The sequence below is a fragment of the Amblyomma maculatum genome, chromosome 1 (genome assembly GCF_055883805.1).
Source record: "Amblyomma maculatum isolate TAMU_Amacu chromosome 1, ASM5588380v1, whole genome shotgun sequence".
In the NCBI taxonomy this organism is placed as follows: Eukaryota; Metazoa; Arthropoda; class Arachnida; order Ixodida; family Ixodidae; genus Amblyomma; species Amblyomma maculatum.
This window is the reverse complement of record NC_139344.1, coordinates 445,758,044-445,830,132: the sequence shown is the minus strand read 5'-3', so window position 1 is coordinate 445,830,132 and position 72,089 is coordinate 445,758,044. Positions and strand designations below refer to the sequence as shown.

Here is a 72,089-nt window from a genome sequence, read left to right as displayed (position 1 = left end):
GTAGTTGGAGATTGATGTGCTTCAGGACAACTGTTTGCATGTGATCTAAGGTTTGAATGCGGGTGTCTATATTGGTCATTCTCATGTCGAGCATATGAACCAGGCGTAAGAACAACGAGTCAATCTTGTTCTCGAGTTGGGTGAAAAGGGAGTCAATTTTGGAATCTATCCGGGCTTCTAAAGCCTTTAGCTTTGCTTTAAACTTGTCCCCAACTTGCTCAAGGTCATTATGTGTGACAGGTGGGGGTTCTCATGTACGTTTCTTTTTAGTGGGCGGTTGCGTGGCTGGGGATATTGGAGAGGAGGCGGATGGTACGTTTGGCAAATTGGGGTGGATGAGGAGGTTTGTTGTGGGGTCTCTATGAAGGAGGAAAGGCAGCTTACCTCTTCCCGCAGGGCCCTGAGTTCCTTGTCGCGTGAATCCTCCATGTGGGGCTGGGTTGGTAGGGTTTGTTTGGAGGTTACTATAGCAGCTCCGTCGGCACATGACATCTTCAGTGGGTCTTCTGCGCGTTCTCCTTTGCGAAGCGACGTGGAGCGTGTGGCATTAAGTGCTATCTTCCGAGTATACTCCAGCGGCTCCGTCGGCACATGACATCTTCAGTGGGTCTTCTGCGCGTTCTCCTTTGCGAAGCGACGTGGAGCGTGTGGCATTAAGTGCTATCTTCCGAGTAGCGTCTCCGGGCGGCTTGCCTTTCGAGAGATGTGCTGAGGTGCAGGGTTGGTTGAAGGTCTTCCCTCTTTAGCCTTGCATCTCCCCGTGCCCGTCATGCTTGGTTCTCCGCATAATATACATTTGGGAGTGCAGACGTCTGTCTAGTTTCCTGGCTGTCTGCAGTTTTGTCAAGCGTCCATGTGGCCTCTGTAAGGAGTGCGCCGGTGAAGTCCTCCGCCATAAAAAACTATGCGAGGTACCGGTCCTTCTCTAAAAGTAATTAATATCAATCGAAGGACACCCATGCGTCGAGCGTCCACTATTGGAGTACGAGGATTGCTGTTCACGAGATCTTCTCGTACCTCCCTGGGGGTTTCATTCCGGTAGGCGTTCGAGATCACCCCTCTCACCGCGCCATCCGGGGGAGTGATGTAAGCTGCTATGGCGTAGTCACGGTCTATTGGTAATGAATTTTGGTGATTTGCACCAGCATACAAGCATCAGCTTAGAAGAAGTTTGCTTAGAGCTTGCGTCAAGGAAGTATTCAGACTTGGAATGGGAGCAGTTAGAGACAAGGGTCGATGGAGAATACCTCAGTAATCTGCGATTTGCAGATGCCATTGCCTTGCTAAGTAACTCGGGGGATGAACTGCAAATAATGATTGATAACCCAGACAGGAAAAGTAGAAAGGTAGGCTTGAAAATCAATATGCAGAAGACTAAGGTAATGTTCAACAGCCTCGGGAAGGAACAGCAGCATACATTAGGTAGCGAAGCACTGGAAGTAGTAGACGAATATGTATACTTAGGACAGGTAGTAACCGCGAGATCCGGACCACGAAAAGGAAATAGCAAGAAGAATAAGATTGGGATGGAGCGCATTTGGTCAGCACTCGCATATTATGACTAGCGGCTTACCGGTATCGCTCAAGAGGAAAGTGTACAACAGTTGCATCTTACCTGTACTCACCTATGGGGCTGAAACATGAGGCTAATCAAGAGGGTTCTACTTAAGTTGAGAACAACTGAGAGGGCTAAGAAACGAAAAACGGTAGGGGTAACATTATAAGATAGGAAGCGTGCAGAGTGGGTCAGAGAAATAACTGAAGTTACTGACATTCTAGTGAAAATTGAGAAGAAGAAATGGGCATGGGCCTGACATGTACTGCGAAGAGAGGATAACCGATGGTCGCTTAGGGTAACAAACTGGATTCCAAGGGAAGGAAAGCGTAGCAGGGGGTGGCAGAAAGTTAGGTGGCCGGATGAGGTTAAGAAGTTCGCAGGGGTCAGGTGGACTCAGCTAGCACAGAACCGGGTTAATTAGAGAAATATGGGAGAAGCCTTCGCCCTGCAGTGGGTATAGTCAGGTTGATGATGATGATGAAGTGCATCAGTCTGGTGTGGCATGCTCATTGTGGGCGTGTTATTGGTGGGATGAACACATAGCTTGGTGCTGATGGGCTCCTGGAGTAGTGCTATGGCATTTAAGATTGAGACGCGGAGCTGTCGCGGCGGTACCGATGTGAGGTGAAGTCCTCCACGGGAACGGAAATCACCTTTTATTCTTAAGGCGGTAGTGGCTGCTGCTGCCATGACCTTTTTGCGCCAGCGCGTGCGGCGCGGACTTGCTCGGATGCCCGGGCCTTGATAGCGTTTTGGGTGGCAGGTGATGCAGCTCCAGCATCTGTGGTAGGCTTTTCTGCCTCAACGGACTGCATGGCTGAGATATAATGGACGTTCCTGAGTGCGGGCGGGATGCTGAGGATGTGCTTTCAGTCCTGCGGATTGAACTCCCGAGGATCCATAGCTTCGCCAGGCACTTGCACCTTCATGATGACTTTGTGCTTGGAGGCAATGGCTTGGAGGTCGCTTTCGGAGTAGGTCTAGCTCCGTGTGGAGCAAGGCCTAGTTCAAGCGACGCGGCGGCTCAATACGAAATGGTCCATGGGGGCCCGAAAAAATGGACAGATCGGGATAAAAATTGCTCTGCGCGAGGCGCTCTCCTTCACGGGACTCTTGTTGGTGAAATATAGGCCACTATTTCGGGCGACTGGCGATTTTCGCCGTCTTCACCCGGAGCCGATGTGAAACGCGTCCGCACTTCATGCAAGGCGGAACCGGAAGTCATAATTATGTAGCAGTGCAAAGAACCTCAATAAAAGAAGTCTCATGTTGTCCAGGGTTCGTGCCATCTGCAATCCCACATGAACGCGCGCCTAGGAAAGCCACGCGACAGGAGGGATGGTGTACCGTTCAAAGACACACTTCTCGAAGAAAGTGTGACAGATACTGGGCATTTCATTTCCCGTAAACCAATTATAATTGCACGTAGCACTGTAACGAATGCCAATAAAAGGCAAACAATGAGAGGCAAATGATAGGATAGGAAGGGTCGGCTTAGTCATTCTCCTTTTAAGAGACATCTAAGTGACCCTCTAATTTTTTGTTAACGACAATTAGCTTACTGATGCTTAAGCAATGCAGAAAATGAGTGTGCTGCAATCGTACTCGATAATAGCTATCCCATAATATGACTGACGCAGCCTAAACTTTAAATGCCGTTCACAATTAACTATTTAATGGCTATTAAGTGAGAGCAGCAACTTGCGTGCTGGGCTCGTACTCTACATAAATCATCGTTTGATTTGATTTACCATTGGAGCCTGATTTCAAATGTTTCTCAGAATTGACTAATTACCGGCTTATAATTAGCAGTGGTAACTGGGGTATTGCGATAATACACGATATAAGCTATCCCGTGATATACGACTTCGCGTTGTAGCCTAAAGTTAAAATGCTAATTAGAAATAACTAAGTAAATAAATTAAACCGATAATTAGTATACTTGAATTGTCTTCGGCATAAGCTATCTAGTCATTAATACTTGAAACTGGTGTCTAAAGTGCAAGTATTAATCACAATTTACTAATTAACAACTGTTAACAATGTCTGGCGATTAGTGTATTGCGATCGTTCTCGATATCAGCTATCCTTTTATGTATGACTTGACATTAGCCTAAAGTTCAATTCCGAAATACAATTAACAAAGTATTGGTTACTAAAAAAAACCAGTAATTAGTGCAGTGCAATCGTGCTCGGTATAACCTATCCAATAATATGTGACGTGATGCTATAGCCTGAAGTTCAATTTTTAATCGCAGTTAAATAAGGCAATTAATTAAAACTTGAATATAGTCAAGAGCGATTGCACTCGACGCAAGTTGACTAAGTTAAACGATCGATCCTGCAATATCGATCGTGTTAAGCAGAAGGAGGCTTTTGAAAGCTGCTTTGTTGATATTCCTTAAGCAAGCAGGGCATACGCTAGGGACCAAGATGGCGGCCCATCAAGTTTGGCAGCCGCCACAGCGCCGTTAGGCAACCTCGGACCCAACTATCACCACTCTGAAAGACGGACATGCAGACTCTCCAACCGCCGTATTCGCAAACACGCTTTCACTCCAAGCAATCTCCACTCGAATCGCTCCTCCAGCGGCGGAGAATACTTGAGTTTTCTCGAGAATCTCGAGTCTGCGACGACGCTACCTTGGCCGCTCCTCGACCGCCACTCCACTTGTAAACATGGCCGACATCGCTTCGCTCGCTCGCTGTGTGGAATTCGTTCTACCGGTAAGAAAGAAGATACGACAAGAATGCACCGAACATTTCTCTGAAGCATCAGCTGAGAGTGACAGTGACCCGGGACTTCTGGCACGCTATGGTTTTACGAATGCGGTCATGGCTAGCCTTCGGCCGTCCCTGCTGCTCACGCCGAACACGGATAACCGTGATCAGCCACCGAAGTCTGTACTGTTTGATCGTCGCATCATCGCATTGCGCTTGCGTGGCGCGGGCACATTTCAAGTCGTCACTGAATAAATGGATAACCTTTTCGGAGCCCACCGAGTGCAGAGTTGAGGCGCGATTTGGCCAAATGGTGAGCTCGCCCGCGTCCGGAGTCGAGCTACGGCGGCGCATTCTCCGTGTCTCGCCCCGCGCGCTTTCGCAGACGGCGCCGAACTTTTGGGGGAACAGCGTGTTGTTTCCAGTAAGCTGGCGAGCACCGGAGGCGCGGTGGGACTGTGCGGACATCAATGGCTTTCCCGTCACCCGAGGGTACGTAGTACGACTTCGGACGCGCGGCCGGAGTGGCGCTGTCGAGAGAGCGCGTTAGTGTGCTCCTCCCACGGATGGATATTCGCGGCCGACGAAAAGCATGACTTTTCAAGCAAGTTTTCAATTAGGGCTCCCTACTTGTTTGGAAACCGCACGCGGCATTTTCTTCTGGAGAGTCGAATTCAGCGTGCATGAGCTGCAATGCACGTCGAAGCAGCACGCATGTTTAGGTCGCTTCCGAGCAGGTCAGAGCCATGCTCGTAGGAGTTCACGGCTTATACGTATTTTTGCTGCAATGTATTTTGACGCCCGGTAATAAAAAAAGTCTGTCAAAGCCTGGTAAAAAAAGTCTGTCAAGCCTGGCAATAAAAAAAGCCAAAGCGGCAAAGGCCGAGCGTAGATATCACACAAAAAAATAAACCGAAGTATTCACACCATTGTTCGAAGCCTACGTCACCAGCAGCGACTGTTGCTAGGTGCAAAACATTTTCAGCCATTTTTCACAGCCGCCTATTCATCCTGCCCACAAAACAAGTTACACTATGCTGTTAACGTCGAGGTCGTTTGCGAAAGTTGTTTAGAAGGCTTGAGATGAAAAACTGAGCATGTTACTCAGTTCAGCACGCAGTTTTCGGGCCAAAAGTTCATCTTAATCTCGTCCCCATATGCCACTTGCGCTCTAGTGGAGGAGGTATTCTCGAGGAGAACTTGTAGGAGGAAACGCCGAGAGGCGTTCATGAATTCGAATCGGCCCTGGAGTGGAGTCGTGGCTGTATTCTCCACTCCAAGGAGTGGAGGTGGAGCGTCAAGTTGAGACGTGTTTGTGAATACGGGTGTAACTCTTTCAGCAAGGAGGGCAGGGAGAGGAGGAAGGTGTACCCGGAGCCGCATAGGCGATGAAAAGGGATGGGTGGGAGAGAGTACAGTGCGAAGCTGAGCGCCGGACGCGGGATCAGCGTTCGTGTAGCAAAATGGGCCTATGACGAATGGACTTCATTATGTTAGAGTCGGCACTCCTCTCTTATCTTACTTCGTGGTCCCTACTCACACTTGCCAGAGAAAGTGCGGCAGATACTGTGCCTTCCCTTTCCTTTTCATCAATAAAATTATATGTAGCACTGCAACGAACACCGATAAGAGGCAAACGATGAGAGGCAAATATAGGAGAGGAAGGTAGGCTTTCGGCATTCTCCTCTTAAGAGACGCTCTTTTTTTATTTTTTTGATGACGTCATCAGGCTGACTGACAAGTAGAAATGAGGATCCTAAGCATGTTTATTAACAGGAAGGGCAACAACACCAACACCAAAAAGAAAGTAGCCACATATGCTGAGGAAGTATTAGGCATATTCAGGCGGGTAGCAGTAAAGGGGAGAGGACTAAACGAAAGCATTTTCCTAGATATGTCACAGGCGTACGTAAAAGTCGGATCTGCTACGCGACGCTGTACCTACGCATGAGCAAGACAGAAATAGAGAAGGTAGACACAATATTGAGGAAATGCGTCAAGCGAGCTCGGGGACTCCTAATATCCACGCTGACCTTATGTGGCTACCACTCACATAAGGTCAGCGGCGGCTGTCTCCATGGCAGTAGCGTTGCATGACGTCAACACGAGCGCGCCCTTTTTTATGTTTTCGCCAAATTCTGCCTTAATTATCTTTTTGATTAGCTCATGGTGAACGTAACTTTTACCCATGCTGTTCTAATCCTTTATGCGCCTTGCTTGCGCTTTGTTTGCCGCAACTTCGATGACTTAGGTTCTAGTCTGACGTCATTATTAGTTTGTACGGCACTGCATTATACTGGCTTCTGTGGCTATTCCGAAGTTTGGTTGATTTTTTTCCACTAATTAAGTAATAATTACTCCGCATGGACCAAATTTGTTATTTGGCTAAATTTTGTCACTCTGTACCTCATACACTATTCCCTTCTCTTTTCTTCACTGAACGACGAAAACGCACTGACAAGTTGTGCGCACAGTTTCTGATGAAAACAAACTGCCTGCTAAAGTAAAGTTTTCGTCTTAACAAACATCAATGAAAGAAGAACATAATACGTCTACAAAACAATAGCCAAAGGGTGGCAGTGCAACAGATTTACCTTACCTTCGAAACGTATTTTTTTTAAAACACAAATTTATTGGCAGACTTCACTTCTATTAGTAATGTGTTCCATAGCGTTTTAGCATGATACTGAATTAGTTGTTGACCGCATCATTCGCGCATACCTGGCAAATGTAGGTCTATGTTACCCAAGCAACTTTGGTAAGAAACAGGTTTCACTATGCCAGATGTCATTTCTGCGAAAACCTAGAGCTGCAAGGGCTCAGCGGTTTAGCTAAGAGAAGCACTACACTTGTTATTATGAATAAGTAGAAACACTGCTAATTAGCTTTATTGAACGCGCTAATCAATCACTCTTATTGTTCTTCGAGCCCTCCTTTCAACTAAGTCTTCGATTGGTGCAAAACACGAGAGAAAGTGTTGAGGCGCGCTGCATGTGCATGGCTGGAAACGGCCAATGTATTCTCGCGTATACTTTGCCATGCAGCCTTTTTATCTCAAATACGGCGTACAGATGCATGAATAACAGTCGTGCACAGATCATCTTGCTGGCAGGGCACATCCAAAATTTTCAACCCAATCCGTTTTTGACAAAGATTTCGCATCTTCCTCAACAACAATGCGGTTGAGCCATGTCACCGATACGTGACATTGCATCTCGAGTTGTTTCGTTCAGTCGGAGTGGTTCGTGTGTACTTTCGGAACCTAAAAATACCAGGGTCGTTCGCGCAACTCTTCAGTTTCTGTTGCTTGCTCTGTGTACGAGACTGTTTTGTTGGCTACAACCGGTACAGCCTCCCAGTGCATGCTCTCTAGTATCAGAATTTCCTGCTTGCGGAATTAGCGAGCGTGCAGGCGCAGGCACTGATAATATTCCTTGAACTCCCCAGATGCACCTCCAACAAAGTCACAATTGAAGAGGCACATGCTCGCCCAATATTCATATACTTGTCACACAAACCACTTCGTGTGTATTTACGTGCACTTGCAAGACACTGTTTTCCCCCACTCAGCAAGATTCTGGATGAGCGGCTGGACTTCAGTTTTACAAATGCACTCCGCTGCCATCAGTCGCAAGTACCGACAGGATATGCTCTCCCATATCATCCCGCCCAACTACCATGGACGATGGTAAACCTTTGGTGCACCTTCGTGTTCCAGAAATACTAGAGAAATCAATGGTGTCGCTTAGGGGTCACAAACAACTTACTGTGGCTCACATCTGGTCAGAATATCCTAATTATATTCACGTATACACGAATGAATCTGTGTGAACACCGACATCCGCTGCAGCTTGGGTCATACCAGCTCAGAAAACGACTCTGCGTTTCCTTTTAGTACGTACTTCTACATCAACCGCTGTTGAAGTTGTAGCCATTCGGGAATATGATGGGAACCACCTTAAATATGATGTGTATTCACGGACTCAAAGACAGCATTGCGAACTTGGAAAACGTCTTGCGCCACAGTGCCTAGCTGTCCCTGGCACTAAACATTATGAAGCACATCACATCTGCCCAGCTGCAAGGCAACAAGATAGTGTTTCAATGCATCCCTGCCCCCTGCGGGTTCCAAGGGAATAAACAGGCTGATGTTGAAGCGAAAAACACACTCAGCAATAGCCTCCAAACGATGTGCCTTCTTACGAGTTGTATGAAGAATGCTACACAAGCTTATCTGGGCCCAGCCAGACGCCCGACACAATCTTCTAAGAAGGCTCGATCGAACACTGAACTTTTTTATTCCGCGTGACATTCCGCATCATCAGGCATGTTGCTACATAGACTTCGTTTAAACGTGGCTTTCTCGCGCAAGTACTTACATTTAATTGGACAGGTGGACTCACCGGAATGCTCAACGTGTGGCATCCCAGAGACTGTGGACCATATATTATTGGTGTGCCCAGTGTATGCGTGCGAAAGAATTGTGCTTGCCGCTTCCTTAAAGTGTTTGGACGAGAGACCTGTGCCGGAGGAACTGCTGCTTTGCGCTTGGGAGGACACGAGGAAGGTTGTCCAGGCAGTGCATGCTCTTTGCCGTTTTTGTGCGTCAGCGGACTTGACTCACGCTTGTAAAGCAAGCTACTGTTCCTGTATGTTTCATTTGCCTTCTCCCACATCGTCTCCTATCATGCTTTTCTTTCTTATGTCCTTCCCTTTCCCCAGTGCAGAGTAGCAGGCCAAATTTGAATTATTCCGACCATACCTCTCTGCCTTTCCTTTCAATAAATCCATCTATCTATCTATTACAGTCAAGGGCAGCGCAGTAACCTATAGCTGCAGAAGCCACTGCTTGTGAAACCGCACGGCAGACTTCATAAGTATGTTCGCCCTGTTCTTTCGGTAGACCCGAAAATGCCCGACGGCGCCGTAATTATCCACAATGCATCGCACACAGCGCATCGATGCATACCCCCTACAACGGCTGCACAGCAATTATAGTTCTGCATAGACAGAAATAAAGTCACAATAAGAATAAATGTTAGGCAAGGAGCCACAATCTCCCTACTGTTGTTCTTAGCTAGCTTTCGGAACTATTCAGGCACTTAGAATGGGAGCAGTTTGGGATAAGGTTTCATAAACAATTCCTGAATTCTTTGCCGATGACGTTGCGGCTGAATTGCAAAGGATGATTGATGACGTAGACAGAAGAAAAGAAAGATTGGCCGAAAAATTAATATGCAGAAGGCTAAGAAGAGTGGGCAATCTTGAACAGCCTAGGGAAGGAGCAGAAGTTTACATTATGTAGCGAAACAATGGAAGGAGGTGAATATGTACAAGTATGCCTGGTAGTAACCACAAAGGCGGACCAAGAAAGAAAAATAGCATGGTGAATAAGATTTAGGAAGGAGCGTATTTGACAACTACTCGCAGAGTATGACAAGCAGCTTGCTGGTATTGCTTAAGAGGAAAATATATGACAGTCGCTTGTTACTTGTACGCACCTTTGGTGCTCAAACGTGGAAGTTAACGAAAATGGGTACTCGAACGCCTGAGCCTGAACAGGGCCCGCCTCAGTCCCCGGCCGCCGGTCTCTGTCACCTCAACAGGACTTAAGCATCGTCGGACTCGCCTGCACCGGCGTCGAGTCCACGACCGAATTGAACGAAAGTAGGACGTTTTTTGGACGTGCGCCATTAGAACGTAGCTAGGCTGCATTCGTGTGAAAGTGATTTTGTGTGGTCAAGAAAAGAGTGTGAGTGTTCGTGAATCTTAAATAGTACCTGCCCTGAGCTCCTGAACGGACCTGGACCCATAATAATATCACAATTTGGCGAGCCTGCCTAGTGCCCTAGAATTTATTGGATTCGAAAAATTAATCTCTATGAAAGAGGGCAGAGTATCGAGAAGTATTCGGGCAAACATCTTTTTCCGCCGTGCCAGATCTGAGCCGTCGTGATTGGTGGAGATGGAGCTCGAGACGTTGGTGCTGATGAGAGAGCAACAATAGTATGCCGCTTAAAAAATTCCTCGGCTGGTACGAAGAACTGCTTCGCATTGACAGGGGAATCAGAAGCAGACTGAGCAGAAGCGCGAATGGATGGGCGGCTGATGCTTAATGCCGAGCCCAAACATTTGCATGTTGATTACAGAACTGCGTGAGAAAACAGTGGTTGAAGATCACCGAGAAAACTCTCTTGGAGCTTCGAAAGCGCACGGCAGCGGAGGAGAAAGAAACCTCGTTTCATGGTGTACGTTACATAGAGCTACTGGGTTGGATCAGAGCCTTAACAAGATGACCCCACCATTTATGAAGCACATGGGATATTACAGGCCCCAGTACATGCTAGTACGGTAAGATCACATCTAGAGCATAAGAACAAAGATGTGAAGGCATTATGAAGCCGTTAGGGCTACATGAGTTCCGTTTTGACATAGATACTGTTGGGTCCGGTCCTCATGTGCTCGTCTCTACTTAACGAGACTGAGAGCTCCAGCAAGACATATATCTGCATGAAAAGGTGTGTTGCTGACTATTACAGAAATACTGAAAACTTAAGCACCTTGATAAAGGATCACAGGGATCGAATATGCACCTATGAGAAGATTGATGAAATATTTGGGAGCGGAAATCTGAGTATATCAGAAGATGAGAAAATGCATAACAGGAGTTAAGACTGTGACTAACTTGGGATCTATTAGGCAACTACGAAAAGCTGAGTGTGAGAAGTGCACAAATCGAGTGCTGAGACCGCTGGGTTTTTTCTTTCCAGAATGGGGAGGCGACTGGCTCACATTAGATGCATCTGCAACGACTCGTATACCTGGTGAAGACCGCCGCCGGAAGGGTGTGCGACAGACACAGATCACTAAAGGTGCACATCCTGACAAGGATGCTTCTAGAATTGCTGGAGAACTAGCGAACACGATCGAAAGACTGGCCGAAGATCTTTTATGTTCCCAAAGCCATCAAATCAGTGCTGGTTCATCTCAAGAGGGATGTTGGTGTCCGGAAAGGACGTCCTCTTTGAGAATGAAGCTATGAAATTGAGTGCAGAAGTGCGTGAAGAACCTCGACGTGCAAAGCTCGTTTCCGCAAGCACATTCGGCTTAAGCCAAGGACGGAAATGAAGCCACATGCTTTAAAGCAGTGGCATCGCACTGACGTCCGGAAAAAGCAGCCTGTGAAATGATGGGAGTATCAACTCGAGCCTCAAAACGAACTTTTTATGTAGGTGTGTTGGCAACGTGATTGATAGTATGCTTTAAGACAGTGAGTTGGTGATTGTGCAGATATAAAGGGCAATAGTTTCGGTGTGCACACACGTGGACATTTCTTGCTACGATTCTTTCTCAAGACCACAACAAAATAGCATTGCTCTGCTACCTGAGCTATATAGCTCTCAATGTGGAGTCCTGAAAATCAAATTGATTTTTGATTAGCAATTTAAATTAGCTCTATGGAGCTGACAGTTTCATTTTTGTGACTATTTTTGCCCCCTCTATATTCTCACGCCGCTTTTTTGTCGTAGGCTGATCAGGTTGCTTGAAATAATATTAGTTACACTTAGTTTGTGAAACACATCGCACGCGGTTTCCTCTGCATGGTGTGTTGTGTGTACGAGATGTAGTTTCTTGTTCCAGATACTCTACATGACAAACATGACCACTGTTGAAAAAGGGTCGCCAAATTTGGGATCTAGTTCCATAGGACATGCGCAACAGTATATCAATTGAACTGATAATGTGGGTGTTGACTATATATGTAAGCCATGTGTGAACGAGTTGTTTGGTTAGTAATACGTAGTTTAGTCTTCCCCGCCACGTCTTCCCCACCCCCATCGCCAGAACAGTTGCAAAAAACTGCCTTGAAACGGGGGGAGGTTTTAATGATGTTGATAGTGTGTTCGAGTCCATTTGCTCGTGGAGAGAAAGTGAAGTGCGGCCGCATGCGGGCGAGCCAGTGCGCGTGCGTTTGTTCAGGGCAGGAGAACGGGACGGAAGCTCATCAGCGTAGCTGGCGGTTGAATTAACCATTCTGGGCCTGGCGTAAAGGCAGGCTCGCCAGCACAGGCCGGGCACTTCGTCTGGAGTCTGGTGCCGCACAGCGCTTCGCCATCAATCCTGTGGACAACTCCCGGAGGCAACGCGACTACACCATCACGCCTGATCGCCGCACTTGTGCCGCCGCAGTCGTGACCCCGGCGTGACCCACCGCAGTACCTTGTGCCGAGCGCTGGAACGCCAGGCGTGGCCTCGCGCTACCGGGTACTCAGTCGCCTGAGCGTGAACAGGGCCCGCGTCATTCCCCGGCCGCCGGTCTCTGTCACCTCAACCGGACCTCGAGCGTCGTCGGACTCGCCTGCACCGGCGTGGAGTCACCAACCGGTCTAAAGAAAAGTAGGACGTTTTTTTTTTTTTTGGTTGTGTGCCAGTAGAACGTAGCTAGGCTGTATTCGTGTGAAAGTGATTTGGTGTGGTCAATAAAAGAGTGCGTGTGTTCATGAATCTGACATGGTACCTGCCCAGAGCTCCTAAACAGACCTGGGCCCATAAAAAAATTGAAGTATGGCATCAATCGTTGCTTTTCTGATGAACTAAAACCAAGCCTAGGATCGAAGCGAGCACATGCCCTCGCAACGGCGAGGCCGTTGTTTGAAAAAGCTGCCGACAAAGAGCAAAGAGCGGTGGCTTCTCAGCTGAAGTGAATGGAAGTGTTTCCTTACTGCAATGATTCTGTGACTCCCTCGTTGGAATGAAAAAAAAAAGTTTAAAATTCCTATAATCACCGTTCTCGCGTCGTTTGCACTGCAGAAGAATTTGCAATATTCCAATTCGAGTAAGTATCCACCAACGATTTACATTGCCATGGATGGTCGCGGAGTAACATCCCTCGTTGCTGCCGAGGTCAGTGTGCACGAACGACGTTCAAACCAAGCGAGACTTGCCACTGGACTGAAATGCTTTGTAAGGCTAAAGACAAAGAAAAGTTTTCGGGGAACATAAAAAAAGCATTGTGACTGATAAAGCAGCGCATTGATCTGGCTGCAACACGAATATACAAGGTGCTATGCCGTAGGTTGTTGCTTTTCTGGTCTCTTCTCGACGCTTTTTGTCACTTACTGCACGTGCTACCACGTAGTATCTTGTAGCCGTTTCTTTCACCCCTGAAAGGCCGCATCGTGGAGACGGTAGAGGGTGTGATTGTAGGAGCCGTGGGATCAGCATACTACGAACGGCTACACACTGCTCATTGCCCTACGGCAGCGCGCCAGCGGGATTCGCTCCTCGGAGAATCGTGCGAAGATTTCACAGCGGCGCACCTCGCTTCACTTTTGTCCGGGAGAATATCGCAGTGTAAGTTAACCCTGCGGAGGTCGGCCTTTTAATGGGACAGGCCTTCGCCTTGCAGGGAGTTAATGGGGCCGACTGTGATTATGCATTTAGACTTGATAAAAGATTACTGAAGGTTTTCTCTGAGCTCTGTGAAAGCCATCGACCTGTTGTTCGTCGTTTTGTTTATTTCTAAAACAGTAGCGATGGCCTCCACGCATCGAGAACTGTGCTCTTGCATTAGAGGCTGTTTCTTGGGATAGTTGGTAGATTTTGGTTATCTTTGGCGAAGCTTCAATCGCAAAAAAGCCGGGGCCTAACCGTGATAGTGCTGTGTCAGGCGATCCGTCATAGCTCTGTGTTCTGCGTGTCGGTCAAGTCCCTGTGTTTTTTGCGCTTCAGGCTTCGCCATACATTCTGCCAATCTCTTGCGGATGTATGGAGCACAATTTTCCAGCGGATGTGCACACAGCGCTAAGCCTGCTAGCCAGCTGTTATGTTATTACCGTATAAATGCTTTTTTAAGCGTTTTTGCAGCTCGGCAATCAACAGGTGGGCAGTGCATTGGCGCCCAGCAACTATTACTTTTCCGCTTCCACTCCACTGTACCACCACGCTCTTGCGACAGGTAAGAGGGGTTCTCAATAGCGATCGGCTAACTTAAACACAGGAAAACATATGCCATAAAGAGAATTTGGCATTCAGTAAGCTAAGATGTTGAATATATTTTGCAGTATCGAATCTCAAGTATGTTTCTCGAAGTTGTAAATGCACCTATTATGAGCTGTTCTTCGTTAAGCCGGTACAGAGGTTCATTTAAAAGCATGACAAAGATGCCGGTTCACTCTTAGAAGTTATTCTACATCTAGGCCAACGTTATGTAAGATCTGAGTCAAAACTTTACAACCCGAATGGCTTCGTAGTAAGTCGTGTAGCCGGGTACCTGTAGCATTCCTTGATATCTTGCTCGCTAGAAGAGGCAGGACTGAAAATGTAACATCCAGGGAATTTTAGAGACTGGCAACGCATTGCACCTGTAACAGTATGTCCCACAACTAGTACTCTTATGTTTCAGCTATTTGACACAAATGTAGCTAATATATTTCAAAACATACAGGGTAATGAAGTAAAGTTGATTAAAGGTGATGTTTTCATATCCACTTGATTGATTCATTGATTGGTTCACAGGAAGGGAAAGGCGCAGTATCTGTCACACTTGTAGTTGTGGACACCTGAACCGCGCCGTAAGGGAAGGGAGGAAGGTGGGAGAGAAAGTGGATAGAGAGCTGATATTATAGAACTGGTCAGTTTTCTTTTGTTATCGAACTCTTCGAAAATAATTTTAAGCTTTGCTATTTGTATGAAATATTTGCTAAATATCTGTTTATAGAGCGGAAGTATTTGTGCATACTTTTTCATTTCATTTCCTTTTATTACCTTAAAGACCCCTCGCGGGGTATTACATAAGGGATGGGATGAGCAGAAAAGGTACAAGACAATGCAATATATGTGATCATATACAGAAAATGTTGTTTAGATTGCTTGCAAACGATAAAGGGCAGGTGATGTCGACGATATGCTGGGGAAGGCCGTTCCAATCTTTAGCTGCACGTGGGAAGAAGGAGGCGGAAAAAGTAACAGTTCGGGCACGTGGGCGAAACACTTGAATCATGTGGCTAGTGCGGTGGGAAATGTAAGATGCTGGCGTGATGTAGGGGGCACGGTTAAGTGATGAGTGAAAGAATTTGTGGTACAGTGATAGCGTGGCTATGCGACGACGAACGGAAGAAGGCGATAGTGCTGATTTAGCTTTTAGGGCTGAAACTCTGACGTCGTACGAGTAAGAAGAATGAATGAACCTTGTAGCGCGGTTTTGAACGGCTTTTAGATCGTTTATGAGGTTAATATGATGCGGGTCCCATATGGCGGATGCATATTCAAGTTTAGGTCTAATGAGTGACATGTAGGTGAGCAATTTCACGTGATGCGAGGTGAGGTGAAGGTGACGTTTAAGAAATCCCAGAGTTTTGTTGGCAGATGATATCACGTTAGCAACATGTGCATTCCATGTTAGGTCATTAGATATTCTGACGCCTAAGTACTTGAAAGATGATGCAGATTCTATGGACTTGTTTTGTAATGGAAGTTTGTAATGGAAGGCATGACTCTTTTTGCGGCGGGTAATGGAAAGAAGCTTGCATTTGCTAGGGTTCAGGGTCATAAGCCAATTTTTGCACCATTGTTCAATTTGGTTAAGGTCCTGCTGGAGGGCTTCTTGACCAGTTGTGTTTGTTATTTGGCGGTAAATTACGCAGTCCTCCGCGAACATTCGAAGTTGGCAGGATACATGCTGTGGGAGATCGTTATATATATTAAGAACAGTAGAGGCGCAAGAACGGAGCCTTGTGGGACGCCGGATGTTACAGGGAGAGGGTTGGAAGAGTGGTTGTTCAGAATGACTGACTGAAAACGATTTGTTAAGAAGGCCTTGTTCCAGTTTAGCACATTACGATGTAAGTTTAGAATAGAAAGTTTTTGTATTAATCGCTGATGTGGAACTTTATCAAATGCTTTAGCGTAATCCAGAAAGATGGTGTCAACTTGAAGGTTAGCGTCCAGGTCAGCATGTAAGTCGTTGAGGAACATGGCTAGTTGTGTTTCGCATGAATACCCCTTGCGGAAACCGTGTTGGGATGGATGGAAGAAATTGTTAAGAGTCTAAGAAGTCCATTACCTGAGAGTATATGACATGCTCCATGATCTTGCCGGGGACGCTAGTTAGAGAAATTGGACGGTAGTTTAGGGGGAATTTTTATCACCTGATTTGTAGAGTGGAACGACCTTCCCAAGTTTACAGTTTTCCGGAATGAGACCTGTAGAGAGTGATTGCGAAAACAATAATTCTAGATATACTGTACTAATGCGCTTCGTGTTTTTTAGTAGTTTAGTGTTTATCTCGTCGATGCCGGCTGACGAGGAAAGTTTCATTTTCTCAATTAAAGACGAGATGCCAGTTGAAGAAAAAGTTATTGCGTCCATCGGTGAGGTGGCATTAGTAGGAAGTATCCTTGGAGGCGGGTGGCGCTCCTGGGTGAAAACTGACGAGAACGCCGCATTGAAGATGTTAGCGCATTCTGTGTCCGAGGCTTGAATACCGGATGCATGAGTGAGGGTTATCGAGTGTGATGGTCCGGGATTGATAACGCGCCAAAATTTTTTGGGGTTATCGCATAGCATGCGCGGTAGGTCGCTGTTAAAAAAATGCGTGTTTAGCATTGGTGACAGAAGTCAAGTATTCTTTTTCGGCTGAAAAATATTTCTCCCACGCTTCGGAACTGCTTTTCAATTTGGCAGCGCGAAAAAGCGAAATCAAATCAAATCAAATCAAATTTTATTTTCCTTTGCACAAAGTACAAGGATGGAGCAGCCGCAAAAGAGCTACTGCTACCAGCAGCTTGACGAGGCGACTGCCCCCACTCATGACAGCAGCAGAGGCATAATATGGAACAATCCACAATCAAAATAACAAAATCAGAGTTACAAATGTACTGTATTACGAGACAATATATACAGTGTCAGAAAAAAAGGAAAAATAATAAGGAAAAAATCTCACTATTACAAGTTACAAATATACTGTCATACGAGCCAACATATAGTGTTTCACAAGAAGGGAACATGGGAATGACGGATCAAGAGGAAAATCACGCTGAGTTCATATTTTACATTGTTGGATTATTATACCCCAAGAACAAATGTTTAAACGTCTTTTAGACATTGTAATTATACCGATGGAATGATGAGCATAACTGTTGAGGAGAACTGGCAGAGTAAAGGTTAATGACTGCTGGGCATAGTTGTTTGGCGGGGTTGGTATATAGAACACATCTGGGCGACGTGTGTTGTATTTCTGAACAGTTGGCTTCAGTGTGGCGATGTTGTTGTAAAAAAGGTTATTCTTTTTTACAGCTGTGGTGTACGATACGGTAAGACGGTAGCTATAATATTCACAAACCTTAATAACTGCAAATCGTTTAAAAAGTTCTGTGTGGGAATTATACTTTATGTCAGCTATAATTCTTATTACTTTCTTTTGTAGCAACAATAATTTGTTCAAGTTCGTTTTGGTTGTCGTTCCCCATACCAAATGGACATACGTCATTTGCGGCAGAATTAGAGAATTATAAAGCAACAGATTAATCTTCTGATGTAACACATACCTACATTTGTTTATTGTACCAATAGCTCTGCAAACTTTCTTGTAGGTTGCATCAACATGTTGATCCCAAGTTAGGTTACTGGAAAAATGAACACCCAGAACCTTCATACTCTCTACAATTTCAATCGGAGTGTTATCAAGCGCTATTTTAGGTGTGGAAACACATTTGTTTTTGGGTCGAAATAGGACTGCCTTAGTTTTTTCTGTATTTACATACAGTGAATTATGCTTCGTCCATGCTGCAAACAGCCGTAGTGACTCATTACTGACTGTTTCTATGTCCTGGGATGGTTTTCTTGTAACTAATAAACTTGCATCATCAGCATATCAGATCAAAGAAACCCGTGAGTTTGGAAACAAGCAATACAAATCATTGACATACAAGCACAATAAAGTGGCCCTAGAATACTTCCCTGAGGAACTCCTGTTTTTATGTCTTTAACGTCTGAAGCAAAATTGCCAATTGATACAAACTGCTTACTCTGACTTAAGTAAGATGATAGTAACTGATGCGAAACACCACGAACACCGTATGATCTTAGCTTAAGAAGGAGGTTTTCATGTCGCAAGGAATCGAAAGCTTTAGAGAGGTCTATGTATATTCCAAGTGTTAAATTATTTTCCAAAAAGCTTTTTAATATTATTTCCTTTTGCTTCAGTAGCGCTGTCTCGGTAGAACGATACTTGCGAAAACCGTGCTGGGAATCGTGAAGCACTGAATGTTTAGTGAAATAGCTAGATTATCTTGAGTGTATAAGCTTCTTCTTTTTATTCTCGAGTCCTTTTAGTGTCTTAGAATACCAGGGTATAGAGCGATTTTCTCGAAAAGTTATTCTAGGGATAAATTTTTAGTTAGTTCGTGGAGTTTATCTTTAAATATTAGCCAATTCTCGTTAACAGATCTCTGGTTATAACCGGCTTCGAAGAGTGGGAAAAAAATGCTCAGTTCATGATTAATGGCATTGTAGTTACCCTTGTCATAGAGGGTGATTGTTTTCTTTTGTATTTCATGGAGCTCGGTGCGGAAGGAAAAATCTGCTTGAATGACTTTATGGTCGCTAATGGGCTCTACGTATGTAATGGAAGACAAACTGTCAGGATGAGAGCTTAGTAATAAATCTAAAATGTTGCTCGAATCGTCTGCGATGCGTGTTGGGCTGGTTACTAGCTGGTAAAGATTAAAGTTCAAGCCAACATTTAGAAAATCTCTTGATTCTGCACTGATTGGCTGTGAATGAGAGCGGTTGAGCCAGTTTATTCCTGGATAATTAAAATCACCAAATAGAAGAATATGCGCGTTCGGATAAGAGGTAATGAGCTGGTTGAGCATATTGTTGAGTTCACGGGAAAAGTTTGGGCTTGCATGCGGAGGCCTATAACACACGCCGATTATGACTGAATGCGGTGAAGCACGGCACAAAAGCCAGAGTATCTCTAAGTTAGATGGTAGGCGGATGGGTAACAAGATAATTCCGGTCCAGCAGCGATCAGTACACCACCCCCCTCGAGAATCTCAAGTTCAAGTTCAAGTTCAAGTTTATTTCCTTTTAGCAAGAAAAGGAGGGGCCAGAACTAAAAGCTGTAAAAACAGCTTGACGGGGTCCTGGCCCCCTTACAAGGTTGGCAGAGCAGCAGACAGGAGAAAAAATGAATTCACATGTTTATAGCTAAACACGTTTATACAAATAAAAAACGGGTAAAACGTTGTACAGTTCCTTCTGTACGAACGAAGGAACGTTATAAAATACAGCACAAAGATACAAGGAAAGAAGTGGGAAAGCATTGCTGATACAGAAAACAATAAAACAATGGTACACAATGATGCAAAAAGAAAAATATATATACAAATTCATGACAGCTCTCCTCGACAATAGAGGCTGACATCGTGGTTCGACACGCAAACTGGGTCAAGTCCGGCAAAATGTAGCCTATTCAACAATTTGGGTACAGTATAATGCAGTGACTGTGTATACGCGTATGTGCGAGGTACTGGAACAAGGTATTTTTCTTTATGTCGAGTTTGTCTGCTTCCAGGATTTTCTTTTATGTCTGCAAGTGAAATTATACAACTGCTATTTGATTTTACGTGAGACTTATAAGTCAATATAAGTCTATACTCAAATAACTGGAACACCGAAAGTATATCATACTTGGAAAAAAGCTCTTTGGTGGGATGGAAATAGGTTACACCAGCGATATACCGGACGGCTCTTTTTTGTAATACATGCAGTTTTGATAAATTAGTTATTCCTGTGGTACACCAAACTAGGCTACAGTACTGGAAAAGGGATAACACGAGAGCATTATATAATAGCAGCTTGATTTTAGGAGGTAGAAGATATCTTATTCGGGCCATGACGCCAACAGCTGATGACACTTTCGATTGAATATGGTCAATATGTTCATTCCAAGTCAGGTGGCTCGAAAATACCACTCCGAGTACTTTTACCGAATCTACAAGTTCAATTTGTTCGGTTCCTAGTCGTATGTTTATGCTACCTGTTAAATGTTTTCCTTTCGGTGAGTAACACACAGCTTTTGTTTTGCTCGTGTTAATTTTCAAGCAATTTGCTTTCACCCAGCGATCCAAGTCAATTAAAGCGCTATTTGCTCGTTCTTCAATGTCGATTTCCGTGATCCCGGACAAGAAGATTGTGGTGTCATCTGCGTAGGAGTTAAAAATTACGCCCTGTGTACAGTGTGCCATATCATTAATATAAATAAGAAATAAAAGCGGCCCGAGTATGCTTCCCTGCGGAACGCCAGTGTAAATAGTTTGCAAAGAAGATTTAACTTTATTTATTTCTACGTACTGCTTTCGATTTGTAAGGTATGACTTCAGTAGCGCGTAGGGTGTTCCGCGGACACCATATCTGTATAATTTTGAAAGAAGGATGTTATGATTTACCAGGTCAAATGCTTTTGAAAAATCTATGTAGATCCCTAGTACTACATGTTTCTTACTAAATGCTTCTATAATAATTTCTTTTTGCGTTAAAAGGGCTGTTTCTGTTGATCGATGCTTCCTAAAACCGTGCTGATAGTCTAAGAGAAAGTTTTGTCGAGAAAAATATGATGTAATTCTAATGTGCAATATTTTTTCTATGCCTTTAGAAAATACCGGCAGTACCGAGATTGGACGGTAATTTGAGAACACGTTTCGGTCTCCAGATTTATGTACTGGAACCACTCGTGCAATCTGCATTGCCCTAGGAAATACACCTGTAGACAAAATTAAATTATATATAAAAGTGACAACGGGACAGATTAAATCAAGTACGTGCTTTACGGGAAGGAGCTGCACACCGCATGCATCCTCAGTTTTACTGTTTTTGATGGACTGAATACAAAAGGACACCTCGGCACAATCAGTAGGACGGAGAAAAAGCGATTGGCTGCCCATAAACTGGGATAGATACGTGTCCGCGTCATATGCACTATCACTTCCAGAACCGTCGCAGTGGTCAGCCTGCCGTACGAAAAACATATTTAAGGCGTCAGCCAGTGCGCTACCATTAAGTTCCTCTCCTTCATGCATAAATGTATCAGGTATACTTTCTTGAGTGCCAGGACGCAGTAGGGAATTAAGCTTTCGCCAAAGCACATCAGTGCGTTTAGCGCTGTCATCAGAAAACATGTTAACAAAATATGCATTTCTTGCTGCACGTAATCTAGAAGTAAGCCTGTTCCGGTAAGACTTAAATTCAGCAAATATTTCTAAATTCTTATCTTTTGCAAATTTAGCATACAAGGCATTTTTATGTTTAATCATGTTCAGTAGTTCTCCCGTTAGCCAAGGTTTTCGGGCTTGTTTTGGTTTTTTTATTGGTGTTAACGGAAAATTTGCGTCATAGAGAGTTTTGAACACGTCAATGAAATTATCATACGCGGCGTCACTATTTCCTGCTTCATAAACAGAATTCCATGCTTCGTTACCAATAGCACGACGAAAAGACTGAAGTTTGCCTTCATTCATTGTTCGTACATATTTTGTTTGCTTCACTTTTGTAGTAACCTTTTGGGGTTTTCTAACTAGCAATAGTGTTCCGAAATGGTCACTAAGGCCAGTGCATACAGCGCTTGCTTTCACTAAATCTGCATTAATATTTGTGATAAATACGTCCAATAATGAAGAACTATCTGGAGTAACACGAGTTGGCTCTGTTATTGCGTTCCAAAAACCGTTCACGTCTATGGTGTTGGATAGCTTCTTTTGGGAGTGTGTTGGCACGAGCATATTTACATTTATATCTCCTCCTAAGTAAAGATCTATCCTATTGTCCATCACGTAGCCGAATAAATTTTCAAGGAAATGAAGAAAGTTGTCGAAATCGCCGGAGGGCGGTCGGTACAAGACGCAGTAGACATTGTTTTGTGTGCGCAAGGTAAGCACTTCATAGTCTGCAGTGAGTGCACAAAATTCAGCCACTTCTTCACAGATAAGGTTTTCTTTCATTAAAATAGAGACGCCACCCCCTCGCCTGTCCAGACGACTTCGACAAAAAGACTGATAGCCAGGTAGAATGAATACCCGCGAATCCTTGGTGTACCAAGTTTCTGTGAGCATGATAACAGAAAACGATATGCGGAATGTGTCAAGCAAGAGCGCTAGTTCATCTTCCTTGCTAGCCATTGATCGCACATTTTGGTGGAACAGAGATAATGCCGGGTATTTTCCTATTGCAGTATATTTAACTTCAGATGGCCGAAGAACCATGTACAAAAAGTTTGGTCAAAAACGGACAATTTAAAAATTCGTCTAAGCGATCTTGGACAGGTCATCGATGTGCTCAACAGAGACAAGGGGCGTACCATCTGCTTTCCGGGCGTAAATTTTTCCTTGCCGCGTCCACACATACTTCCAGCCAAGTTCTTTCTTTCGCGCATTTGCCGCTCCAAATAATCGTTTCATTGCGGGAGAAAGGTGCTCATTTACAAAGATCGAGACTTTTGGCTCGACTTCCAATGCTTCTGATGTTAGTCTTTGCTTCTTAGCCTTTTCAAGAAAAAGGTCGCGTTTAGCTCTATGTGCGAATTGTACGACAATGTTTGGTGCAGTAGAATTGCCAGCTGTTCGAACTCGATGGCATGCCTCAACGTCAGCATCATCAAGAGGAACGCCAATGGCTGTGCCGAGCTTCTTGGTTAGTTCTAGAACATCCTCCTTTTCAGATTGAGGTACAGCTGTTACCTCAATATTGAAGCATCTGGAGTGCTGTTCGTTTTGCAGGAGTCGAATGTCATGTTGCTTTAACAGCAAGCGCAAAGCATCACGTTCCTCTTGCAGACTGGTCACGCATTTCTTGAGGTCTGCATTTTCCTTTTCAACAATGCTCACCGATGTTTTCATTTCCTCGTAGCTTTCATTTATGAATGCTAAGCTATTCTTTATTTCTCGTATATCTTTCCTGAGGTCTCGCTCGAACCCTTCTTTTAATTCTTTTAATTCTTGCTTTAATTCTCGTTTTAACTCTTCGAACAGCTTAACGAGCTCTTTCGACATTTCAGTGATATTTGTGAGCAGATGTTCGCCCTGCACACGCGGCCGAGGTAATTCACCTAGTGGAATATTAGTTCGCACACTAGCAAGCAGAAAGGACGAGTAAAATATGCTTGTGGCAGCAGCAGTGTCGGGATAAGTTTCAAAGGGGAAAGTAAAGGATAGCAAGTATACAAAACAGCAACCAACCTGCAAGATACAGGCAACGGTGTTCAGCAATGTTCTATCTCCGCCACTGCTGCTGCCAATGTGGGAGGCCGGTCGTTGTCGACGAATTTATAGCTGTAGCCGCCGTGACGTCATCGAGAGCAGCTGAATCGGTAGGTTCCAAGTGAGTGTCAGGGTGCTGCAGTACTTCGGTTCGGCAGGCACGCAGTAAGCAGCCGGTGACGAGCGGTAGACAGGCGTCAGGCAGGCAGGCGATGAAACTTCGCGTGATGATGGTCCTGCAAGATACAGGCAACGGTGTTCAGCAATGTTCTATCTCCGCCACTGCTGCTGCCAATGTGGGAGGCCGGTCGTTGTCGACGAATTTATAGCTGTAGCCGCCGTGACGTCATCGAGAGCAGCTGAATCGGTAGGTTCCAAGTGAGTGTCAGGGTGCTGCAGTACTTCGGTTCGGCAGGCACGCAGTAAGCAGCCGGTGACGAGCGGTAGACAGGCGTCAGGCAGGCAGGCGATGAAACTTCGCGTGATGATGGTCCTGCAAGATACAGGCAACGGTGTTCAGCAATGTTCCATCTCCGCCACTGCTGCTGCCAATCTCTGCGGTCCTTTCGATAAACAGAAAAATTTGGCAAATCGGCAATATCTTCAGCATCAGTGATATCATTAGTAAGCCAGGTTTCAGTTAACAGGAGCATACTGCTGTTAGATGATGTGACTTTCCTAGAGTTGCTAGGAGCCTAGCTCATGGAATGCTTGCTGCCCAGGACGAAAAAGCGTGAAGGTTGTATACTTTTAGGAGTTGCATCTCCCATTGCGACCTTTATTAGAAGGATTCAAGAATAGTCAGCAGGCAAAAGCTTTGTAAGGATTGCTTGTTACGTCCATGATAGGTTGGTACTGTGTGTACTTAAAAAGGAAATGAGACAAAATTACCTACAGCATAACACTGGGTGCTTTTCAAAAAGTTGCCCTGATATCAGGTTCATCTGGGAGCTCCCAGAAGCTGCAACTCTACGTTCCTAGGTTTACGCCTCGAATCTTCGCGGTAAATTATTGTTCGCGTCATAAACTTCAAGCGAATAAGCAGTTCCTTTCATATTATTGAACTATTCCAGGGCAGTAATAAGAGGCATTGAGAAGGCGGCTTTGGTGTATCAACTTATGAGGCAATGTTTCTTGCGCCAGAATGATAGAGTTGTGGAAGCAGGATTTCCGTTGGCTTAACTATCAAGTATAGCGAAAGCAAAGTGCTGCAGAACAAGCTAAGAAGTAGAGGGAGCGAACACATAACGCAGAGGAACAAATTATGTTTGGTACTCTATGTTCATGGCTTCACCCACAACTTTACGAATTTGGTATGTGTGTGGGGGTGAATGCGGAAGACAATAAATTAAGTTGTAAAACTGCACACCGAAAATGGTACTCTGAAATCATTCAACAAATAGGGCGTAAGATTCCCCTGTCATCTTTAAGTACATTGGCTAGACCGGGAGAGATGTGAACGACAGTAATAGTGAACGAGGCATCGTAATATCGGAGAAGTCTGGCACTAACCTTGCGGTGCACTGCAATGTCTAAGTTATGCCAGAATCAAGGTTTGAAAAAGAATAAGGAAAAGTTGACACGATACATATTGGAACATTGTGGTCAGTGAACAGTATGTTAGTACGTCTTCCGTTTTGTTATTATACAACGAGATGGAATTGCTAGCTTACTGGCAGAATAGTGAAGAAAGTTGTGTGTACATAAAAGAAGTAAGAAAGGAGTAACGCACTGCAGTCAGAATCGCCCGCCTAAATATTTACAGATGTAGATACAGGTTCAGTCCCACAATTCTTTGTGAGGTTTGCGGAGTGATTGAAATGATTGAGCATTTACTTCTCGCCTGGCGAATCTTTTCACATCAGAGAACGGTACATTTAGAAATTATAATAGTACAATTGGGATATACTTTGCCAATCCTGCTTATTCTCTACTTCGGTGCGAGTACATGAAGATTTGCGCTGAGTGAGAAGTGTTACGGAAAGATCACAGTTACGGAAAGATTCTATTGCTCAAGTAAAACTAAATTTTGTGCTAGTTGTGAGTGTCTATTTGTTAGCGCGGTGAATCTTGCCTTTTATAAGATTTTATTGCTAATTGTGTTCCAAATTTAAAAACTTCAGATACGTTTCTGAGTATTTCTTTTCTTTCACTGAAGTCCTTGAACATAAATCCAGCTTTTTTGTTTAGTCGATATTTGATTTCTTACACTAATTCTGTATCTGTAGTACATTAGGCAGTCACCACTGAACCCTGGCTAATCCCACTTCTTGGATATGTGCCATTTATCGGAGTAGAAAAAGAAAAAGAAGAAGAAGAATAAGGAAGAGGAGGAGGAGGCGGAGAAAAAGAAGAGGAAGAAGAAGGAGAAGAATCAATGCAGCATCGTTATCTGAACAGCTGCGTGTTTCATCATGCGGGCAGATCATCTACCTTAACATTACATTGTATTAATACGCCTGTTTTTTGTTTCATGTATACTGACCATTCACATATGTTATCCATCTCTATTTCTCTAACATCCGTACATTCTGAAACACTCGCTGGGACGTGGCGTAAGTGTAGAGACGATTTTACGTGGGCGAATTTTGTTCTTTTCAAAACCTTATTTTCAAGATTGGAAATGGTATTGACCCTAATGTTGGCAAAATTACTAGATATCAAGTAAAATTTCTAAACATTTACTGTAATTGCAAAAAAATAAAACTTTTATCCTATTTTAGAGAGATGTGCATCTCAAAATATTGTTACGGGGAATATTCGCAGTACGACAGCTGTCCACACCACTGAGAATGATCACAGCTCAGCACTCGCACAGCACAGCACAGCACACCACTCGTCTGCGTCTTCATCTTCTGGGAGTCTGTCGCACTTCTTTATCTTCAGCACGACCATCGAATCCCGCTAAGTAACTCTACCTCCTCTCGGGAAAAGCACAGTCCCGGTGCGTTCTACGTTTGTGAAACGAAAAGTGCATAATAGGGCTTTAGGCGGGACACATGCACTATTTCAGAGGATGGCGCTCTGAACGAGGATTTCGGAGGCACAGATTCAAATTCGTATGTGACGTCGGTCACAGGGCGCAAAACTCGGTAAGAGCCTGTGTAACGGGGCAAAAGTTTTTCACACAAGCTCACGCGACGGCACTGGAGCCACAACAAGACGAGTGACCCAAGAGTGTAGTGGACATCACGGTGGTGACTGTCGTACCGGAACTTTTGAGAGTCTTGGGATTCAGAGAGCCTGGCATGAGCTATCCGGCGGGCATCATGAGCGCGCACTACGGCATCACTGGCGTAAGTACTGGTGGCGTATGCCGCGGGTCGTGAGGTGTCGAAGGAATGTAACGGGTGTCGGCCAAATAAAAAATAAAATGAGGAGTATCCAGCGGTAGAATAGACTGATAAATTGTAGGCGAATGTCACAAAGGGTAGATGAACGTCCCAATCCCGGTGGTCATCAGACACATGCATGGACAGCATGTCTGTGAGGGTATGGTTTAGGCGTTCCGTGAGGCCGTTGGTCTGGGAGTGATAGGCTGTGGTGAATTTGTGACGGACGGAGCACGAACGGAGAATTTCGTCAACTACTCGCGACAGAAAGCAGCGGCCATGGTCAGTTAGTAGTTCACGAGGGGCACCATGATGTAGAATCACGTTTTCCGGGAAGAAGTCAGCGACGTCTCTGGCGCAGCTGGTCGGGCTGGCTTGGTAATAGCGTACCGCGTAGCATAACCGGTGGCGACGGCGATCGATTTGTTCCTGAGGCGGAAACTTAAAGGGCCCAAGACGGTCAACACCTACACGGGAAAACGGGTCAGTGGGTATGGGGATAGGCTGCAAATGGCTTGAAGGCAAAATTGTGGGCTTCTTTCGACGCTGACCCAATTCACATGCGGCAATGTATTGCTGGACGGAGCGGTAGAGCCCCTGCCAGTAGAAACGTCGGAGCAGGCTGTCGCATGTTCGAGAGACACCCAGGTGGCCAGCAGTAGGAGCATCATGGAACTGGTCAAGGATGGTGGAACGCAGATGTTGGGGAACGACGAGCAAAAGGTCTGCGCCGTTTGGTCGCATATTGCGTCGGAGTTGTATGTTCTCGTGGAGTACATATAAGGCAAGAGATGGATCAGGCGGTCGCAGGTCAGGCGGAGCATAATGGAATGTAGCAAAGGATCTAAGTGTTGTTCGTCAGCAATGTTAGAAAAGGCCGACACAGACAAGACACGTGCGTCATCGTCAGAGTCGGTAGGGCTAGGGGAGTCGACGGTATGAGGGGACAAGCAGTCTGCTTCTTGGTGAAGCCGGCCGGACTTGTACACGACGGAAAATGTATAATCTTGTAATCGAAGCGCCCGACGCCCCAAACGGCCTGTAGGATCTTTGAGGGAAGAAAGCCAACACAGGGTATGATAGTCTGCTATAACAGTAAAAGGGCGGCCATACAACTAAGGGCGGAATTTTGTAATAATGTATTAATGTAATTTTGTAATGGACAATAAGTCCATTATGTGACCCTTTTCCCAAGCATTCCACCCCTGAAGAGCCGAGCACCAGGCCGGAGGAAAGCTTGTACCCATTGAAAAACCGGTGGGTAACCGGCGGCACAAGGGATCGAACCCGGTACCTCCCGAATGCGAGGCGGATGCTCTACCACAAGGCCTCTCCCCAGGCACTCTCGCTCTGTGATAGAGTAATTTTGTGCGGACGTAGATAGGAGGCGGCTGGCATACGCAATCATCCTTGTGCGGCCGTGTTGTCGCTGGGGAAGTATAGCTCCAATGCCATGGCCACTTGCGTCAGTGCGGAGCTCAGCATTGGCAGACGGGTTGAAATGGGCCAAGTCGGGTAGAGTTGTGAGAGCAGCAATATTAAATTTAAATTATATCTTACTTAGCGAAACTTTAAAATGTATGTCTATATTATAAACTATAGAAAGGGATAAAACGAATTCAGTTTATTTCAATTCGCTAAGTAAAAAGGTAAGCGCCACTCACGGCTGTGCATTCGGCTTTATCGACTATTCAAGCTGCTCCGAATAAAAATTCCAAGCGAGAGAAAAATAAAATGCATGTATCCCCGCTACGGCTGCGTAAATGGAGAAGCCGCCGCGGCTAACGGGTTCAGACTGAGCATTCTGGCGATGCGATGCGACGCGTTTTCACAGCTTGACAGAGCCTACGGGCGTTCAACTCTCCCATCATTATTCTCTCTGTCTTTACCCTACCAATTTCTCTTTCTACACCATCTGTTTTAACATAACACATACGGAGAGGGTAAATGGGAGACAGAAGACTAACTTCGCCGCACACTTGTTTCTTTATCTATGATACTACCACGGAGTAAGAAAGACGATCGACGTAGAGGAAGAACAGGGTTTCAGTGGAGAAGGAGGTGGAAGTACTCGGCTGAATGCGACGAGGACCAGAATTGCCACGTCTGGCACGACTTCGACCAGTGTGAAGGCTTCACGTCGTAACAAAATTTCTTGCGTTGGCCACAGTTAACGCAGCTGCACTAGTGTTGTATTCCCTAAATACACGACTGTCCCTCTCCCCACGCCACTAACCACTCAAAACTGCTTTACGATTTTCATAGGTTATACAGGGTTAACACCCGGCGAGAAATAGTCTGGCGCGGTCGGTGGAGGTGGACTGTACAGCAATGCTGCCATTATGTACAGTGGTGAGCAGTCTTGTTTAGAGCGCACCGACGGTGCTCCGCGGAGCAATTCAGCGCCATTTTGAGTCAGGCCCTGGGTTTGAGTTATGCGCCCCGTGCGCATGCGTGGCCAAAATAAAGAGGTGCCTGCTCGCGTGTTCACGGCCTCATTTCCGCTCAGTGGTAGCGCATAATGCCGCCAGGTACGCACTTGATATGTAACAGCGGCCGGAAAACCAGCGCGTTTCGTGCGAAACACGAAGCGGCTGGGCAAGCAAGTGCAAGTGATAACCGATGATCGTGCATTTCAGACACGCACCAGGCTAATATTTCGATAATTGGGCCTTGTTGGTTGTTTAAGGCGTTACAGGCGTTGTTTTATCCGATCTTTGCATTGGCCTATCAGCTACATGGAATACTGCATTTGGCATCCGTACAGATCTAGGAACTTGACATCCTCCAAGAGGAAATTACCGGGGCGGCGAGAGCTGTGTATGCAGTAACGCGCGTTAATCCGCTATTTCTTGCGCTTGCTTATCCGGCCGTTTTGATACATTCGAGGAACACTGCGACATTGCGACGCGCTGGCGACTGTTACAGCCTCACAAATGCAGGCAGCGCGGCCCTAACGGCGCAAAGGGTAATCACAAGGGAGAGGGTAGAGAAGAAAGTGGTGAGCAGGTATCTCATTGATTTGCCACGCATGCGCACTGGGCGCATAACTCAAACCCAGAGCCTAACGTTAGATGTCGCTGACTAACTCCGTACAGCGCCGTCGGAGCGCTTTCGACAAGACTGCTAACCACTGTACGTGATAGACCGCACTGAAGAAACGATTAATTAACTGATATTAACTAGTCACTTTTTATCTTCGGCTTCAAGGGTCAACTTCCTATTAAAAACTTTAAGGCTCTCGACGCAAAAATTTTGCCCTGCATTTTACATTTTCTTCTGCAATGAGTTTCAAGATATTTAACTCCTGAAATCTAAATTTTAGCTTGTAAAATTGGCTTTTCACGACGCTTATCATCATAAAGTAATTTGCTAGGACTTTAAATCTCACAGATTTTACGTTAGCTGCTTCTACGTCAAAAAGTCGGCAAACGACAACGGTACTTGTTTTATTATCGAACGCAAGCAACGCCATTTTAAGAATCTACATTGCGAATATCAAATTTCACTAACTAAAATTGCTTTTATTTGACGTCGTACATTTTGCACATAATTTCGGATAAGGAAAATTAAAAATAGGACTGAACGTTTATCTGGACGACCTTCAATTTCTTCAGATAATATCGCCCCTTAATATCAAAAGTACAAAAATTGATCAGCGGAGATTAGCTAATTTTAGTTATTTATTGATTTAGTTTGCAAGCTCTGTTAAGTACACAATGTCCTCCATGCTTTACACACCACCTACCTGTATAGACTGTCCTGGCGCATCTCTGCGGGATTAAAATAAAAATCTGTAAAAAGCAAGAAGAAAAACGATATATGCCCCAGCCTAACAGCGCATTCAGGTAATACGACACAGAATATTCCGGTAATTCTCACATTTTCTCTAATTTCTTCTCATTTTTTTTAACTTCTCTCAACAATAGTTAGTATTTAGCCGTGATGTCATTGAATACACATATAAAAGCAAAGCAAAACAGATGCAAAAATCAAAGTGAATAGACCAGTCTCACAAAAATCTCTTAATCTAAGTGAGCGTAGATACTCGTGCTTCACAATATTTTATTGTTTGCAGAATGGCGCAGCAGCAAGTCCAAGCAACGTGTCCGGAACACGATGACGCTGAAATGTTCGAGGTGCGTTCTGAGCGGTACGCGGCTGCCAACGCGGCCATATTGGACGCCTTCAACAATTCGTTCGAGATCTGCGATGACCAGTCGGCGCAGCAGTTCATCGACGTCGGATGCGGACCTGGAAATTTTACGTTCAAGTATGGAGCGATGTTGATGATGCGTTAGGGGAACGTTGCTCATAAACTGCGAGAAGGAAAAAATTGCGAGGTAGAGAAAGGCGAAAGCCTGAGGTCTCATCTTGTCTAGCGTTCCAGCCATCTGCAATCCCACATGTGAACGCGCGCCAAGGAATGCTACGCGACAGGAGCGATGGAATACCATTCAAACACACACTTGACGGAGAAAGTGTGACAGATACTGCGCCTTTCCTCTAGCCACCATAGTTGTGGCTGCAGGAAGAAGGAAAAGAAAAATTTGGAGGACGCTTAAGCTTCGCTTTCAAGAGTGGAACGCGATAGCGTTATTCATAGTCAACACTTCTAAGTGCACTGTACAACTTTTTTCTAATTATCACGTCAGAGGCGTCCGGCATCAGACGCTGCACCTAGCAATCGCGCTGTGAGCGGAAAGAGGAGCCGCGTCGCCTAAACACCACTGTTCGAGTGACGCACGCTGGATGTTGGAAGGGGAGAGAGCGAGAAAACTTACTTATCACACCGGTACCCGTGCGGCCCGAAGGGGAGAAGCTGGTGAGCGATTGTAGTGATCTAAAGAAAGGAAAGACGCTTGATTCTACAACCCGTTAGGGTGCACTGCGAAACGTCAGGGGCGAGTGGCGCGCCACGTGTCGGGGCAGCGCCGCACATTGCGGGGAGGGGTTCTTCTGTGTTTGCCGCAAGATGGCTCTGCATGTGCGCAGAGCGCAGAAGAAATGTAGCGGAAACGTACTTCGCTACTCGTGTAATTGCGACTTCTGTAAGTAACATGCTCATAATTACCGATATACACCGCAGCATAACGTTCTACGGCACGTTTCTAAAGCAACACCGCATTCACTAGAAGCACTTTTGTACTGCTTTCAAGCACCGAACTCGTGGCTGAGTGGTACCGTCTCCGTCTCACACTCCGGATACGCTGGTTCGATTCCCACCCAGCCCATCTTGGAAGTTGATTTTTATTTATGAAGTGCATGCCGGGATTTATCGCTCACGGCCAACGCCGCCGCCGACACCGGCTTTTCTGCGATACGAGCTCCTTAACGCTACTGCGTTAAAATGCACGGGCCTGTTACTTGCTCTGTAGCTCAGCCACCTCCGCTGCCTCGTGCGGAGAGGAGAGAGAAAGTAGAGAAGAAAGGGAAAGACGCGCGCCGCAACAGCCGTCATCCACCACCACCTAAGTGGTGGCGGGTGCAATGACGGCCTTCAACAGATAAAAATTTGGTGACTGGCTAGCGGCGTTGACCTACCGTCGCAGCCCCGTAGAGCTAGGAATAGCCACCCTTCACCAGCTCCCTTGTCTAACGTTCCTGCCATCTGCAATTCCACACTTCAATGCGCGCCTAGGAATGCTACGCAACAGCCGCCGCGAACGCGGGACACTTTGTCCACTGCAGTATGAGCCATTAAAAGCTGTCGCCTTGAAGAACAGATATAAAAGGGATGTCTCAATATTTGGGATATTCGATGCCAGTACAACAAAAATAACAACATTTGAGCCCACTAGGTTGGGACGTTACCGTTAAATAAGCAGAAATTAAGGGGCTTTCAAGCTTACATTTTAAACCTGCTGGCTTCGTCTGCTTGGAGACTTCCCCTATCCGACATATCGATCAACACCGTGTTTACAAACAAAGGGGGCACTCGCGGTGTCGTGCGGGTGAAAAGTAGGGTTAGTGTCCATAGGAATTCATGATACTTATATATTCCAATGCCGATTTCTTATTTCACGGACCACCTGCGATGTCTTTATTCAGGTACAAAGCGACTAAGCACATCCTGAACAGATCGTGAAAATATGAAATCTCTTTACCAAGCCGAAGTATTGTTAAAATACCGCGAAACGTATGGGGGTGCGCATTGGGAGAGCGACCCGTAGAAGCACATGTAAACACAACTTACCGCAACATTTTTATCGTTCCGCAGAACACCAGAAGGGGCGGCCGAGCGGTAAGCGTTGGCCAGCGCACTAAAGAAATTTGTGACAAAGTATCTTGCGTCATTGCGGAGGCAGTCTACTTTTAGATTTACCCGAATAATATTTCTTGGGCGAGTTGGTAAACATCCATTATTAATTTAAGCACAGAATAATCTGTGTTGTGAAATCAGACACCCCCAAAAGGCTCACTGCAAGCTGGGTGTAGCGAATCGTGCAGTTTTGCTTACAGTATGATATGCTGCCGCATAAGATAAATTAGCTTGATAAAACTATCGCTCAAGTGATGCATCCTAGACAGTATTACATTTAAAAAGGAGTCCTCAAACGCCAGACGACAATGCTGGTACGAACCGAATGGGAATCGGCAGCAGACGACGGCGGCTGCCATAGGGTGCCTCGATGTGCAGCCTGGTACCGAGGCACCCTGGGCTCCGGAGCGTCTCCTAGCGACGGCGGCGCCGTTGGGTTGTCTGCAATTGTGCGCGGTCAGTTTATCGTGCTGTGAACAGTCACCATACCTGCAGTACTCGCAAGAGAATGTTGTGTGCTCTGCAGCAATTTCGGACTACGTGAAAATTAAGCTTGCCGGAATCGGATAAACAGCGCTACAATGAAAAGCTGTACATTGGTGGTGTTGTGCACCCGGACCCATTTGCTACGCCTCTAGTGCACTGAGAAGTCACTAGACTGACGCGGGTGCTCTGCCGTTATTAGACATAATATCGTAGTGTATTTGATTTTTTTCTCCGTCGCCCACTGCAGAGACCGTCCGGGCATACAAGTCCCTGGAGGCATACATTTATTTTGAATCAGGGGGGGGGGGGGGGGGGGGGGGCGCAAGGTTATCAACGGGCATATAGCTTGTTAAATGCTCTTTCCTTTATTTTCTTTTTCCTCGGGGTATCGCTGTGGCTCTCATATATCGTTCTGCGCTTCCTGTAAGGTTTCCTCGACTTCCTTTTCTTCTTTCCGTATGGCGCAGACCATGCAGGGCATGCTGAGACGTCGGAATAATAATAATAATAATAATAATAATAATAATAATAATAATAATAATAATAATAATAATAATAATAATAATAATAATAATAATAATAATAATAATAATAATAATAATAATCTTTCTGCGTGGTTTCCTGACTTGCTTTTTTTCTTCTTTCCGTACGGCGCAGATCATGCAGGGCGTGCACGGACGTCGGAATATGAAGACTGTCGAAATATTTGCTTACGATTTGCTCCCCGCATGCATTTATCGCTACTCAACTTACATATTCAATCATTTTAATACTTACCACCTCTATACTTAGCCACTATCGATGTTTACAGAACGCAATGATGTCGTGCCCGTTATTTTACGTTCTATTCCTCTCAATTTACAACATGCACCGCGTCTCGACGACATCATTACTGCCTTACGCGGCTTGTGCGTGTCGCCAGCCGTTCCAATTTTTTTTTCTTTTTTTACTTAGCCGTGCACCATGCTGCCGGGACGTGGTATATGATGCCCCCCTTCCCCTCCCCCCCCCCAAAAAAAAACAAGAAAAAGAAAACAGGCCGCCTAGGCGACTCGCCTTCTAGACGGGGCGGTTCGTCTGGAAACGCGCCGAACATATTTATTGATAAGTATGTAGGTAGGCTGTAGCAGTATGTGGATCGGGAGCTTCCGGACGTGCAAGCTGGGATTCGCAAAGGCAGAGGAACTAGAGACCAAATTGCCAACATTCGCTGGATCATGGAAAAAGCAAGAGAGTTCTAGAAACCCATATCATCATCATCATCATCATCATCAGCCTGATTATACCCACTGCAGGGCGAAGGCCTCTCCCATATTTCTCCACTTAACCCGGTTCTGTGCTAGCTGCATCCACTTGACCCCTGCGAACTTCTTAATCTCATCCGCCCACCTAACTTTCTGCCGCCCCCTGCTACGCTTTCCTTCCCTTGGAATCCAGTTTGTTACCCTCAGCAACCATCGGTTATCCTCTCTTCGCACTACATGTCCTGCCCATGTCCATTTCTTCTTAATTTCCACTAGAATGTCGGTAACTTGAGTTATTTCTCTGACCCACTCTGCACGCTTTCTATCTCTTAATGTTACCCCTACCATTTTTCGTTCCATAGCCCTCTGGGTTGTCCTCAACTTAAGTAGAACTCTCTTGGTTAGCCTCCACGTTTCAGCCCCATAGGTGAGTACAGGCAAGATGCAACTGTTGTATACTATCCTCTTGAGCGATACCGGTAAGCTGCTAGTCATAATCTGCGAGTGCTTGCCAAATGCGCTCCATCCCAATCTTATTCTTCTTGTTATTTCCTTTTCATGATCCGGATCTGCGGTTACTACCTGTCCTAAGTAGACATATTTGCCTACTACTTCTAGTATTTCGCTACCTAATGTAAACTGCTGTTCCTTCCCGAGGCTGTTGAACATTACCTTAGTCTTCTGCATATTGATTTTCAAGCCTACCTTTTTACTTTTTCTGTCTAGGTCATCAATCATTACTTGCAGTTCATCCCCCGAGTTGCTTAGCAAGGCAATGTCATCAGCAAATCGCAGATTACTGAGGTATTCTCCATCTGCCCTTATCCCTAACTGCTCCCATTCCAAGTCTCTGAATACTTCCTCTAAACAAGCTTTGAATAGTACTGGGGAGATTGTGTCTCCTTGCCTAACACCTTTCTTTATGGGAATTTTGTTACTTTCTTTATGCAGAACTATGGTTGCTGTGCAGCCACTATATATATCTTCCAGCACTTTCACGTACGGCTCGTCTACCCCCTCATTTCGCAATGCCTGCATCACCGCCGAGGTTTCAACTGAGTCAAATGCTTTTTCGTAATCAATGAATGCTATGCCTAAGGGCTGGTTATATTCCGAGCGTTTTTCTATCACCTGATTGATGGTATGGATATGATCGATAGTAGAGTACAGTTTCCGAAACCCTGCTTGATCCTTTGCTTGATTGAAGTCTAAGGTTGTCCTGATTCTATTAGTGATTACCTTAGTAAATACCTTATACGTAACAAACAGTAAGCTGATTGGTGTGTAATTTTTAAGGTCCTTAGAGTCCCCTTTCTTGTGAATGAGGATAATGTTTGCGTTCTTCCATGGTTCCGGTACCGTAGATGACACCAGGCACTGCGTATACAGCGTGGCCAGTTTTTCTAGCACGATATCCCCCCCGTCCTTCAGCAAATCTGTAGTTATCTGATCCTCTCCAGCTGATTTCCCCCTTTTCATAGTTTCTAGTGCTTTCTTGACCTCGTCCTTCGTCACTGGTGGAACGTCTGACTGTTTTTCCCTACCGCCAATCTCATTACGGTCCTGACTACTTTGGCTACTGTAGAGATCTGTATAGAACTCCTCGGCTACTTTGACTATCTTGTCCATATTAGTGATGACGTTGCCCGCCTTGTCCCTTATCGCATACATCTGGTTTTTGCCTATGCCCAATTTCTTCTTTACCGCTTTAAGGCTTCCCCCGTTTTTTACAGCATGCTCAATTTTGTCCATTTATTTATTTATTTATTACATGTTCCTGCAGCGCCCGAAGGCATTATTGCAGGGGGGGAGATGACAAGTAATCTTGCTGGGAACGCCAGTGATAAAATACATAAAAATGAAGAAAATAACATGACACAAGTGATAATGCAGAATGAAAAACATGCATCTAAAGGGGGCAACTGCGCGACGAACAAAGTGATGAAAACACTCAAAAACAAGGTAATGAAGAAAACACACGCAAGAGAACTGGGCGCCACGTCACACCTCCGATAAAAAAGCCCGAAATAAATTTTCAGTGTAACACTCAGTGATGCCAGCTGGCAGCCGGTTCCACTCATTGATCGTCAGTGGAAAAAACGAGGTTTTATACACATCTGTCCGGCATTTTATTTCGCGGATCTTCCACTGATGATCAAGTCGTCTAGACAAAAAGTGAGGTTGAAGCAAGTACCGGTCTTTGTCAATGCTGAACTTTCCAAAATAAATGCGATACATGATCTGAAGTCTGAAATGTTTTCTGCGGTGAGCTAAAGATTCCCAACCAAGATGATGTTTAATAGACGTGACACTAGATGAAAAATTATAATTGTTAGACACAAATCTGGCAGCATTATTTTGGACGCGTTCGAGCATGTCTGATAAGTAAATAAACTGGGGATCCCATACAGGGCATGCAAATTCAAGAATTGGCCTTATGTAAGTGAAATACAGGAGCTGCTTGACATTTGACTGCGCTTTCCTGAAATTACGTTTTAAAAAATTAAACATTCTGCAGGCTTTCGATGTAATATGCTCAACTATGACTTGGCAGTGGCGACGGCCGCTGTGAACTGGGATTAAGCATTGCTCTGGATTTTTGCTACAGATTGTCACCGTAAAGCTACGACAAGGACCAGCCGTGTGCGCCTGCTCGGACAAGGATCAGCTGCACCAATCTACATCAGCAGCGTGGCGGTTAGCGACGACAGAGCGACATTGGCTATCTGTACGTCAGCATCTACGTCACCGCACCAGCTACAAAAAGGCCTGCCGAGGCTCCCGGAGCATCACTTGGCAGTGGCGACGGCCGCTGTGAACTGGGATTAAGCATTGCTCTGGATTTTTGCTACAGATTGTCACCGTAAAGCTACGACAAGGACCAGCCGTGTGCGCCTGCTCGGACAAGGATCAGCTGCACCAATCTACATCAGCAGCGTGGCGGTTAGCGACGACAGAGCGACATTGGCTATCTGTACGTCAGCATCTACGTCACCGCACCAGCTACAAAAAGGCCTGCCGAGGCTCCCGGAGCATCACTTGGCAGTGGCGACGGCCGCTGTGAACTGGGATTAAGCATTGCTCTGGATTTTTGCTACAGATTGTCACCGTAAAGCTACGACAAGGACCAGCCGTGTGCGCCTGCTCGGACAAGGATCAGCTGCACCAATCTACATCAGCAGCGTGGCGGTTAGCGACGACAGAGCGACATTGGCTATCTGTACGTCAGCATCTACGTCACCGCACCAGCTACAAAAAGGCCTGCCGAGGCTCCCGGAGCATCACTTGGCAGTGGCGACGGCCGCTGTGAACTGGGATTAAGCATTGCTCTGGATTTTTGCTACAGGTTGGTGCTCAGCAACCTTTTGTTATCCTCGTGTTATATTTGTCGTCGCTGCTGCCAAGCTGTGTTTTTAAGTGACGTGTTTTTACGTACCAGAGACCTACAATGACAAAGGACTTTGCGAAATGTAAAGAAGAGCTAAGAAATGATTTCTTGAAGCTAAAAGAGGAAATAAAGCTGGAATTGAAAATAGCGCGGGAAGCACTTGAAAGAGATCTCCGAAACGAAATCCGGGAATTAAGAGCAGAACAGAGAAACTTGACAGACAGTCTTGAGTATGCACATAAAGATATTGAGGAGTTAAGACAGAAGCTAAATGCTGAAATAGCAAAAAACGCAACGCTCAGAGCAGAGAATGAGGCGATGCAAGCTAAATGCTCTACGGTGGAAACCAAGGCTGTCGAGTTAGAAAAGCAGTTAGTACATTTGGAGCAATATTCCAGATCCGCCAATCTGGAGATTCAAGGAGTGGCAAAAACTGACAATGAGGACGTGTCAGAAATACTAACCAAAATCGGTGAACTCATCAAAGAGCCAATCAATGTTTGTGATATTGAAGCCTGTCATCGAGTACCAAACCGTAAACATGACACACCAAACATTGTAGTTAAGTTCAAGTCTCGTGCGAAACGTGACACTACTCTTCAAAAAGCAAGAAAGGCTAGAATCAACAACGAAGACATTGGAATCAACAGCAAAGCTGCCATTTACGTTAATGAGCACCTTTGCCCCTATCTGAAACGACTCCTTGGAATAACAATAAAATGTAAGAAAGAACAGCACTGGAAGTCAGTTTGGACACAAAATGGGAAAATATTCGCTCGAGAAAGTGACACCTCAAAAAGCATTCATATAGCCCATGAACAAGATCTTGTCAAGATAGTCTCTACACAGCCCCTCGACTCTTCTTCCTCGCACGAGGAAGACAAACCACCGTCTCCCGATACTTAAGCACATCTGCGCGCACTAAGCACACATAGCGCTCGGCTCCTTTCCTAATGGATTACAAAGAACTTGTTCTTCCACACTGTATAAAACCGCCTTGCTCCTCTGATAACTCTGTATTACAGTTTAATGCACGCTCCGCAATAAATAAAGAAGATAACATTAGCCATCTGCTGACCCAGTTCTCTTTCAAATATAACATTATAATGGTTACAGAAACTTGGTATTATGATGGTTGTAATATGGTTCGCATTGACGGTTACAAAAACTTCACCATTAATCGCAAAAGCCGACGTGGTGGTGGAGTAGCCATCTACATTGAAGACAATTTGAATTACGAAACTGTACCTGATTATTGCCGTGTCACCAACGATTATGAAATTGTCACTCTTCGACATAATCTTGAGATTTTGGCTGTTGTTTATCGTCCCCCCAATGGCAGGTACGGAGTGTTTATAGAATTTTTTGACCAATTCCTAGAATACCTGCGCACGAACAACTTTCACTTGATTTGTGGCGGAGATTTCAATTTGAATATGCAGGATGACAATGCCAGTGTCCATGATTTTGAGACAAGAATTTGTGCAAATGGTTTCACAAATGTCATAACAACGCCCACCCGTCTTACAGTGTCCTCATCTTCCACCCTTGATTTACTTATCACAAACACTGAAACAGCCGTGTCCCTTGCCGGTACAATCACTGCAGATATCAGTGACCATTGCCCTGTTTTTATGTTTTATCGTTCCCCTACGAGCGCAAACAAAAGTCGTCCTGATTTCATTACAATGCAATATATTTCAAACGAAGCTCTGTTATCTTTTGAGCAAGACATTGGCACATATGACTGGTCCTTTGTATTTCTGAAAAGAAATGCAAACGATGCCTACTCGAGTTTCCTTGAAGTTTTCGTAAAAATATATGCTGCGCACTTTCCCTTCAGAACTTTCCGTCCATCAAAAAAGATAAAAAAGCCGTGGGTTACCACAGTTCACCTACGCATGATAAGAAAGAAAAATAAGCTCTTTCATGCATTTCTAAATGCGCGTACGCAGATGGCGCTCGAAAATTTCAAGGCTTCTCGAAATAAATTGAATTCTGAGCTTCGGCGTGCAAAGACGGCATATTTTGAACATATTTTCGCTGATATTACCAATTATCAACCAGAAGCCACTTGGAAAGCCATAAATAAGGTCCTTGGCCTTCGGAATAAGAACACCGCACCTGAGAAGATATTAGTTAATAATCGTGAACTTTCTGGTCAAGCTCTAGCTGATCACTTCAATCAAGTATTTATCGACAGCATAACGACGGATCATAGCCTCCCATTTTCACCCCCTGACATTAATAGCCCTATAAACAGTTTTGTTTGTCTCCCTGTCACAGAGGCAGAAGTCTCAAGAACATTCATGCAACTTAAGAATAGCCAAGCTCTTGACATAAATAATTTGCAAATCAAACCTGTAAAGTATGTATTACCGTCCATTGCTCCTGTTCTCTCGCACATTTTCAATTTGATCATTGAGGATGGCGAGTTTCCTTACGAAATGAAAAAGTCTAGAGTAACCGTCATACACAAAGGCGGCGACAAAAATGACACTAAAAATTACAGACCAATATCTGTTATACCAATATTCTCAAAAGGGTTCGAAAAAATTTTATCCGTAAGGTTTACAGAATTTTTTGACCAGATGAAGCTTTTTTCTGATGCCCAGTTTGGTTTTAGAAAGGGGCGCTCGACAGAGCATGCTCTGCTGATTCTCAAAGAGAAGATCTTAGAGAATATTGAAAATAAGTTGCTTACTCTTGGTCTATTTATTGACTTTTCCAAGGCATTTGATTCGCTCAGTCATGATATCCTTTTAGATAAATTATTTTTGTATGGAATTCGAGGAACACCTTTAAACCTTATCAGATCTTACCTTCGAGACAGAAGTCAGTGCGTACACTTAGGTAACAGACAGTCCTCTTTTTTACCCATTGCAACTGGAGTTCCACAGGGTAGTATTTTAGGGCCGTTTCTTTTTAATGTTTATATTAATGACATTGTGACGACTGGGTTAGAGGGAAAATTTATTATTTATGCTGATGATAGTAGCATTCTTTTATCTGGCCCAGAAGAAAACAGTCTTGCAACACAATGTAACGACTTGCTCGAAAGATTGGTTTTCTGGTCAAAGAATAACCGATTGAAAATTAATCCGGCAAAAACAAAAGTAATTATTTTTCGGCCGAGAAATAAAGTAGTAAGCTTGGCTACCACTCTTCACTGTGATGGTGAAGAAATTTCAGTTGTAAAAGAACATAAGATTCTAGGAGTGACGTTTTCCGATTCATTAACATGGGACTCGCACATCACCAATATCTGCGCAAAACTCAGTAAAACAACCGGGGCCTTATCTCGCTGCCGCTCATTACTTCCAGTGCACACTAAACTTCAAATATATCAGGCGCTGTTCTTCTCATACATTAACTATTGCAATTTGGTGTGGTTGACAACAACTAAAGGCAACACTAAGAAGGTTTACATGTTGCAAAAGAAGATTGTGCGCATTATAGCTAACATTGACTACTTCTCTTCAACTGAACAGTATTTTCCTCAATACAATATAGTCCCGATACAAAACATTTATGAATTTCGTATGCTGCGCTCATTTTATTTATCATCACCCGCTTTCAGGCAGTTCATTACGTCTATCGCATCCTTACAACATTATCAAAGCAATGCCTCTACACGCAGCACTGATGTTTGGCAGATTCCACGCTTCCGCACCAATTACAAACTACAGTCTTTGAAACATAATCTTCCACAAATTCTCAATAAGTATAATGAATTTAGCAGCCCCAACCTCAACCGATTACGGCAGTATTTTTTATCCCATTAGATTTTAGTGGGTGATATTTCCTGCTATCCTGATTTTCAGAAGCCGTTATTTGTGAAAATGTACTTGTTTCCTGTATGTTTCCCTTTAGAAGCACTATTTGTATTGCATCTTTAGATATTTTTTTTTTCTCTCTCGCATCTATTCTTTGAATGACGTCATTGCTGTTTTGTTGCAAACATGTATCTATTTTGTCCTATCATAGTTGATATTTTCACATGTACAAATCTGTACCATGAATATTGTGTATTTTATTTTTCATTGTACTATCCTATGCATGGTAGGCCACATTGCCCTGCCTTGTACATTCGGGCACCTGGGCCTCGTCAAGCTGACATGACAGCTTTTAGTCCAGGTGACCCTTCAGAAGCTTTCTGAAAAATAAAATTGAATTGAATTGAATTGAATTGAACTTGTCTCGTCCACGTAAGGTTAGAGGTGAAATATACGCCGAGATACTTATATTACTTATATTCAGAAACTTTTTCCAGGGGAACATTATTTATTGAGTAGCAGGTCCGTAAAGGGGAACGCTTACGAGTGAAAGAGACAAGTTTGCATTTTGAAATGTTCAAAGACATTTGCCATTTTGAGCCCCAGTACTGTATAAAATTTAAGTCTCGCTGAAGTTTTAATGCGTCAGAAGAACTTTCCACAACATGGTAAAGCACACAGTCGTCAGCATATAGCCGAACTTGGCAGGTGAGGTCAAGAACAATATCATTAATAAAAATGAGAAAAAGAAGGGGTCCAAGGACAGACCCCTGGGGCACACCTGAGGAGACGTTTACGGAATCGTTATACTTCCTTATATCGGCCACCTTGCGCTTATTGATTAGCTTTGATATCTCGGCCAATTCGATCTGGTCTGTTGGATTGGAAGCTTTCATACTTTGGCGTTTCTTAATCAAACCTTTCGTCTCCTTAGACAGCTTACCGGTATCCTCTCTAACTATCCTACCGCCTATCTCTACCGCGCACTCAGTAATAATATTTCTGAAATTATTGTTCCTTGCCTCTAGGGTAATGTCGCCATCCTCAGTTAGAGCTGAATACCTATTCTGTAGTGAGATCCTGAACTCTTCTGCCCTCCCCCTCACCGCTAATTCGTTGATGGGTTTCTTTCTTACTAATCTATTGCGTTCCTTCTTCAGATTTAGGCTAATTCGGGACCTCACCATCCTGTGGTCACTGCATCGCACTTTCCCGATTACCTCTACATCCTGCACAATGGCGGGGGTTGAACACATTATGAAGTCGATTTCATTTTTAGTCTCTCCGTTAGGACTTTTCCATGTCCATTTCCGGTTCTTCCGTTTGCTGAAGAAGGTATTCATGATTCGTAAGTTATTGCGCTCTGCAAACTCAACTAGTAACTCCCCCCTGCTATTCCTAGAACCAATGCCATAGTCACCTACTGCCTTTTCTCCTGCCTGTTTTTTCCCTACCTTGGCATTGAAGTCGCCCATCAGTACAGTATACTGCGTTTTTACTTTTCGCATTGCCGATTCTACATCTTCATAGAAACTTTCAACTGCCTGGTCATCATAACTACATGTAGGTGCATAGGCCTGTACAATCTTTAGTTTATACCGCTTATTAAACCTAATTACAATGTCTGCAACCCTCTCATTAATACTATAGAATTCATCTATATTCCCCGCTCTATACTTATTGACAAGGAAACCTACTCCTAGTTGTCGCCTCTCCGGTAAACCTCGAAAACACAGTACATGCCCATCCTGCAGTACAGTATAGGCCTCATTCGGCCTCCTAACCTCACTAAGCCCTATGACATCCCATTTCATGCCCTCTAGTTCCTCTAACAGCACTGCTAAACTAGCTTCACTAGCTAGGGTTCTAGCATTAAACGTTGCCAGGGTCAGTTTCCAATGGCGGCCTGTCCAGCGGAGCCAGGCTTTCTTAGCACCCCCTGCTGCGTCACAGGTCTGACCGCCGCCGTGGTCAGTTGTTCCGCAGCCGCTGGTGACTGAGGGCCGGGGTTTTATGGAGCTTATCATAGGAGGTTGTGGCCAATTACTGCACCAGGGTGGCCAACTCCTGTTCTGGTGAGGGAGTGCGTTGCCGGAGGTGTTCACCGGCATCAGGTCGCACCCCAAACCTGTGTATGCAATTCCATCGACACGCGGATTTTTTTTTTTTCAATCCGGTGGAGAATTGCGCGGCACCGGGATTTGAGCCCCGGTCCTCTTGCATGCGAGGCGGATGTTCTACCGCTACGCCACCGCTGCCACTCGAAACCCATATACTTCTGCTTTACTGATTATGCGAAAGCGTTTGACTGCGTAGATCACAGCAGATTGTGGCAAGATCTCCAAGAGATGAGAGTTCTAATTCACCTCATCTGTCTCCTCAGGAACCTGTATGAAGGGCAAGAGGCCAGAGTCAGAACTGGGCATGGTCTTACTGATTGGTTTTCGATCGAGAAAGGAGTGAGGCAAGGCTGCATACTGTCGCCCTGCCTATTTAACCTATATGCAGAGTGCATCATGAGGAAGGCCAGTCTGGACGAGTCTTCAGCTGGAGTGAAGATTGCTGGAAAACGTATCAGCAACCTCAGATATGCGGATGATACCACTTTAATGGCAGAAAGTGAAGTGTAACTCAAGAGAGTTCTGATGCGCGTACAAGAAGAGAGTGAGAAGTTTGGGCTTAAACTGAGCATTAAAAAGACAAAGATCATGGCGTCTTGCCCTATCAAGTCCTGGAGCATCAATGGACAAGAAGTGGAAGCTGTGACAGATTTTCTGTTCTTGGGCTCCAAGATTACCTCGGAAGGAGACTGCAGCCATGAAATCAGGAGACGCATGCTTCTGGGAAAGAGAGCAATGGTTAGCCTTGACCGCCTAGTAAAGAGCAGAGACATTAGTCTGCCAACCAAGATCCGTATAGCTCGTGCTATGGTCTTTCCAGTTGTGATGTATGGATGCGGGAGTTGGACTGTGAAAAAGGCTGACCGCCGAAGAATTGACGCGTTTGAATTGTGGTGCTGGCGAAGACTCTTGAGAGTTCCTTGGACTGCCAGAAGGTCAAATCAGTCGATATTGTCGACCATAAACCCTGACTGCTCATTGGAGGGTCAAATTCTAAAGTTAAAGCTCAGCTACTTTGGTCATCTGATGAGAAGAGAGGAGTCGCTGGAGAAAGATTTGATGTTGGGAAAGGTTGAGGGTCGCCGGAGAAGGGGTAGGCAGCGAACGCGATGGTTAGATGGCATCCTCGAGGCACTGCAGATGAAGTTATGTGATGTTAGGAAGATAGTGAGAGACCGGAAAGCGTGGCGTGACATGGTCCATAGGGTCACGAAGAGTCGGACACGACTGAACGACTGAACTGAACTGAACTGATGTTTTATAGAGTTTTCAGACGCGAAATGTCCTTGTATACATGTATATTCGTGAGCTTCTTTGTGAACCGTTCTTTACATATATATTTTTTTCCGCGCTACTCCAATGTATTTCTAACTCAGACACTAGACAACTAGGAGTTTCAAATGTAGATTGCCTCCGCAATGGTGCAGCATACTTTGTCAGACACTTTTTCAAAACGCTGTCCAACGTTTAACAAGCTGCCACCACTTCTGCGAAACGAGAAAAGTGTGCGGTAAGTTGTGTTTACATGCAATTCTATGGGTCGCCTTCCCATCTCTCACCCCTATACATTTCACGGTGTTGTTAAAATACTTAGCCGCGGTAATGAGAATTTATACTTTCACAATGTGTTTTAGGATGTTCATCGTTGCTCTGTACCAAATAAAACCTCACAGGTGTTTCGTGAAATTAGAAACCTGCTTTAAAACTTTTGGTTCTTTGTATTCCTAAGAACGCTAAGGCTACTTTTCATGCCCAGTCGGACCAGCCTGGCGACAGAAGCGCCACCGTATCGTGCTTAGGTCACAGATCGATGTTGGTCTATGGTATTGCATGGTGGTTTCATCTTATAAAGTAGGCTCAATTTTCATGAGATTTGACGACGAAAGTTCCTTTATATTACACATATTTTGGAAGCCCGTTTATCTTACTTCTTTTGTAGTAAAGGACGTTACTCAGAGGATGGTTGGCTTGGTTGGTTTGTGTGGTTTACGTCCCAAAGCAACTCGGGTTATGAGAGAAGCCTGTCACCGAATTTTTATCTATTGTAGGGCGTCATTGCGCCCGCCGCTGCTTCAGTGGTGGACGACGGCTGTTATTGCGGCGCGCTCTTTCTCTCCCTCTTCCTTTTTTTTCTTCTCTATTTTCTTTTCTGTTTGCACGAGGCAGCGGAGGTGGCTCAGCTGCAGAGCCAGTAGCAGGCCCGTGCATTTTCTTTTCCTTCTTCCTACAGTCACAACCACAACAACAACGCCGTAGTGGAGGACTCCGGAAATGTCGACCACCTGGGGTTCTTTAAATGCCCACTGTCCACCTTCCAGTCGAAAATATTTTCTTCCCCGGTGATTGTAAGACTTCGCCCCCGGAACGCAAGGCCGCGAAATGTTTTTGAAAAGAGTAACTAATAACGCAGTTACAGCCACCGCAATCACCCGATTCTGTCGTGCTTCTCTCATTCCGTTCCCTCGCAAAGGTTTTTTACTCTCCTGCCCGGTTGTCTAGCCTCCGCAAGACAAATTCCCCTTCCTCCTACGCGTTTGGTGGGAGGTGGGGCGTGGCACTCCGCGTCCGCAAAAAAAAAGAAAAAAAAAGAAAAAAAAAAACGGGCGAGGGAGCGCGCGCTGCTGGATTCAGTCTGGCCGTGGCGAGGGAAAAGCGCGCAGCGAGCGGTAGGCACCCATTCTTCACCCTCGCACAACAAGACGGACCAATGGACGTCGTTCCCGAGAATACGTCATTGCTGCGGCTCGAGGGGCCAGCTTAATATTCGTCGAAATGACGTCCTCTCCGGCCTCGCCTTAAGCAGCACTCGATCCTCGTGGCAACTACAAGCGCCGAAAGGAAGAGACGCTACGCGAGCCTAACCCACCTCGTGTTCGAGGGGGAGAAGATTGAATTGACTGCCTACGTGGCGACGCCGGAAGATTGCGGCAAGGGCGTGGTACATGACGTGCCACTTACTTATACTGACGAGATCATCATGGAGAGGCTGAGAATCCACGGCAACCCGCCAGTTTTGGGTGTGCGGAGACTCGGCAAAAATTCCAGAACTGTACTAATTATCTTTGAAGAGAGAGAAGTACCACGATGGGTTCGCCTGACTCCGATGGCGCAGCGGTGTCAACTTTACCGCAAAAAATATGAGGTTTGCAATGCCTTCGGAAGACTCGGTCACAGGGAGGACGTCTGTCCGGACCCGAGCAACCTCAAGTGCAGAAGCTGCGGAATGGAGAGGCCACCGCAAGGTCACCAATGCGAGACAAAATGCCAGCTATGCGGCAAGGGCCACCTGCTTGGTGACCGAAAATGTAAGGAAATGTTCCGGACTCCGTACGAGGTGAAGAAGAAGCAATGGGAGCGAAAAGTCAAGGATAAGCCAGCGCACGACGACAACAGAGGGCGACCGAAAGTCAAGCAAGAAGGAGGAGGAGACTTCCGCGTTAGAGAAGACTCCTTCCCAAGTTTGGAATCCACCGCTAACGAGACGCCACCGCAGCAGCGAGGGCGTTCCAGTTCTCGGTCCATGGGACGCTCCAGGTCTGGGTCCAGGAGACGGTCGAGTTCGAGGGACGCGGCCAACCCATGGACCAAGCGGAACGCCAGCGGAGACCAGAAAAATGTAAGCTTCAACAGCGGGGCCTCCCAGGCTAAACCTAGGAAAGATAAGAAAGGCGAGGAAGTCGAAATTCTTAAAAAAGAAATTGAGGAGCTTAAGGGGGTGATTAAAAAGCTAACGCAAAATCAAAATTCGAAACAGCATGCGGAAAAGCAAGGGCCTCCCACTCCCGCGAAGCAGCTGCCACCTGCTCAGCCAGTCGCCCCGCCACAAGCGGCGCCACCGGCGAAAGGGGACGAGCAAATGGCGACTGAGGCGTCTCGCCCGCCCCCGGTGAAGCGCAAAATTAATGAAACCGACCCGTTTCAAGCCCTCGAAAATAGGCTTGACGAAAAATTGAATTCATTCATGAGCCAAATGACCCAATTCATGAACCAAATTCAGAGCCAGGTACAGGCACTTGCAGGGGAAGTGCAAAGAGTTCGAACTGAACTCGTAGCCGTCAACACGTGGCAGCAGAATGTCGAGCAAACGCTAACCCAGCTGCAAAATGGCCAGGCGCGTAAATGAAAACCAAATTTGGCAGTGGAACTGTCGCGGCTTCCAGCGCAAGAGAGCGCTACTGCAGCAATACCTTCCACTCATAACTGAGACCCCCCTCGCAATCGCCCTTCAGGAAACAGGGAAGGGAGCCAAACTAATGGGATACCAGGTGTTCAACAGTGATAGAGGCGTGAAATCGACGGTGGCGACCTTTGTCAAGCGCAATGTAGCGGTGATAGAACACGATTTGAATTCGAGAGATATCGAGAACGTATTTCTCGAGATATTAACGGGACGAAAGAAGGATCCCAGTCTATTCCTTCTTAACCTTTATAGCTCACCCAAGCAAAAGAAAATTAGATTTAGGGCCCTTATGCGCAAAGCCATCAAGGCGGCCGGGAATAATCCCTTGCTGATTGTTGGTGACTTTAACGCCAGACATCAAGAATGGGGCTATGCTTTACAGGACACCAAAGGTAGGCAGCTATGGGAGGACACGCACGAGCTAGGTCTCACCCTCCATACGGATCCCGATCATCCAACGAGGACGGGTAACAGCGTATGTGTGGACACATCCCCAGACCTGACATTTTCAAAAAACTTACAGGGTTTAGACTGGCAAAATTCTGAGCAAAATTTTGGCAGTGACCATTTCATTATCGTTTCGGTCCTCAAAGAGGGCGTCAAGACGCACAGGGCGTGCCAACCGGCCGTTACAGAATGGGATCAATTTAGAGAAATCAGGGCAACCGCGCCATTAGAACGAATTGAGAACATTGAGGAATGGACGGAGGCACTCAAACGCCACGTTGGTGAGGCGACAAAGACGCTGGTAGGAGAGGACGCTCCTGGTATAGCAGATAGCCGACTGCTCCACATGTGGGACGCTAAACAAAGCATGGAACGCAGGCTGAAGAAACAAAAGTGGAACAAGAATCTTAGAAGACGAATCGCGAGGCATAACAAGGAAATTGAAAGCTACGCGATCAAATTGTGCGAACAAAACTGGCTCAGCAGATGCGACGAAATAGAGGGAGGCATGAATCTCTCCAAAACGTGGGGCATGCTCCGGCATCTGCTGGACCCAACAAATTCAAAAACTCAATCGGGAATAAGATTGGCAAAAGTAAGGCACGCCTTTGAAGGTGACGATGCGGCGTTTATGAATAAGTTAGTAAAAACGTACGTTGCAGACAACCAGCGTTCCCCACTCCCGAGCTACGGTGGCACGCCCAATGAGGCGCTTGACGCCCCCATCACGGAGGCAGAGGTAAGGGCGGAAATTGTAAGACTAAAAACTAAATCAGCCCCGGGCCCCGATGGGATCACCAATAAAATGCTAAGGAATCTAGACGATGACTCTATTAGTCTACTAACGGAATTCATTGGAAAAGTTTGGGAAACGAGCCAGTTGCCAGATCAGTGGAAAACGGCAAACATAATACTAATACCCAAACCGGGAAAACCCCCGCAATTGGAAAATTTGAGACCGATTTCCCTAACCTCATGCGTAGGGAAGTTGCTGGAGCACGTAATACAGACGAGATTAACGTGCTTCATGGAGCAAAACAACCTGTGGCCGCATGAAATGGTTGGTTTCCGACCACACTTGTGCACGCAGGACGTAATGCTCCGACTAAAGCATGATATCATAGACTCGCGATCGAGAGACGCCAAAGTGATCCTGGGCCTAGACCTCACCAAGGCCTTCGACAATGTAAGGCACGAGGCTATTCTCGAAGGGCTCGAAGTGCTCGGAGTAGGGGAGAGAACGTACAACTACATAAAAGACTTCTTGTCGGGCAGAAAAGCCTGCATGATATTTCAAAATTTAGAATCTCCTACGATAGAGTTAGGAAGCAAAGGCACACCGCAGGGCTCAGTGCTATCGCCTTTTCTATTCAACGTGGCAATGAGAGGCCTCCCGGGTAAACTTAACCAAATCAAGAGGCTAAATTGTAGCATGTATGCGGACGATATTAACCTCTGGATTAACCATGGGAGCGATGCGAGTACGGAGGAACGCCTGCAAGCAGCGACCGACATCATTGTCGATTACGCGGCTAAAAGGGGACTTTCGTGCTCCCCGCATAAATCTGAGTTGTTCGTTTATAACCCAAAGTACCTCCGCTGCAAGAATAGCGGGGAGTTTCATATTCAGGTGGAGGGCAAACCGGTGCCAAAAGTAGATCAGATCAGGATTTTGGGGATGGTCATTCAATCCCACGGTCACAACGGAGAGGTCCTGAAAAAATTAGAAAGTTACGCGATGCAAACCCTCGGGCTCTTGAGGAGGGTCGCCACTAAAGGAAGAGGCCTCAAGGAGAGAAATTTGCTAAAACTAATCCAGGCATATGTAATAAGCAGAATCAGTTACGCCACGCCCTACCTGGACATCAAGGCCGGCGAAAAAGAGAAGTTAGACTGCCTGATTCGAAGATGCGTTAAGAAGGCGCTAGGACTGCCCATGGGTACCTCGAGCGAACGACTGCTTGAACTCGGGGTGCATAACACGTGGGCAGAATTGGCGGAGGCAGTGCGAGTCTCCCAATTAGAGAGACTAAGCATGACCGAGACGGGCAGGGTAATCCTTGCAAAAGTAGGCCTCAACCCAGACAGGGGAGTTCAAAAAAAAGTCACAATTAATAGTGAAATCAGGAATGCCTTGGTAGTCCCCCCCTTCCCTAGGAATATGCATCCAGAATTTAATGTCGAAAGAAGGGCCAAACGAGCTGAAGCTCTAGAGCGACGGTTCAAGAACATGGGAACAAAGGAAGTAGTCTATGTTGATGCGGCAAGTGGCAGAACAGGTGCGGCGGTAGCTTCGGTAGTCGATGGCCGAGGGGCACCGGTATCCGCGGCAGCCATCAGAGGCCGCAACATAGAGACTGCGGAGGAAGTTGCGATAGCGCTAGCTTGCGTAGGAACAGAAGCCAAGTTCATAATTAGCGACAGCAAAACTGCCATTCAAAATTTTGGGAAGGGGAGGATATCGCCGGAGGCGGCCAAAATCCTCACCCAAAGAACAATAAATAGGAAAATTCAGTTAATTTGGACACCCGCTCACGCTGCCGTCCCTGGTAACGAGGCCGCTCACGAGCTAGCCCGTGCTCTCTACTTCCGGGTAGCCGTCGAGCCCCCCGAACACTGGGCATACGACGAGCGTCTGCAAAATTATGGGGAAATCATCGACCATTATAAATTGGGACGTAGACTGGTACCCCCGCCAGATGTTAGACTAAATAATAGAGAAGCTGTCGCGTGGAGGCGGCTACAAACTAATACGTTCATGAACCCGGTCTGGGCGTTTCACGCGCTACCAGACTTTAGGGACAATGATCTCTGCAAACACTGTGGGGCGAGAGGGACCCTCGACCACATAATTTGGGAGTGCCCACAATCTCCAGGGATAGGGCAAAATATTACAAGTAGAGAAGCCTGGGATACCCTGCTGCGAAGCGCGGACCCTGCGATCCAGCACCGCACCGTCCATCTGGCGGAAGAGGCCGCAAGAAGCCAAGGGCTACCTGCCAGCCTCTAATCCGCGGGCGCACGACTCCCCGTTTCCGATGGAAATAAAAGTTGTACAACCAACCAAGGGGCCAGCGCCGGGAACGGAAAAGCTAGCTTCCCGAAGGAGAGCATGAGAGAGCTTTGATTTGTATTTTCGTTGCTTAGCGGTGCGCGTGTCACTGTAGCATTTTGCACAGACTTATCTCCGGTACCTGATCGAAACACTAGGCTCTTTCGCTTGAAAGGTCCTTCCCTAGACAGTGGCCCTTTAACGTGCGCTGACATCGTACAGCACACGGACGCCTTGTTTTTCGCTTCCATCGAAAAGCTGCCGACAAGGTCGGGATTCGATCCCGCGTCCTTGGGAACAGTAATAGAGCGTCGTAACCACTGTGCCCCCCCGGTGGGACTCAGAGGAGGTGGAATCTAGTGCTGATTACCTGTTCGTAAGCCGCGCTCACCTTTCTACTATTTATGGGGTTTTGAACATATCCCTGTGAGCAGACGGTCTTTCAGATTGATGTGTTCGTTGTGCACCTTTTACATATCTATTTTTCCTGTGCATTGACGGGCATTAAACAAACAGGAAATAAGATTAATGCCGGCCAGCCAAGGTGGTGTAGTGGTTATGATGCCCGACTACTGTGCCGAGGTACCCGGTTTCGATACGGACCACCGGCGGCTGCAATTCGATGTTACTGTTGTTGTGGCTGTAGGAAGAAAGAAAAGAAATCTACGGGCCTGCTACTGGCTCTGTAGCTGAGCCACCTCGACAGCCTCGTGCGGACAGAAGACACAATAGACGAGAAATAAAAAAGAAGAGGGAAATAAAGACGCGGGCCGCAACAACAGCCATCATCTACCACCACCGAAGCGGTGACGGGTGAAACGCCAGCCTACAACAGATACAAATTCAGTGCAGGCTAGCCCCCGCCGCAAGCGGCAGAGACCTACCTGCCCCAGCCCTATCAGGGCCAGGATCAGCCACTCTTCACCACCTAAAACCTGCGTTTCGATGGAGACGAAACGGAAAGGTGCCTCTGTGTTGTGGGATGTCTGGGCACGTTAAAGCTGCTCACGTGGTCGAAATATCTCCGCAGCCCTTCCCTTATGGCGCGGATCAGGCGTCGGCAGAAACAAGTGTTGCAGATACTGCACCTGCCGCATCCTCTTATCCAAATTTTATAAATTAATGCCGCTTAAGCTCATAATATTCATTTGCGAGCCTAAACATGATGCACGCTAGGAACTACATTCGTTGTAGGTACGTTCCCTTACATGTTCATTCTCGGTTCTACAAAATTTATTAATTTGCATTCTTTAAAGATGATATGATGGAGAGATGTCACTGGAACGTACAATTTGAATGCGCTTGCTTATCAACAGCAAAAAAAAAAGGCAGCTTCTACTCACGCAAAGGAAATCTCATTATGGTACGGCAGACTGTGGTATACGAGGTTTAATGTACCAATGCGTTATCGGTCAGGGCGGATACCATAGTGGAAGACACAAGAATAATATCGACCACTTGCAATTTTACTTTTGCGTCTTGCAACTTACGTCTCGCTGCTACTCACAGGCAGAGGCCGCAGCTGGAATTATTCCCGCTATGATTCACAAGCTAGAATTCTGTGCGCTCATTTTTATTCAGCGCCGTGTAACGTTTGGTATAGTTATAAAGCATCAACTCCCATCTGAATATGTTTTACTGGACCATCTTAACATCAAGTCATTGATCTAGATTGGTAGAAAAATCTTAAACAAAAGTGGCACATTGCATCTCTCACAATGGATTCATTTGCTTTCCTAAAACAAACAAGCTTGACCTTTCAATGCGACTAGGTAGCGAGCAATCGAAGAATCTGCGCTACTGCGTGCTGGTGCTGACAGTACCGACATCGGCCTGATAAAAGGGGCTTTGGATTTGCAAGTACTCCTTTCTTTGAGTGCGTGGTCAGGAAGTATCCCAAAGTTGGCTTCAGGTTACACGTCAATTTCTTCTCGTTCCGCGCCTTGTCGTCCCTTGGGTAGGCTACAGTTTTCGCAGGACGTTCTGTTGTGTTTGCTAATAACGGGAGAAAAATTGAATTTTAGAGCGCAGCTCTTTGGCGCTCGTTCCTGGGTTTCGCGTCGGCGTCGGCCTCGTAACCAGCGCCTCCCCACTTTCATCCCCCCAGTTCGAGCCGGCGCTTGGCAACCGAAGCCTCGCAGGAAGCGCGGAGCAGCCGGAGAACACAAGGAAAGGAAGGGGGTTTGGGGGGGAGAGGGATCGCCGGAGGAAGCGCTAGCAGCGACTGTCTGATGCCGCTGCCGCCGCTAGCGAGTCAAGACAACGTGACCGCGTAGATAATAATAATAATTGGTTCACAGGAAGGGAAAGGCGCAGTATCTGTCACACGAGTTTATGGACACCTGAACCGCGTCGTAAGGGAAGGGAGGAAGGTGGGAGTTAAAGTGTAAAGAGAGAAAGAGGAGCCATAGTGGAGGGCTACGGAGTAATTTCGACCACTTGGGGATCTTTAACGTGCGCTGACATCGCACAGCACACGGACGCCTCTTCGTTTCGCCTCCATCGAAACGCAGCCGCCGAGGTCAGGTTCGAACCCGGGTATTCCGGACAGTAGTCGGGCGTCTTACCGCTGTACCACCCCGGCGGGGCATGACCGCGTAGAAAAACTGATTTATTTTTGTAGGAAGGGAAAGGCGCGGTAACTGTCTCACTTGTTTTCTGTGGACACCGCAACCAAGCCGTAAGGGAAGGGAGGAAGGCGAGAGTGAAAGTGGAAAGAGAGAAAGAGGAGTCGTAGTGGAGGGCTACGGAGTAATTTCGACCACCTGGGGATCTTTAACGTGCGCTGACATCGCACAGCACACGGACGCCTCTTCGTATCCCGTTCCTCTCGCTCGTAACGCGTCCCACGGCTGTGACAACCTCGCGAGGCACTTGTATAGATCTCATCTTTGAGAATCAAGCTTTGGTGTACCAAGTCGAACATATATCAGTCTATTTCTCCGACCACAAAGCTTCCTTCATGACTGTCAAGAACTGTTAGTGGAGTCTTTGTTAAAGGAATACGTGTGAAAAATAAAAAAAAAATTTTTGATAGCGCATACATGTGTTGCTCGATTTCTTTGCCTTAATCTATCGAAAAGGTGAAACAGCTTATTTGCTGCGCTCAAATTTCGCATTAGGAAGTAACGGAATCGTCGGTAATTTTTTTCTTGGAAGTCGACAGCCTAGATTTGGCTGAGTGCTTTCTGTTGGTCACGATAAAGTTTCTGATAGAATACGTTCAGGACAAAAGCCCTCTTTCAAGACGCTAAGGAGAGCAGCAAATAATGATTCCGGTATTCCAGCGCCTAAAGTCATTACTGATATGTTACGGAGGATATTCCCTGCGTTCATTGCTGTGGAAAAGGTGAGGTTTCTCAACTGTCTTGCAATTATACCGAAACAGCTTCGTTCATTGCTGGACCCGAGTAAAAAGCCGAGATGCGAATATATTCCCTGCATGCCATTCTTGTTGCAGGCATTTACTGCCTCGTCTCCCTCCATGTCGGCGGCTCGTGGCAGCCGACTGTTCCGACAACATGCTCAAGTTCGCCGCCAAGAAGTACCCGCACCAGAAGATCGAGTATCTGCCACTCGACATCATGGGGGACGTCGATAAGTTCGTGCGGGAACAGGGCCAGTTCCAGAGGGTCTACTCATTCTTCATGCTGCAGTGGGTGAGAGACCAACGGCAGGCCATGCAGAACTTCAGAAAACTCATAGCACCTGGGGGAGAGTTTTTCACCGTTCTGCTAACGACTTCTTACTTCTATGACTTGTTCGAGGTTATGCTGGGACATCCGCATTGGGCAAAGTACAGGGAGGTAAGTTGCGATGTGCTGTGATTCACGACCGCTTATACAGGCAATGAATAAAGCTCCAATCTATTTCCGTGCTCGACAGAAATTGATTGCTTTTAATCAGTCAGTAGGGCTTGCAAACACTCATTTAAAAATGCAACGTGTTGTTTCCCGGAATTTCATGAACACTGGTGAAGTCATAATAATTAATAATTATCATAATATTTATTATGACCGCGCTAGAGTTCATGGACTTGCAGGAAACAACATGTTAACGAAAAGGATTCTGTGACGCTTGCTTGGTTTGGGAGTTTCTGTGTGACCTAGCGTAGAAAATACGCGCGATGCCATATGAAAATTTTTTTTTTTCTCATTTGGATTACAATGTCTCCCACAGCAGTGTCGCAAAGGTTCAGATGCCCGATTACTGTTCGGAGCACCCGAGTTCGAACTCGACTGCCAGCGGCTGCGAATCAATAGAGACGAAACGGAGAGGTGTGTGTGTGTGCTATGCAATTTCATTGCACGTTAAGGATCCACAGGTGGTCGAAATCGCTCCGCAGATCGTCACGATGGCACCCCTTTATCTCTTTCCGCTTTCGCTCCGATCTTCTTCCTTTCCCTTAAAGCGCGGGGCAGGTCATCAGTGATCGAGCGTGACAGATGCTGCGCATTTCTTTCCCTGTAAAGCAATTTATTTGTTACGATGACGGCGATGGCTTTCCGAACGTACGAGCTGAAAACTTTAGTTCCCATGTCGTGGCCCTTTGGGACGAGCAGTTTTATTTCTGTAGTTAAAACACATCAACCACAAATTGCCGGTTCATAATGTCAAAACTAAAGCATCAGTTCACATTTCTCAACAAACATGTCTATGTTACTACGCATCGCAATCAAACTCGGTGCGGCATTATAAATGTGCTTGCTCTAAATGATTTGCTTACTCAAATGATGCTTACGAAGCTAAAATCGAAAATTCCTCTAAACATATGCCGCGTTGCCGCACTGATGACTAATTGGAGCAGCATTCTCTCTTCCTGGCAACTACGCATCATACTATTAAGGTTGTACTTTGGGCTTGTTGGTAACACTGCCCTGGGGTCCGCAATAAACTGTTGGAAGTTAACGCTCGTGTGTGCTCTTGCTTGTTCCTTGTCCTGTCTGTGCGCTATTTTTGCTGACATGTATCAGACATAAAGAAAAAAATTGAATCATCACATTTAGAAAATTTCTGAATTTCTTAGAATGAGCCGATATCGAGGTTCAGTTTCGTAGCGAGGGCTACATCGGGCTACCAGTCGAGCATTTCAGGTGAGCGGGAGAGGTCAGTTGTGCGTCATTATCGGGGTATCCAGAGAGATCCCATAGGTGTGGCGCGCGCTTCATCGCCGCCTCCCCCACGCCGTTCTATCTCCTGAACCGCGCGTCGCATGCACAGCATTGCGTATTAAAGGCGATGAAATAGGCGGCTGTATAACAATACTTAGCATGGATGCAGAGCAGCAGAGTCCAGCCGCTGCTAAACGAAGCAATAGACAAGAGAAGATTAACTCTTGCGATCCTGAGGTTGTTGACTTGCAAATGGCTTCTCAAAAAAAGAGAGAATGAGCTTATTACGGTGCTCGAACAGAGAGAGAACGCCTTCCTATTTCTCTAGCAAGAGAGAGAGAATAGAAAGGAAAAAAAGGATAACTAGGCGACGCCCAGTAGGCTACCCTTAACGTTGGGTGGGGAACAAAGGGAAAAAAAGCAAATGAGTCTGTCACATGTCCAGAGGTCGAAGGGTGTCTGCAGTTGAAGTAATTGGTCAAATTGGCGCGAGCTGCATGTCCAGCTTCCAGGCGTAGACCATGATCGTCTAGTCACGTTTCGGCCGATCAGTGGAAGGTAACTTGCTGCGTCGGCTCTTGTGAATGGCATCTCAACAATGCTGGTTGTATCATGAGCCAATCGAGCAGCATCGTCCGCTAATTCATTGCCAACAATTCCACTCTGGCCTGGTCAAGGAAATTGATACAAATTTGCATGCATAATGTCTGTCATTGATAAACGTACAATGACCACAACAAGTTCAGTCAGGGAAACGTACCTCTTCCTACATACATCGAGGCATAGCCAAGTTAGGCCACTGCGAAGTTTTTTACATCAACATACAGCAGCGTTACTCAATACAATATGCCTGTTACAGCACTAAGTAACCAAAGTTGCGGAGGCTTTCAGTCAAAAACGAATAGAATAAACAAAACATTACAAATCACAAAACTGTGGTTCTGTCGCTGAAGACACCACATTTCTCAAGATCTGTGATGTGCTACGCGCTGTTCCCGCCCCTTGGCCACGTAGAAATGTTTCGAGATTTTGTTAGGTGACCAATATGACATTCCAACCTCAAGTTCAATTTATCCTCAATTTTTAATGTTACCGTGTAAGTTTGGCAGGAAAGAATGGGAATGTTGAGTCCGTATGATATGAATAAATATTTGAAAATCCATGTTTTTCATATTTCCCCACATAATTTTTGAAATCTTTCTTATTGTTTCCATGTGATTTCCACGTAGCCAAACAGAATTCATATATTCTAACATGTCTAATACATAAACTGAGTGTCCCCTCTTTACGCTCCACTGTTGTCCGTTTGTTCCACACTGGCAACATGTATCCAGTTGTGGGTACTATCATATGAAACGTTTTACCATATCGCACTGGCACCATAACTTAAGATGCAAAATCAGGTACGAGTAAGGTTTCATGGTAGCAGTTATTTGTTTTCTTTTATTCAAACAAAAGGGCACTCTTAATAAACAGAGTTTGAAGACGACATTTTAGAAAAGTTTTTGCAGTGTGTAGCGACATGTGATAGTAACTCACTTGACATATGACTTTGCCGCTGGGTTGGCCCTTCATCAATCTGCACAGAAAACAAATGAGAAAAATTATTTTTAAATATCATATTTAATGCTAGAACAAGAGTTATCTTCAAGATAGAAGTTGCACAATATTAGTGCACCATGCAGAACCGCATAGCAAGCGGGGATTTAGGTGGCTAAGATGATACCAGGCGGAAAGAACACTAAAAATGTTTAGGACAAGCTTCTAGCGCCTGGCGCCAGACGTAATTACGTTCCAAATGGACGATTTTGGTTTTTGCTGAGTGTTATTTTAACACAAAATGTCATCCGTTAATCTGCCACCAAAAACTAATAACTTTCGGTAGCACGTTTAGTTGACTTCTGGGACTTTTTTTTTTTTTTTTACTCGTGGTTGCTTCGTCCGTTCTCATGTTCATATTTTTCAGACAAAATTAAAGTTTCTGCTCTCTCTCTACCTTCTTTTCTGCGCAGGCTATCGAAAATTTTTTGCCTGCAATAACTGGTGCCAGAGACGTGCGAGTTTTGAGGAAATACGCAAGGGACCTCGTAGAGATGGCAGACCTCATTCCACTGGCCTGCGAGCTTTTCGCTTACCCTCCTACGAAGCGCACCAAAGATGAATTGATACGTGAGTATCCTGCATGTGGATAACTTCACAATCGGTCGTTATAAGCAGTGAGGAAAAACATTCTTGCTTCCAGAATACTGCAACCCTTATTAGTTACAGAATGCTAACTGTTGTCGAAATAAAATAGGTAAGAGAAATGTTCCAGATGCCTTTGTACATACTTCTTCAGTCCGCTGAGTTACTCGATAAAATGATTGTATCAATATCAAACAGGCAACCTCACAGCTTCCAGTGTCTCGAACGGGGACCTTCTAGCATCGGCTGTTTTCGGCGAACGGTTTCGACAATTCCGTGAAATACAAAGCTTGAAAGGTGAAAAGTATATCTCTAGGAAAATACTAAGCGAAGCGACTGGCATAATGTATTTAAAAAAAATCTTATTTATGTACAGCTATAAGAACTCACTATTATACTTTTATTTAAAACTCAGCTTGGACACGGCAAACGCAGAGCTCCAAGTCATGGACAGAAAATAAACTATTGCAGCCTTTGAAACCAAGAAAAATTAATTTTCTGAAGGCTTGCAGCAGAAGAAAATGTTGCACCTTATTGAAAGCAAAACGTAAACCGAGTGTCTATAATACCTAGGAAACTCACTGCAAGCGACACGCCCCCTGATGATGTGCAGTAGGGATTACAAGGCATAACTCACACTGCATTTCCGCATCGAGAACAGGCTTGAGCCACTGCTTAATGCAAAGAAAAGGACAGTATTTTTCTGCTTCGCGCGATCGTTATTTTTATGATACAAAGTGCATCACACGACAGTGTAGAATAGGGGATTCCGATTGTTTCTTTTGTCACAAAAAAAGCAAGCAGGGTATGTTGCACCTGCGCTAAGTCTGCTGCGCCGATCGAGCGCTCAGTTATGATTCTGTGCAGGAAAAAGCGCCTGATTTCATTGCGTTGCAAGGCTTCAGAAAATGAGTTTTTTCTTTTATCGAAACAAACTTCTGAGGACGAATACGACGCTCCTTAATACGAACTTCGAGTGATATTTGAGCGATTTTGCGATTTATTGGGGCAATCTCACAGTCGCGCATATTGTTTCAACACAGTCGTGTCATCATCCGCTGTATGTGCGTGTGTATGGACTGCTCCGAGATCTAGCACCGCTCGTGCTTTATCTGCATTGCGATCATGGGATATAAGGCCACTACAAAATCAGCGGCGTTTCAGTGGGCTTGCCAGCATGCACGCGATGGGACCTACTAACGGCGCTCATCTTTTCGCCATGAAAGTAGCAAATTACCATTGCCTTTACGCGAAACGATCTTGTTATCGCGCCCTTCTCGTGCTGCGGAGCCCACGACGCACTTGATACTTTGCTTGTGAGTGTGTTTGTATTTTGCGCGAGTTACTGCTATTGGACGGTGACATTGAAAGTAATCCTGGCCCTGCTATCGAGTGTGATGAACTGGTTAACGCTCAGAAGCAATTGCAAAGCGGACAGTCGGAGATTCTTGGCCAACTGAAATCTATTTTGTCCAGTCTGACCGACCACGAAAAACGTTTCGTTGAGCTAAACGCAAACAAGATTGAACAGGACTGTGCTCCTTTGGGTGAAATAAAGTCTCAAATTAAAGGAATCCAATTCACCACACAAGATTGCGTCTTGCAAGTGTCAGCTCTGACTGTCAGTGTTGACGACAGAGAAAACAGGCTGCGTCGCAACAATTTTATCTTCTGTGGGTTACGCCGTGCCCATAATGAATCGTGGAGTGAATCTGCAAACCTAATAGCCATGCTTTGTAAGAAAACTTAGGTATAGACATACAGCCGCGAGATATAGACCATGCACACAGACTGGGTACCTTTGCGGTAAATAAGACGCGTCCCATTATTGCCAGACTCACCTACTTTAACGACCAAGACCAGATCCTATCTCTGGTCAGGAAGCCTAAAGATACCGGCTATGCTATTGCTGTTGACTTTTCACCGTATGTTAGAGCAGCTCGCAAGCATTTAATTGAATTTGGAAAGGCTCATGATCTTAAATTCATACTCCGCTTTGACAAACTGGTCTCTGGCAAGAAAACATGTATTTGATGCCCATTCTGGCACAGTCATTGACCGCACATTCTGGCAATTATTACTGCCTCCAGCAAAACTTACTTCATCGATAAGTCCTCTATCAGTTCTGCTCTAATATGCGCAGCGTTGTTCCAAAGGAAGACTGTGTAATCTTGTTTCTTCGAGCTCATGCAATATCACCCATTTAACTGATACATTACTCCATTCAACCTTTGTCGATTTCGAGATCCTTCCAGAGTTAAGAAACTTCAACATCCTTCGTAAAGACACGAACAATAACTTACGCGGGGGTGGTGTATTAATTGCCCCGAATCATCGTCTGCACTGTACACTAGTGAACTTATCACCCCATTAGAAATGATTTGGTTATCCTGTAACAAATCGCAGCCGCGCACCCTCACTGGCGTCTGTTATCGCCCACCGAATACTGAAGCATCATTTGTATCTCACTTTCATGACGCTTTGAACAACCTTGTAAAGACATACCTAAATAATCCAGTCCTACGTTTCGGTGAATTCAATCGTGCCTCCATCGTCTGGACTGACATTGCTTCCACATTATCGAAAATAACTTTTCTTCCCGATTCGCCAACACGTGGCTCACCTTTGGATTAACACAACTTGTTACTTAGCCAACGCGCACCACTGATCACTCTTCTAGCATTCTTGATTATATATTAACGTCTCACCCTGAAAGCTTTCTCGCAGTTACACACCTGCAAAGGGCCTAAATGATCACGCAGTAATCTTCACTTCATTCACCTGTAATCTGCTCGAAAGTAAAAAAAAAGTCAAAAAGAAACTTACACTTTACGATGATTACTCCAGCATAACTAACGAATTATCCAACTTTTACGAAAGCTTCGCTTCACACTATCAGTCTCGCTCAACCGAATCTAACTGGCTCCTCTTTAAATCTGTGATGCAAAGACTAATTAGGCTATACAATGCAACTATTACAGTAACCGAACGAGTGCAGTCCCCCTGGTTAGACACTAACCTAAAGTGTCTAAATAATAAAAAGTCTCTTCCGCAGTGCTAGAGTCAATAACACTCAACTCGCGTGGGACAAATGTTACTCTGCTGCTAACAACTACGATTCAGTTGCATTAAAGGACAAGCGAAACTTTCACTCCTCTACCTTACCTTTCCTGCCACAAAATTATCCCAAAAGCTCTTGGAAATGTATTTGTCCCAACGAGTCTAATATCATATCTCTTCGGGACCTCGACGGATCTCCTATTCCAAACTCTCAAGTCGCTAATGCATTAAACAACGTGTTTTGTTCTATATTCACCCATGAACCTATAATATCCTCCTGATGCACCTCCTTACAATTATCCTCAGATGGCGGAAATAATCTTCAATCCTAGCGGTATCACTAAAATTACTGACTCGTTAAAGAATACATTTTCTGTTGGGGCTGATGGCATCAAAGCTAAGGTAATAAAGAACACTAAACACATTTGCAGTTTAATCTTGTCTCTCATGTTTCAGCAATCACTAACCACTGGTTATGTCTCAGAAGACTGGCGGATTGGCAAAATAATTGCCGTATTTTGAAAGGCAACAGATGATCTCAAAATAATTATCGACCCATTTCCACCACTTGCGTCTGCTCCAAAATCAAGAAATATCTTATTGATTCAAGCGTGGCTACCTTTTTCTCATAGTTTCTTCCATCCTAATCACCTGGTTTTCGCAAAGGGTGCTCATGTGATACTCAGCTTGTTCTTTTCCTTCATGACCTGCATTCTTCCATTTACCAGAACATTCCTGCAGACGCCTTGTTATTGAATTTTGAAAAGGCATTTGATAGGGTTCCCAGTAAGCTCCTAATACGTAAATGTTCTTATATTATTCTCTATCCACCCGTGGTGGAATTGATTCGAGGATTCCTGGCTAATCGACACAAAATTTTGTACGCAAACTTTCATTCTTCTCCGATGTCTCCTGTTCCCTCTGGAGTATTCCAAGGATCTGTCCATGGGCTTCTTCTCTTGCTAATGTCTGAAATTCGCCTATTCGCTGATGACTGTGTTATATACCGACCAATAACTAATCACGCAGATACTTCAGTCCGGCAAGAAAATATTAGCAAAGTGCTAGCATGGTGTGACTATTGGCTAATGACGCTTAATGTAAGACTTTCCAGCTATCATTCCACCACCGCCGTAACTATGTCGCTCTTACTTATTACATTAACAACAACCCTGTTGCCCTTTCTGACTCGTGTAAATACTTAGGTTCAATACCTATAATCATTTAACCTGAACACGTCATGTTAACAGCATCACTAACTAGGCTAACCGGTTGCTAAGCGATTTACGTCGCAATCTGGCACTTTCACCTTCACTTCTTAAAAAACTTGCCTACAAGGCCCTAATTTGTCCTAAACTAGAATATGCTTGCGCTATTTTTGACCCTCATCATGGGACTCTAATAACAATAATCGAATTCATTCAGAACCACGCCGCCAATTTTTTTTTATCACATTATTCTTACAGCAGCAGTATTATAGCATTAAAAGTTCAGCTTAGCCTTACCCCCTGTAATCTCGTAGTAAAATTTCCCGCCTCATTTTTTCCCATATATTGTATCACTCATTCCCTCCTGTCAACAATGTAATCAGACCACCCTACCGCTATTCCCGCCTTACCCGCCCCAACGTTGTGTACCTCCCGCGCATGTGCACTGTCACACCCCAAAACTAATTTTTGTTTTTACACTTCCAATGATTAGAATCACCGGCCTGACCGTATTGTCACCATCAGTGACCAGTCATGCTTCAAGGCTTCAATAGAAGCCCATCTTTCAAGCCTTCCCTGATAAATCACTTTACTTTTGTCATGTTTGCCCAAATCTCATGTAATGTGCCAGCAAGGGACCATTGAGGTATAATAAATAATAATGCCGCTGACACATATGGCAGCCGTTAGCGCTATATGAAAGGCATCCAAAAATAGCATGGACTCTTTGCTCAATTCTGCCTAGAATCTTCGCCTTTTCTAGTCAAGGCTCGAGCTTGCATGAGTTGACATGGCTGACTAAAATGGCATATATATATATATATATATATATATATATATATATATATATATATATATATATATATATATATATATATATTTATTGCCTTCCATAATTTGTCATCTTCCTTTCTCAACGCGCTTATTATACAGCTCCCCATTTCCCTAATATATAGGACATTCCGCTGGCTTTTGTTAGTGGGGGTATAGAAAGAAAGGCAACAAAATTACAAGGGTCAACGCTGCTGAACCAAATATAGAGCGAAAGCATTAGCTGCGGGTTAACTAGTGCTCTTGTTCTTCTCTTTTTCTATATAAAGCCCCACAAGCCGTATGAGCGTGCCTTAGTATCCTATAGGGGTAACGTGAGTGCCAGGTTCCTAGCAGGCTGATTCTGACATAACCTTCCCATGTGAAACGAGAGACCCAAGTTGGCAGCTCCTGCCAATCGTTTGGGTTGGTAGCCCAGCTCTAACCCTAGGGTAACGTGGGGTGTGACGTCACAGCGTCACGTGGGTAAGGCGTCGCTACCGGCCGCGCTACGCTGAAGGCTCGAAACTCAGAGTAGTATTGATTTCGCAATAAAAACTGCACGGACTTGCTACTGGCTCTGCAGCTGAGGCACATCCGCTGCATCGTGCGGAGAGAAGAAAATAGGAAGGGAAGAAAGAAAAACAGGCAAAGACGCGCGCCGCAACGACCGTTGTCCGCCGACGAAGCAGTGGCGGGTGCATGACGGCCTATAACAAATACAACCACCTGTGGCAGGCTAGCCCCCACATCAAACGGTGAGGACCTACCAGTCCCAGCCGCGTAAGGCCAGGAGCAACCACCCGACTTCTGCAGATCAGGGGTATCTCGTATATCCTCCTTCCACATAACGGAAGAAAGTAAGCTGAGGGTTTTAACCTGCACCCTGGGCGCTCAGCTTCACAAATTTGGTTTATAAGTTTTCTCAACATGTTGTGGGCTGAGAAAACCAGCCGTGTCCTGTGCCTGTTAGCCACCTTCTTCAGAACGCTTGACACTTCGTGTACATAGGGCGTAACTTCAAGTTTCACCGCAGAGGTTCGTGATCAGGGAGTCGTCGCACTGGTGCAGCGTTTTGTCTTTTGGAGGAGGGTTTTATCGCCGGTAGTCAACACCCACGCAGAGATCCAGCATCCAAATGACTGGCAGTTTTATTTTCTAGGCTCGGGTGGATTTGGTGCGGACAGGACTTTCCGAGGGAACTCTATGCATGAAGACGTGATGGGCGCTTTACAAATTTATAATGCGACAATGTGTAAGGAAAGAACTCCTTGGCAGTTTGGGGAAAGTAATCCCAGCATAAATAGTCCACCCTGAACACTAATCGTAAGTCTGAAGACTGCAGTTGTCTCTCAAATGGGAGCTCATGCGCGAAACTTAGGTTACAAACCATAAGGCTAAAAATGCATTTTTGATACTAGACACATAAGCTTGAGGTGGCTTTCAAGATCCAGTGGATCTTGAAAGATAATATGCCACATATCTAAAATTTAAAAAACAGGTCCTGTTAAGAGCAACTGGACTTGTTCGTTCTCCAGAGGAGCTAAAAGAATGTCACATAAGCTAGGATCAACACAGGAATCAATACATTTACTTTCCACTGTAAATAAGGTTGCTGATTAAAATCGATAATTATATACGCCAAAAGAAAAACTATATTGATCGGTTCAATCTGTAATGACATTAAGGTAATTAAGAATTTTTGAAAGTGTTCCCTGAAATAATCACTACTTAGCGAATACGCTATTGAGCAGTTTTTAATGCTCGCAAAACTGTAAAAATTGATATATATCCCCGTATATGGAATAAAAAAATAGTTGAAGTTTGTAAAGCTCATTTTAATAGGGCTTAAAGGTCATTTATAAGCATTAAGGAAGAAATATTTGCACGCAGAGTGACATCCTCAGACCTTAAATACTGACTGCACAATAGGTGCAGGGTAGCTACGTTGAATTTAGTATATTTTGCAAAAAGGAATTTGCATTCTCTCTGAACTTAAATATCGTTGAAAGCGAGCAAATGGTAACGAGTAATTATTGGTTTACTAAACAATTTTAAGAAAAAGACGTCTCGCCAACCTAGTAAAAGAAATAATTCTGACTACGATAGTGGCGGAGTGTTGTCCTGGTTTAATCATTTTCACCAGAATGAAGATATATCACAAGTGCTAACGGGCACTAGCTTAGCCTATCTGCCCTTCATGGCTGTCTGTGGCAGACTTGTCAATAGCAAAAGACTTCAGTTAGACTCAAAATGTATTGTGAGTCGTGCCAGTGAAGACGCGGTAAAAAACGGACAATCATAAGCTTCGCATTCTCGATCTCATTCAACGGCGGCAGGAAGCGTCTTCTATATGCGAAATATTTGAAATACTTTCCCCGCTACTTGTCATTGCATCCAATTCTATTTTCAAGAAATTAAAGCGTTATTCATGCCATAAAAGAGGTAAAAGAAATTTTATTTCACTTTTACGTTTCTACAACATGCTATGGCACCCGACGTCTTCAAGAATCATTGTACGTGGGTGCCGAAATAAATTCGAAGCAGTTCTTCATTCGCATGAAATTCGTGCCTAATGAGTACTACCACATCTACTTTTTTCCTCTAACAAGTTATTGCGCGTGATAGAGGAACATTTGATTAATATTTAGAACTGTGCTCGGACACCCATTGTACCCTCTGCGCTCTGGCCACTGCAAGCTGTCAGCATCCTGTACATTGTGCAGGAAAAAGCTGCTCAAAGATTAAAGCTCTGTTTTTTGGTTTTAAGACAGCTTCAACGGAAAACGAAAAATGTGGTATGTATTTGATTGTAAAACACTTTTTTTTTTGCTTTTCAGAGCATGTAGAAAGAGAGACGTGCTTCACAGTCTCTAGGCAATGCCTAGTAGTGACCTCATTCACCAGTTATTAAACTTCGGTTCCGAGCCAACAAGCACGGCTCCCCACCGCTCGGGAAGAGGTAGCTATATAAATATTATCCGCGAGAAGATATTGCGGCGGATGGTCCGGTGGCGGATCATCTGCGCTGTTCCAAAGCGTGTGGTCGTAAGTGGCTCTTTCGCCGCATTTATGGCAGTTTAGGCTGTACTGGCCAGGGTACAGGTGGGCATGCACAGCTGAATTTAGAAGGGAATATGGAAGCTTGGATGCATTGAAACCACTTTTCTATTTTTACTATTCTTTTCAGGCAATCTTCTATCCTTCAACCCCGTTTACCCCCTGCTCAATGATGAAGAGAAGGAAGAGCTCCGAACGTTTGTGACTGAGTACACAGAGAAGATTTGGGCCGACACACAAGAAGGAAAAGACATGGACCGGAAGGTTGTGGTTGTCCACGCGCAGAAACCTTTTGATTAGGCTGCGTGCATCCTTCTTTTTTTTGCTCTCAACAAACTGCGTCAGTGACGCCAAAAACGTTGATTTAGAGCATTGACTCTTATATCTGCTGGAGAACAGGGGCATCTGTCTGGTGGTAGAATAAACATTTTCCAATCATAATGAGCTGCAAACATTTTTGTAACAACATGTAATCACAGATGACTGCGACGCAACGTTCTTGAGTAACCAATGTATAGACTTAGTGCAATGTGATTTGCCGGTGACCGGGTCGCTACCTACAATACCGAACATTATAAACAAAGAGTAGGCCACAAAATGCTCGCAGTATTCTTCGTTGCATCAATTTTGGTTACGAAGCGTGCATTTAAAACTACATGGACGAACTGCCCCGTCATCATTCTCACATTTTCCTTGTGCGAGGCTTCATGCGAAACTGATCCGAAGCGCAAGAAGCGCATGCAGTGAAGCTTAACCGAGTGCCACGCTACAGAAGAGAAAAAGGTGAACCTGACCAAAGACTGCCTCTTGCTCAGAAACAATACACAGGGTATTACTCTTTTGTCTTACGGGAATGCGGCTCTAACTAACGTATAGGTTGGCTGGAATAGACTAGTGCAGTGCTCAGGCATTGGGCGCGCGGGAGGAAGCGGCACTATACACCGCAGTGTGTTGCAGGCGGGGGGTATGACCATTCAGCATCCACGACGACATCGCAGTTTGGAAAGATGTGCAGGCAACAGGTATTAAATGCATCTATACTTCCATTTCTACATCGGTAGCTCACTTATTCCTTTCCTTTCGTTCGAATATGGCTATTAGGGGAAATACAGTGCCTTTCAGCTGTTCATAACGCAAACCGGAGAAAGTGTGTTTTGTTTTGTTTTGTCGACGAAAGGCATTAAATTCCAATTGAGAGAGGAATGGAAATGATAATAATTGGTTATTGTGGTTGGTATATATGTAAGTGACGCTCAGGTTGGGAAAATAAGTGTTTAAGTCAATTTCAGTAATTATTGCTTTCGACAACTTATTCCTTGAAAGCATGAGGAATCAAGAGTACAGCGAAGGGATCAGAAAGCACAAGCATGACATGTGCGGCAGAAAGTAGCCTAACACAGAGTTCCGCAGGTAAGATTGCAGAATGCCCCGTGTAAAGGGTAGTGCATTCTCTATCTGAGTGGTTTTCAGCCATGAATGTGTCGGCACCCGTTGTGGACGGGTGCTAGTGGGGGGGGGGGACCTTTGAATTGCTGGTGGTTATCTTGTGCAGCGAGCTGTTGCGGAGTTTCGCTGCTGCTGCGAGATAGAAGGACGAGTAGCCTATTGTATAATAATGGGAGGAAATATACGCAAACGTAACAAACGGTAAAGGAATATCAGTCACGGTGATCAACCGATACATACATTGACAGCATGTCCGTGATTGTGCGATTGAGGCGTTCGGTGAAGCCGTTCGTTTTGTATAGGAAAGCGGTGGTGAAGTAGTGCTTAATGGAGCAGTATCGGAAAATTTCTTCGACTACTCGAGCGAGAAAGCAACGGTCACAGTCAGAGAGCAGCTGCGTGAAGCACCGCGGAGCTGGATAACGTCGTGGAGGAGAAACGCGGCTACGTAAGTAGCACAGCTGGTGGGTATCGCTCATGTAATGGCATAGCGCGTAGTGTAGTTCGTAGCCACCGCAATTCATTTATTCCCCTAAGCAGGCAGAGTGAAAGGCCCGAGGACATCAAGGCCAACTCGGTAAAATGAATCTATTGAGAAGTCGATCGGCTGTAGGGATCCAGCAGGTATAACCAAGGGTTTCTTCCGCCGCTGACACCTGTCACAAGAAGCCACGTAACGACGAACAGAGCGGTAGAAGCCTGGCCAAAAGAAGCGCCGGCGGATTCTGTCATAGGTACGAGGTACAACAAGATGACCCGGAATGGGCGCGTCATGCAGCTTCTAAAAAAGCTTTGCACGCAGGTGGTCGGGGACTACAAGCAGAAGCTCAGCGCCATCTGGTCGCATATTCCGCCGATATAAAGTGCCGTTGTGGAGCACAAAAAATGCAAGGGTAGCGTGACGGTGATCAGTGCTGATGGGGTTGATAAAGCCGCAAAGCTTGGGATCTCAGCTCGGCTCATGACGACATGGACAGACATGGACAGTCAGACATGGACAGCACACAGGTGTCATCGTCACACTCGCTTTCAGGCGGCGGATCTACTGGGTTGCGGGAAAGGCAATCGGCATCATTGTGTAGCCGGCCGGACTTGTGAATGACAGAAAAGGTGTATTCCTGAAGACGCAACGCCTACCGCCCTAGACGACCAGTAGGGTCCTTCAGCGTAGAAAGCGACAAATAAGGCGTGGTGGTCGTTAATGACAGAGACAGTTCAGTCGTTCGCTGGTGTCCGATTCTTCGTGACCCTATGGACCATGTCACGCCACGCTTTCCGGTCTCTCACCATCTTCTTAAAATCACATAACTTCATCTGAGCACCTCGAGGATGCCATCTAACCATCGTGTTCGCTGCATATTTCTCTAGCGACTCCTCTCTTCTCATCAGATGACCAAAGTAGCTGAGCTTTAACTTTAGAATTTGACCCTGCAATGAGCAGTCAGCGTTTATGGTCAGTAATATCGACTGATTTGATGCAGTCCAAGGAACTCTCGAGAGTCTCCGCCAGCACCACAATTCAATCGCGTCAATTCTTCGGTGGTCAGCCTTCTTCACAGTCCAACTCTCGAATCCATACATCACAACTGGAAAGACCTTAGCACGTATTTATACGGATCTTGGTTGGCAGACTAATGTCTCTGCTCTTTACTAGGTGGTCAAGGCTAGCCATGGCTCTCTTTCCCAGAAGCGGGCGTCGCCTAATTTAATCGCTGCAGTCTCCTTCCGGGGTAATCTTGGAGCCCAAGAAGAGAAAATCTGTCACAGCTTCCACTTCTTGCCCATTGATGCTCCAGGACTTGATAGGGCAAGACGCCATGATCTTTGCCTTTTTAATATTCAGATTAAGCCCAAAAGTTCTCACCCTCTTGTAAGCGCATCAGAAGTATCTTGAGTTCCACTTCACTGTCTGGCGTTAAAGTGGTATCATCCGCATATCTAAGGTTGCTGATGCGTTTTCCAGCAATCTTCACTCCAGCTGAATACTCGTCCAGACCGCCCTTCCTCATGATGCACTCAGCATATAGGTTAAATAAACGGGGCGACAGTAAGCAGCCTTGTCTCACTCCTTTCTCAATCGGAAACCAATCAGTAAGACCATGCCCCATTCTGACTGTGGCCTCTTGCCCTTCATACAGGTTCCTGAGGAGACAGATGAGGTGAATTGGAACTCCCATCTTTGGAGAGCTTGCCACAATCTACTGTGATATACGCAGTCAAACGCGTTCGCATAATCAATAAAGCAGAAGTAGATTGGTTTCTGGAACTATCTTGCCTTTTCCATGATCCAGCAAAGGTTGGCAATCTGGGCTCTAGTTCCTCTGCCCTTGCGAAACCCAGCTTTTACGTCCGGAAGCTTCCGATCCACATACTGCTGCAGCCTACTTGGAGGATTTTCAACGTCACCTTGCTAGCTTGCGAATTAAGCGCGATCGTGCCTTATTGGAACAATCTTTGACTCTGCCTTTCTTTGGAATGGGGACGTAAACTGATCTCCTCCAATCCTGTGGCCACTGCAGGGTTGTCCAAATCTTCTGTCATAATGTATGCAGAATGTTAACCGCATCATGGTTGAGGTTTTCAAGCAACCCAGCTGGAATGCCATCAATTCCGCTAACTTTGTTCTTAGCAAGGCTGGCTAAGGCCCATTCAACTTCACTCTTCAGGATTCCCGGCTCGAGATGAGATCACAACCGTCTTATGTTGGGTTTGCACATCCTGGTCCTTCTTGTACAGTTTTTCTGTGCATTCCTGCAACCTCTTCTTTATCTCTGAGGCTTCAGTGAGGTCTTTGCCTCGTTTGTCCTTTATCACGCCCAGCTTAGCACAGAAGCTGCCTTTGATATCTTTGATTGTCTTATACAGAGCTCTTGTGTTCCTTACTTGGCTGTTGTCCTCAACTGCTTGGCACTGTATGTTCAGGAAGGCATTCTTATCTCTCGTTGCTCTTTTCTGAAAATCCGCATTGAGAACCTTGTTTCTTTCTCTTTCCCCCGTAACTTTTGCCATCCTCTCCTCAGCTATTTGCAAAACCTCTTCAAATAACCAGTTTGCTTTCTTGAATTTCTTTTGCTTTGGAACTACCTTAATAGCAACTTCTTGTATTATATCGCGAACATCGGTCCGCATCTCTTCAGGCTCTCTGTCTTCAAGAACTAATTCTTGAAATCGATTCCCCACTTCCACAGCATATCCTGACGGAATTTGATCCCGATCATACTTGAAAGACCTTCTAGTTTTCTGCGTTTTCCTCAATCGAAGCTTAATTTTGGCAACAAGAAGCTGATGACCGGTGGCACAATCGGGCCCAGGCCTAGTTTTTACTACTTGTATAGCGCTTCTCCATCTTTGCCGGCAAAGAATATAATCGATCTGATTCCTTTGCCGA

General features: G+C 45.4%; 2 protein-coding genes across 2 annotated transcripts; both read left to right on the top strand.

Annotated features, from left to right (window-relative positions):
* Nucleotides 1-14,172: 14,172 nt before the first annotated feature.
* Nucleotides 14,173-67,555, top strand: LOC146209615 (4-vinylphenol methyltransferase 1-like). The gene is made up of 5 exons (XM_084580683.1): nucleotides 14,173-14,237; nucleotides 30,946-31,140; nucleotides 55,283-55,628; nucleotides 58,946-59,102; nucleotides 67,386-67,555. Exons 2-5 carry the CDS (start codon nucleotides 30,947-30,949, stop codon nucleotides 67,553-67,555), a joined length of 867 nt encoding a protein of 288 aa, XP_084436809.1. The 5' UTR covers nucleotides 14,173-14,237; nucleotide 30,946.
* LOC146209616 (uncharacterized) lies at nucleotides 37,412-40,891 on the top strand. Its single transcript, XM_084602537.1, has one exon. It carries the CDS (start codon nucleotides 38,308-38,310, stop codon nucleotides 39,151-39,153), a length of 846 nt encoding a protein of 281 aa, XP_084458663.1. The 5' UTR covers nucleotides 37,412-38,307; the 3' UTR covers nucleotides 39,154-40,891.
* Nucleotides 67,556-72,089: the final 4,534 nt, after the last annotated feature.

What these genes read in the sequence shown, in the direction of transcription:
- LOC146209615 (XM_084580683.1), top strand. Translation starts at nt 30,947, where the DNA reads ATGGCGCAGCAGCAAGTCCAAGCAACGTGTCCGGAACACGATGACGCT. An exon ending in CCTGGAAATTTTACGTTCAA is followed by an intron (nt 31,141 to 55,282) that starts GTATGGAGCGAT and finishes TTCTTGTTGCAG; the next exon opens with GCATTTACTGCCTCGTCTCC. An exon ending in ATTGGGCAAAGTACAGGGAG is followed by an intron (nt 55,629 to 58,945) that starts GTAAGTTGCGAT and finishes TTTTCTGCGCAG; the next exon opens with GCTATCGAAAATTTTTTGCC.
- LOC146209616 (XM_084602537.1), top strand. Translation starts at nt 38,308, where the DNA reads ATGACAAAGGACTTTGCGAAATGTAAAGAAGAGCTAAGAAATGATTTC.